Raw genomic sequence first — 56,077 nt, 5'->3', positions numbered from 1 at the left:
CTGTGCGGGAATGAATGAATGAATGAATGAATGAATGAATGAATGAATGAATGAATGAATGAATGAATGAATGAATGAATGAAAACTTTATTTAACAGATTGCAGAATGGGTACAATACAGTACGGCTCAATACATACAATTGTTAAGGGGATGCAGACCTGAGAAAGACGTTTGTCCTGTTTCCATCAGGGTCCCCCATTTTCATTTCATATAGACATTTATGACATACACAACATACATGACATTTATGGCATAGGGACATATAGGTATTTAGTACTGATACATTTGTGACATAAGCGGTATTCAAATATACAGTACTGTTACCCCTAGATCCTGACAGAGTATATACATATGATGGGGAGGGGACTGTACATTAGGAGGGGGTGGGTGGGTGGGTGGGTGGGAGGGAAATATACATACGGCGGGGAGGGAATATATACATGCGGTGGGGAGGAGACTGTCTATTAGGAGGTGGTGGGGGTTTTGGGCATTTACGGTGGCCAGTTTCGAATTGCAGCCTCCCGTAGGTGCTCTTTAAGAGCGGTTTTGAATGTGGGCAGGGATTCACATTCCTTTACAGCTTTGGGTAGGGCGTTCCACATTGTTGTGGCATAATTGCGAAACGTGTTTAGTCCCTTGTTTGAGCCGAATCTGGGTTTAACATGATTTGTTGAGCTTCCTCTGGTGTAGTGGTTGTGGTATTCACTGACCTTTGGGAAGTATTTTGACATGTACATGGACACCCCGGTCTTATAGTGTATCTTGAAGACCAGGCCCATTGCAAGTTGCTGTACTCTGTCGTCTACTCTAAGCCATCCTAGGTTGTCAAAGTGGGCAGGGGTGAGGTGGGTTCTGGGGTTCAGGTCAAGTAGTAGTCTGACCAGTTTGTTTTGTGATGTTTGTAATTAGGGCTGCAACGATTAGTCGACATAATCGACGACGTCGATTATAAAAAATCGTTGACGAGAAATTGTTGCGTCGATTAGTCATAAAAAAAAAAAAAAAAAAAAAATTATTTCATTTTTTTTTTTTTTTTTGTGTGCACTACCTATCTTTGTGAGAGTGGCTTCTCAGGGTTCCAGACAACATCATAACATGATGATCCCATAGCAAATTTTGGACATTGAAAACATTGTTCCCCTGCAGGAGATGATGATCAGACTAGACACACAATACATTACACACGCACTCCTCTCACTCACACACAGCGATCAGAGTAAGACACACACATACACACTCCTCTCACTCACACACAGCGATCAGAGTAAGACACACACACATACACACTCCTCTCACTCACACACAGCGATCAGAGTAAGACACACACACATTCACACTCCTCTCTCTCACACACAGCGATCAGAGTAAGACACACACACATTCACACTCCTCTCACTCACACACAGCGATCAGAGTAAGACACACACACATACACAAATTACACAGTACACACCTCTCACTCACACAGCGATCAGAGTAAGACACACACACAAATTACACAGTACACACACTCCTCTCACTCACACAGCGATCAGAGTAAGACACACACGCATACACACACACGGACTCCTCACACACAGCAAACAAAAGTTATTTAAAGTACACTTCCACTTTAATTTGTATTATTTAATTTATTTATCTTGTTATGAGTGATTGCTGTATTGTTCTTCAAATACATTTTCATTTAAAGTGGCTAAAAAATCCAAATTAAAAAGTTTCATGAGTCATTATTTTAATTTGCTATGGGATCATCATGTTATGATGTTGTTGTTTGGTCCTGACAAGAGTCTCAAAGTCTGGGGTGATGGTAGACAAGCAACTCTGAGGTCATGCTCAATGTCCAATCTGTTCCTCTGCTCTGTCTTCAGCTGGACCAGAGCTGAGAAGCCACTTTCACAAAGATAGGTAATTAAAAAAAAAGAAATCCTTTTTTTTTTTTTTGTTGTTGTTGTTTACATTGGTTTTCGATTAGTCGACTAATCGAAAAAATAATCGGCAGATTAGTCGACTACCAAATTAGTCATTAGTTGCAGCCCTATTTGTAATTTTGTTTTAAGCGCCTTTGAGGTGCTTTGGTACCATGAGGTGCACGCATAGTCATAGTACCCTTGAATGAGTGCTCCTGCCAGAGTCTTCAGGGTATTCTTGTTTACCAGAGAGGAGATCCGGTACAAGAATCTAGTTCGTTGGTTGACTTTTTTTATTACATTGGATGCCATTTTGTCACAGGAAAGATTTGCCTCTAGGATGGAACCCAGGTAGGTAATTTCGTCTTTCCTTGTGACAATATTGTCACCCACTATAACTGAGAAGCCGTCGGTCTTGCTGAGTTTGTTATTTGAACCGAAGAGAATGGACTCTGTTTTGCCCATGTGTAATGATAGTTTGTTATCAGCGAGCCATATGCAGATTTTGCCTAGTTCCGTGCTGAGGGTTTTTTCAACCTGCAATTTGTTCTCGTCAGAGACCAGCAGGGCTGAGTCGTCTGCAAACAGGAACAAGTTGCAGTCACAGGCTGACGACATGTCATTTGCATAAATTAGGAAGAGTAGCGGTCCTAGTATGCTTCCTTGTGGAACACCACAGCTCACTGTGAGGGGGGGGGGATAGAGTACCGTTTACCTCTACCATCTGTTCTCTCCCCTCCAGGTAGGATTGCATCCAGCTCACTGATAAGCTATCAAAACCAATTGCCTTTAGCTTGTCCATTAGAATGGAGTGATTGACAGTGTCGAAGGCCTTTTGTAGGTCCAGCATGACCATGCCGCAGTATTTGCCCGCGTCCACCTCTTGTTTGATGTGGTCGTTCAAATAGAGGAGGCATGTGTCAGTGGAGTGGGACGTTCTGAAGCCAGATTGGAATTCGTAGATTCGATTTTTTTCCGCCAGGTACTTTTCGACCTGTTCGTAGACTATTTTCTCCATGACTTTCGAGATGGAGGTAAGAATAGAAACAGGGCGGTAGTTGCCTGGGTCTAATTTGCTGCCCTTTTTGTGCAGAGGGGTCACTCTCGCAATTTTGAAGTCCTTGGGGACGTGCCCCTGTTTTATAGAGAGGTTTATTATGTGTGTGATGACTGGGGTGATGGCGGCTGCTGCGTCTCTGAGGAATTTGGAGGGGATGTTGTCATGGCCAGTAGAAGTAGTTAATAAAGAAATGTAGGCGTGTTCGAGATTGGCGAGGCGGACGCAGATCTGCGCAGGTTTTACTACGGCCTCGCCAAGCGCGTTGCATGACGGTTAGAATGTTGTCCGACTTGCTCTGAAAATCTGACGAGACGAGGCGCGGAACTCTCGCGGGAGCGAGCCACGCACAGCCTTCAGAGCGAGGCTCCACTCCACACCTCTCACGAGTAGGGGGTATCTGCAGAGCCGCAGAGCCAGGCTGGACGGGTTGGAGGCGGGGCTTCGTGGTCTGGACAAGTATTAGTGGTTTGATTGATTGATTGATTGAAAACTTTATTAACAGATTGCAGAATGGGTACAGTACAGTACAGCTCAATACATACAATTGTTAAGGGGATGCAGACCAGAGAAAGACTTTCGTCTTGTTTACATCAGGGTCCCCCATTTTCAATTCATCGTAACATATATGACATACAGATAGACAGTACTGCTACATCTATACATTTATGACATACCAGATTTGCAATTACAGTACTGTTTGTGATACAAAAAGAGTCCAGAAAAAAAAGAGTATATACATTTGACGTAGAAACTGTACATTGGATTGGGTAGGTGGGGGTGGGGGGGGACTGTACATTGGAGGTGGTTGGGTGGGTGGGGGGGGGGGGGGGTTGGGTAGGAGTGGGGGGGGGGGGGATTGGGTAGGAGGGGTGGGTGGGGGACACTGTACAACTGTACTAACAAAACTGTACATTGGATTATTGACAAGACCATACTTGGTAATTTACTGTACATTGGAGGGGGTTGTGTTTGGACATTTACAGGGGCCAGTTTCGAGTTGCAGTCTCCCTTAGGTGTTTTTTGAGAGTGTTTTTGAAAGTGGGTAGTGATTCACATTCCTTTACAGCTTTGGGTAGGGCGTTCCACATTGATGTGGCATAATTGCGAAACGTGTTTAGTCCCTTGTTTGAGCCGAATCTGGGTTTAACATGATTTGTGGAGCTCCCTCTGGTGTTGTGATCGTGGTATTCACTGACCTTTGGGAAGTATTTTGTCATGTACATGGGTACCTTGGTCGTGTAGTGTATCTTGTAGACCAGGCCCATTGCAAGTTGCTGTACTCTGTCGTCTACTCTAAGCCATCCTAGGTTGTCAAAGTGGGCAGGGGTGAGGTGGGTTCTAGGAGTAAGGTCAAGCAGTAGTCTGACCAGTTTGTTTTGAGATGTTTGTAATTTTGTTTTTAGCGCCTTTGAGGTGCTTTGGTACCATGAGGTGCACGCATAGTCATAGTACCCTTGAATGAGTGCTCCTGCCAGAGTCTTCAGGGTATTCTTGTTTACCAGAGAGGAGATCCGGTACAAGAATCTAGTTCGTTGGTTGACTTTTTTTATTACATTGGATGCCATTTTGTCACAGGAAAGATTTGCCTCTAGGATGGAACCCAGGTAGGTAATTTCGTCTTTCCTTGTGACAATATTGTCACCCACTATAACTGAGAAGCCGTCGGTCTTGCTGAGTTTGTTATTTGAACCGAAGAGAATGGACTCTGTTTTGCCCATGTGTAATGATAGTTTGTTATCAGCGAGCCATATGCAGATTTTGCCTAGTTCCGTGCTGAGGGTTTTTTCAACCTGCAATTTGTTCTCGTCAGAGACCAGCAGGGCTGAGTCGTCTGCAAACAGGAACAAGTTGCAGTCACAGGCTGACGACATGTCATTTGCATAAATTAGGAAGAGTAGCGGTCCTAGTATGCTTCCTTGTGGAACACCACAGCTCACTGTGAGGGGGGGGGGTAGAGTACCGTTTACCTCTACCATCTGTTCTCTCCCCTCCAGGTAGGATTGCATCCAGCTCACTGATAAGCTATCAAAACCAATTGCCTTTAGCTTGTCCATTAGAATGGAGTGATTGACAGTGTCGAAGGCCTTTTGTAGGTCCAGCATGACCATGCCGCAGTATTTGCCCGCGTCCACCTCTTGTTTGATGTGGTCGTTCAAATAGAGGAGGCATGTGTCAGTGGAGTGGGACGTTCTGAAGCCAGATTGGAATTCGTAGATTCGATTTTTTTCCGCCAGGTACTTTTCGACCTGTTCGTAGACTATTTTCTCCATGACTTTCGAGATGGAGGTAAGAATAGAAACAGGGCGGTAGTTGCCTGGGTCTAATTTGCTGCCCTTTTTGTGCAGAGGGGTCACTCTCGCAATTTTGAAGTCCTTGGGGACGTGCCCCTGTTTTATAGAGAGGTTTATTATGTGTGTGATGACTGGGGTGATGGCGGCTGCTGCGTCTCTGAGGAATTTGGAGGGGATGTTGTCATGGCCAGTAGAAGTAGTTAATAAAGAAATGTAGGCGTGTTCGAGATTGGCGAGGCGGACGCAGATCTGCGCAGGTTTTACTACGGCCTCGCCAAGCGCGTTGCATGACGGTTAGAATGTTGTCCGACTTGCTCTGAAAATCTGACGAGACGAGGCGCGGAACTCTCGCGGGAGCGAGCCACGCACAGCCTTCAGAGCGAGGCTCCACTCCACACCTCTCACGAGTAGGGGGTATCTGCAGAGCCGCAGAGCCAGGCTGGACGGGTTGGAGGCGGGGCTTCGTGGTCTGGACAAGTATTAGTGGTTTGATTGATTGATTGATTGAAAACTTTATTAACAGATTGCAGAATGGGTACAGTACAGTACAGCTCAATACATACAATTGTTAAGGGGATGCAGACCAGAGAAAGACTTTCGTCTTGTTTACATCAGGGTCCCCCATTTTCAATTCATCGTAACATATATGACATACATGACATACAGATAGACAGTACTGCTACATCTATACATTTATGACATACCAGATTTGCAATTACAGTACTGTTTGTGATACAAAAAGAGTCCAGAAAAAAAAGAGTATATACATTTGACGTAGAAACTGTACATTGGATTGGGTAGGTGGGGGTGGGGGGGGACTGTACATTGGAGGTGGTTGGGTGGGTGGGGGGGGGGGGGGGGGGGGTTGGGTAGGAGTGGGGGGGGGGGGGTTGGGTAGGAGGGGTGGGTGGGGGACACTGTACAACTGTACAAACAAAACTGTACATTGGATTATTGACAAGACCATACTTGGTAATTTACTGTACATTGGAGGGGGTTGTGTTTGGACATTTACAGGGGCCAGTTTCGAGTTGCAGTCTCCCTTAGGTGTTTTTTGAGAGTGTTTTTGAAAGTGGGTAGTGATTCACATTCCTTTACAGCTTTGGGTAGGGCGTTCCACATTGATGTGGCATAATTGCGAAACGTGTTTAGTCCCTTGTTTGAGCCGAATCTGGGTTTAACATGATTTGTGGAGCTCCCTCTGGTGTTGTGATCGTGGTATTCACTGACCTTTGGGAAGTATTTTGTCATGTACATGGGTACCTTGGTCGTGTAGTGTATCTTGTAGACCAGGCCCATTGCAAGTTGCTGTACTCTGTCGTCTACTCTAAGCCATCCTAGGTTGTCAAAGTGGGCAGGGGTGAGGTGGGTTCTAGGAGTAAGGTCAAGCAGTAGTCTGACCAGTTTGTTTTGAGATGTTTGTAATTTTGTTTTTAGCGCCTTTGAGGTGCTTTGGTACCATGAGGTGCAAGCATAGTCGTAGTACCCTTGAATGAGTGCTCCTGCTAGAGTCTTCAGGGTATTCTTGTTTACCAGTGAGGAGATCCGGTACAAGAATCGAGTTCGTTGGTTGACTTTTTTTATTACATTGGATGCCATTTTGTCACAGGAAAGATTTGCCTCTAGGATGGAACCCAGGTAGGTAATATCTTCTTTCCTTGTGACAATATTGTCACCCACTGTAACTGAGAAGCCGTCGGTCTTGCTGAGTTTGTTATTTGAACCGAAGAGAATGGACTCTGTAACTGAGGGGTACAATTCCCTGACTGTATTGATAAGTATGGTATCATTAAACCACTACCGTCTTATGTACATTCCTACTGGCCATACAGTACACAGGTATCTAATGATGAACACTTCCCACAATGACTCGGTTCCACACAAAACTGGATTTAAGTATTTATTAGCAGCAATAATAGTACATAATATACTTTAGTTTACTTTGGATGCGCTTATAAGGCAAAGGAATGTGCGTAGGCAAATCAATAACGTATGTCCATTCTCATATTACGCAGGAGATAATAATACAACCTGAATCTTAGGAATTATATCCATGGTACACTAGTAATATAGCGGGAGATACTGGTAGGGTCCCCCCGGTTGTAAGCCAGCAAGGGTAGAGGATTTGTCGGTAGTAGAGTCTGGGTCAACGATGATAAAGAGACTCCAAGTACAGGAGACAGTGCAGTAAGATCTTGATCCACAGACGAATACAGCTGTTCTCCGTAGCATGCAGCTCCGCATGGAAGAAAGCTAGCCGGCCTCAGGCTTCTGAGAGGCGGACTCGACGTGGCTCCTCACAGGGTAAATCCCACACAATTGTGGGTGTCGGCGATTCTCCGCTCCATCAATTACAGGACCAAAAGCAAATATAATCCAGCCGAAAAGGGCTATGCAGTCGTCGGTAGGTTATCCAGTGTACATAATCCACACGGTCCTCGTCTAGGGCCCCTCGGGGTGAAAGCGCCATGGTAAGCAGCCCAGCCTGGATAAGCATTCTAGCTGGTACGAGGAAACGTTGGTGATGCTGGTCACTGTAGAACTTTAGCCGCACGATACACTATACACAAATAGACTATTACTGACTTAATAGAATCGGTCGAACTCGACGGTACAGCGTTAAACTCTGATACTTCAGTTATTAATTCGCACACGGTCTCAATGCTCTATTTGGGGCCAAACAGGCCATACTTCACCACACGTTGTATTGTGGGTGAGGCTTCAACTTATTGGTAACTCTGACTTCTGCCTAAGTGCTTCTGTATTCACCTGTGCCGTATTTATACGCTTAGGTGAACAAACTAGTACCAGCTTTATTCCTGTCTCATATCCTTGCGCAGAACCGTTCATGTCCAGGCAAGTCCCCGGCGGTGACTTTGAACCCGACCTTGGAGGTATGGCTATGGCGCCTGTGGACCGCTGTCCAATAGGAGAATGAAATATTATGGTCTGTACTAGGCTAAAGGGATATTCCGTGTATATGTACAAGGAATATACAAGGGATATCAAACGATATACAAATATTATGCAATATATATCAATCAATAAATATATATATTCGGTTTAATCTGATCCTTCGTAACAGACTCTGTTTTGCCCATGTGTAATGATAGTTTGTTATCAGCGAGCCATATGCAGATTTTGCCTAGTTCTGAGCTGAGGGTTTTTTCAACCTGTAACTTGTTCTCGTCAGAGACCAGCAGGGCTGAGTCGTCCGCAAACAGGAACAGGTTGCAGTCACAAGCTGACGACATGTCATTTGCATAAATTAGGAACAGTAGCGGACCTAGTATGCTTCCTTGTGGAACACCACAGCTTACTGTGAGGGGGGGGGATAGGGTACCGTTTACCTCCACCATCTGCTCTCTCCCCTCCAGGTAGGATTGCATCCAGCTCTGGTCTGGACAAGTATTGCGGATGAGGGGGGGGGGGGGGGGGGGGGGGGGCTCTCTCGCTATGTGTTGGAGTGCGCAATGTGTATGCGCATGCGTGTGGACTGGACTCGAGCACGTGAGAGTATAAAGAGTCCATTTTTTGAAACCCATCCAATCTTTCGCCGTCGACTAAAGACTCACTACTTCAACCATTATCTAAATAAAAAAAATCTAACCCTAACTAACCTTACTGTCATGCACTTGTCCTAATAAACTAACCTACACTGTAGCACACCCTCGGCGCGACCCCGAGTCAGTCGCCATGGGTTTTGCTCAGCAACGAATGTGCACATTTATAGTTATTATGTTTGTTTTTACTACTTTTTTTATCGAAGCATCACTGGCGGGGACGTCATACGACCGCCAGTCACTTATTGACCTAAACTCCGGACTCAAAGGGGAGTTTAGAGACACTTTATCATGCCAAGAATGGCCAACTGAGATCAGGCGGGACAAAGACAACGCGGGAGACAAAGACGGACGCAGGACAAAGAAGAAACACAGGGGGAAGAGGAGCGGGATCAGATTAAGATTAAGGAAATCTGCTTACCGTCCGGCTATTCCATCTATCTTCCTAGCGAATGCCCGTTCGCTAGAGAGTAAGATGGATGATTTACGTGCGCGGGTCCGATTCCAGCGAGAGATGAGGGAATGCAATATCCTGTGCTTCACCGAGACCTGGCTGAAACCAGTGACTCCCGATCACAGCATCTCTCCCTCCGACTCCTTCACCATCTTCAGAGCGGATCGTACAGAAGCCTCCGGGAAGAGCATCGGCGGGGGGCTATGCCTTATGACCAACAACGGCTGGACTAGCCCCGGGGAAGTGAAGATACTCTCCCGTTCATGCTCTCCCGACATGGAACACCTCACGATCCAATGTCGTCCGTTCCATCTTCCGCGCGAATTCACTGCAGTGATCATGACTGCAGTGTACATCCATCCCCAGGCGAACGTCGGCAGGGCGCTAGGGGAACTACACGACCATCTGAACGCGCACCAGATCAAACATCCGGACGCAGCCATGATCGTAGCCGGGGACTTCAATCAGGCGAATCTGAAGAAAGTCATGCCGTCTTTCTTCCAGCACATCGTCTGCTCCACAAGGGGAGGAAATACACTCGACCACTGCTACACCCCGTTCAGAGCCGGATACAAGGCTGTACCGGCTCCACCATTAGCGGGAGCAACAAACACGTCGGATCATGCCACCATCTTTTTGGTCCCAGCGTATAAACAGAGATCACGTGACGCCGTCGTGTCACGTGAGGTAAAAAAATGGGACAACCAATCAGAGGCCACGTTTCAGGACGCACTAGATGACGCCGACTGGGGAATGTTCAGGAGGAGTAACAGTGACGTCAGCGATTTCACAGACGCTGTGGTGTCATTCATAACAACACTGGCTGATAGTATCGTCCCCACAAAGAAGGCAAGGGTGTTCCCAAACCAGAAACCATGGGTGGATGGACAGTACCATCAGAGCAGCCCTGAACTCTCGCACCACTGCTTATAACCGGGGCAGAGAGTCAGGAAACATGGAAGAGTACAAGACAACAGTCTACACTCTGCGCAAGGCTGTCAAACTTGCTAAGAGGACGTATGCCGACAAGATGGAGGCACAAATGGCACAGAATGACACAAGAGGATTATGGCAGGGACTGAGGGCTATAACTGACTACAAAGTCAGCGCCCCCTCAATGGGGAGCGACGACGCCTCCCTTGCGGACCAGCTCAACACCTTCTATGCGCGGTTTGGTGCAAACAGTGGCACTGCTAGCCCAACGGCTAGTGACGTCACTGGTGCGCCGGCTGTTGTGGAGGGGGGGGGGGGCATCCGCGGGGGGGGGGGATGCTCTCTCATTGACGGTACACAGTGTGAGAAGAGCATTTATGCAGGTGAACACCAGGAAGGCTGCTGGCCCAGATGGTATAACAGGACGCATACTTAAGTCCTGTGCCAACCAGCTTGCCCCGGTGTTCACCGCCATATTTAATCAATCCCTGGCGGAGTCGGTGGTCCCTGCCTGCTTCAAGATGTCTACCATCATCCCTGTACCGAAGAAACCCTCCCCAACATGTCCAAATGACTACAGACCGGTGGCACTCACCTCTGTGGTCATGAAATGTTTTGAGAGGCTGGTCAAGGACCACATTTGTGCCTCCCTCCCCAGTGATATGGACCCTATGCAATTTGCATACAGGACAAACAGGTCCACTGACGACGCGGTCTCCCAGGTACTGCACAGCACCCTCTCCCACCTTGACCGTCAGAAGGGGGGCTATGTGAGACTGTTGTTCATCGACTACAGCTCAGCGTTCAACACCATAGTCCCCACCAGACTGGTGGACAAGCTGATCGAGCTGGGTCTGAGCTCCGCCCTGAGCGCCTGGGTACTGGACTTTCTGAGTGAAAGACCCCAGGCGGTCAGGGTGGGGGGTCAGACCTCCAACACCATCACCCTGAGCATCGGGTCCCCCCAGGGCTGTGTTCTAAGCCCCCTGCTGTACTCACTCTACACACACGACTGTGTGGCCAAGTTCAGCTCCAACTCCATAGTGAAGTTCGCAGACGACACGGTGGTGGTGGGGCTGATCTCGGACAACGACGAGAAGGCCTACCGGGAGGAGGTTGAGGTACTGGAACGCTGGTGCCAGGACAACAGCCTGCTCCTGAACATTGGTAAAACCAAGGAGCTGATCGTGGATTATAGGAGAGGACAGCAGGAGACACACACACCACTGATGATTAACGGGGCTACCGTGGACAGGGTGAGCAGCTTTAAGTACCTGGGGGTCCACATCTCAGAGGATCTGACATGGTCAACACACATAGACACAGTAGTAAAGAAGGTGAAACAGCGCCTCTACCACCTGAGACAGTTAAGGAAGTTCAGAGTATCGGGGAAGATACTCCAGTCCTTCTACTTAGGAGCTGTAGAGAGCATCTTGACTGGAAACATCACTGCCTGGTATGGAAACAGCACGGCACAAGACAAGAAGGCCCTACAGAGAGTGGTGCGCTCAGCCGAGCGTACCACGGGTATTGCACTACCTCCCCTGCAGGTTCTATACAACAAGAGGTGCAAATCCAGAGCCTGCAGGATAATGAAAGACCCTCACCACCCCAATAACAGCCTGTTCCAGCTGCTGAGGTCAGGCAGACGCCTGCGAACCCCAGCTACTAGGACAGAGAGGCTTAGGCTCAGCTTCTTCCCCCAGGCCATCAGAGTCCTGAACAATGAACATTGAGTACCACTGTAACACTTTAGCATGAGCGGGCACACACTCAGGCCGCACGCACCCTCACTTATTGCCAAAAGGAAAGGCCACTTTAAATTAGTATTAGCAACAGTAACAGTGTATTGCACTACTATTACTACTACTGTTAACTGTTAACTGTTACCCGTTATTGCACAAATTTATTGTTACCTGCTACCTGTTATTGCACAATTTTATTGCACACATTTTTTTTGTATTGGATTCTATTATATGTTGTACCAATTGCACATCGGTGCGGGCAAGACCACCCGCATTTCATTGTATATCCGTATGCCGTGACAAATAAAACTCTTGACTTGACTCTTGACTTGACTTGAGCACTCAACACTTTATGAACATTGTTACTCAGCTGATAGAGTTGTGCCCTTCCTGATGGCTTGTCGTACAGAACTTGTAAGTCGCTTTGGATAAAAGCGTCGGCTAATCATAAATGTCTAGATGTAACATTACTGTCTATGTACCTATGTAAACGAGACGAAAGTTAAGTTTACTCTATTATTTCGCCGTCGACTAAAGACTCACTTCTTCAACCATTATCTGAATAAAAAAAATCTAACCCTAACTAACCTTACTGTCATGCACTTGTCCTAATAAACTAACCTACACTGTAGCACTCAACACTTTATGAACATTGTTACTGAGACGAAAGTTAAGTTTACTCTATTATTACTAGATAATAATAATAATAATAATAATTTAGGACCTGCTCCGAGGTCATCAATTGGCACACATGCGATGCATGCATGCAATTCGTATCTGCGATTAACCCATCCCGTCGTCCTTCCCCCCCAAGGGCAGCCGGGAGCAGACAGGCACAACGTGAGCCGCGCCAGGGGACCAATCCAAGTGCTCCTGTCCGTCTTCGTCAAGGACGCCACAGCGTTAGCGATCTTGTTGTTGTTGATCTGGTATGTCATAAATGTCTAGATGTAGCAGTACTGTCTATGTACAAGTTTACTCTATTATTACTAGATCTGGTATGTCATAAATGTCTAGATGTAACATTACTGTCTATGTACCTATGTAAACGAGACGAAAGTTAAGTTGAAAATGGGGGAAGGTAAGTTGAAAATAGGGGATCTATGTAAACTAGCATGGCTTTGTCATTATTCCAATGTACCCAACCCCCCCCCCCCCCCACCTCCAATGTACAGCCCCACCCAACCCCACCCCACCTACCCAACCTCCTCCAATGTACAGTTTCTATGTCAAATGTATGTCAGTATTCCAATGTACAGTGTGTGTGTCCCCCCCCCCCACCTCCAATGTACAGCCCCACCCCACCTACCCAACCTCCTCCAATGCACAGTTTCTATGTCAAATGTATATACACTCTTTTTCTGGATTTTTTTAGTATCACAAACAGTACTGTATTTGAAAATCTGGTATGTCATAAATGTATAGATGTAGCAGTACTGTCTATCTGTATGTCGTGTGTGTCATATGATGAATTGAAAATGGGGGACCCTGATGTAAACAAGACGAAAGTCTTTCTCTGGTCTGCATCCTCTTAACAATTGTATGTATTGAGCTGTACTGTACTGTACCCATTCTGCTGCCCATCTGTTAATAAACTTTTCAATCAATCAATCAATCAACGAGACGAAAGTGAAGTTGAAAATGGTGCGCAGTAGTGCAAATACTTGTCCAGACCACGAAGCCCCGCCTCCAACCCGTCCAGCCTGGCTCTGCGGCTCTGCAGATACCCCCTATTGGCTTCAAAGCCGAGGAGCCAAAACAGTAACAAGTTCCCCCCTTTTTTTCTTTTTTTTACTCGTTTATGGTGTACTATTTGTCAAATAAACAAATATAAACATTGTGCATTGACAAAAAAGCTAAAAAAATTGAGCGCGAGTAACCTAAATGATGGAGAGAGAGAGATTTGATTGATTTTGGGGCTCATTATTACACTTATTGGACCGAAGCCACATTTCCCGAGTCTAATTAAAAATGTATGAACCTGTACTTTTCATATCGTGCCTGCGGCCCTGGTCACATAATTTCCAAGGCAAAATAAATAGGTCTAATTCTAAATAATTATCTCATGATCATGATATATGATATAGCTGAATGAATGAATGAATGAATAAATGCAAACTTTATTTGACAGATTGCAGAATGGGTACATGAATACAGTACACCTCAATACACACAATTGTTAAGGGGATGCAGACCAGAGAAAGACGTTTGTCTTGTTACATCAGGGTCCCCCATTTTCAATTCATAGTGAAGAGCGCGCTTTGCTGCTCGTTTAATAAACTTTGAGTAGAGGCAAAAATAGCCACCACCTATTATTTATTTTCATATAGTAAAACGTACCTGCTGTCAATAACTTTGACTTTGACTCCAGTTCCGTTGCAATGTTGTTGCAGCCGATCGCCGCCAGTAGCTTGACGGTCTCTTGAATGGCAAGGGCTTCAGTGAAGACTTGAACCAGTTTATCGGCGAGATCCCGGCGATCAGCGTTCTGGACCGCACTGCGACGCACGCGTAGTTCCTCTCTGCGATCGATCAGTTGGTTCCGAAATCGTTTCAGGCCCTTGTCGCCTAAGTCATTCAATGCCTCCAATATAAAGGCATGGGCGGTTTTGGCCATGTCTGTTCAAACGTGAAATATACAACAGCGCAGTCTCGTTGAGTCCAAAACGAAAGTGAGTTACACAGACACATAAACAGGCTAAGATACGGAAATAATAATGCTTCCTGCAGGGGCGAACGCCCTACCCAAAGCTGTAAAGGAATGTGGATCACTACCCCAGGGGCGTATTTGGAGATGCTTGGGAGAACCTGACTTCAACAAGGTGTGCCAATGAAAAAGAGCTGACAGCACCATACGCAGGGAAACATAAATTAAACATTTTCCCTGTACGATTTCTTCATGGACTTCCATAGTATAACTGGACACACAAAGTGAATACCTGGAGAGTCCACTGACTGTAGGCTACACATATAATCCTAAATGCCATTACAAATGTATTGAGCGTTGTTGTTGATCTCTGCTGTTTTAAGACAGAATAATATCACAATTTACCACTTAAGAGCTCCCAAAGACTCAGATGAACTTTAAAAAATTAAATTAGAGTACATGTATTTTCTTTTTCATACAAACAGACTTGCGCGACCATAGATATGTGTTCTATAGATATCTATGTGCGCGACTACCACCGGGAACTATGTAGGTGCTGCCTGTTGTTTCCGCCGGGTGTTTAATACGGACGGACCAGATGTTGTGCGCTTCAAAACATGCCCCGCCAGCAGTGAGTTCACCAGAGAACTGAGAACTGAGGGGAGAATTGTAATTTTTGTTTGTATTAAATGTAGTTTCTGGGGTCAAAATGAAGTTTCGAGCTAAGATGATTGATGTCGGCTGTCTCAACCACTTCACTCGTAAGTTACTGTGAAACTGTACGCATTGAACTTACAGTTTGTCATGATGAATTGAAAATGGTGGAGTCGGGACCCTGATGTAAACAAGACGAAAGTGTTTCTCTGGTCTGCATCCCCTTAACAATTGTGTGTATTGAGCCGTACTGTACTGTACCCATTCTGCAATCTGTTAAATAAAGTTTTCATTCATTCATTCATTCATTCAACGCTTACAAGTTACAACATGACCTAAAGTACTTTCTTTTTTGGACGGTTAAGATTTATTAACCGTCCTACTTCCACTGTGATATATTGCATATTGAGCTGTATTACCTTTGAGTGTTGGTGATTTATTGTACTTTTTAAATTGATTGTGTGTGTTTTGTACTCTCATTGCCATGTACACTCTGCTTTGAAAACGAGCGTCTCCCACAATGACTCCCGAGTTTAAATAAAGTATATAAATAGTAACAATTTATAGAAAACTGACATATGGCTAAGACTACTTGATGAATTGAAAATGGAGGACCCTGATGTAAACAAGTCAAAAGTCTTTCTCTGGTCTGCATCCCCTTAACAATTATGTGTATTGAGCTGTACTGTTGTACCCATTCTGCAATCTGTTAATACAGTTTACCAATCAAACAAAGCTCTAACGTGAACAGTCTGCGCCTGCTAGACTAGGTTGTCTAATGACTGTTAATGATGCTAAACTATAATAGAATATTTTATATATTTGTGTGCAAAACATGGTAAGACAGGACACTTCTTGGAACAAGACGTGGCTTTAGTTGTCGTTTAGTCAAATATAAAGAGGCATACAGTAGCTACTTCAACTACAGAAGCTCCATGAACATTTCTAATTTTCACTACCTTTTATGGTCCATGGCTTGAATGTTCAGTCTATTTTTCAATGGGTTTCACTCCCTGATAGTCTAGGGATGGCCATCATAGGTGTAAGAAGTCAATCCAATAACTTCTTGCTTCTAATTATTGAGGCAAATATTTGACTTTCACATTTTGGTTATGGTTAGAATAGATTCAATTAATTTAGGTGTAGGCTATTAATATATATATATATATATATATATATATATATATATATATATATATAATAGGCTAATATACAAACTGTCTGATGTAGTCATCAATGATTCAATATAACGAGGGATTTGATTCATATCAACTCAAGAGTGATGCTGTGTGTAATTCCAATCAAATTGTACCTATTTAAATGCAGTGTGTATATATATATATATATATATATATATATTATTTCTCCTCACCTCCAGGTGTGATTAACACCATCTCCAAACTGACCAAGACATGCACCCTGCGACTGACTCCCACCAACCTGTTCTTCATCCTGCCTGGCAAGGTGGCGAGCGGAGGAGTCAGTATGTGGTGTGAACTGTCTCAGGTAGGAGGAGTCAGTATGTGGTAGGAGGAGTCAGTATGTGGTAGGAGGAGTCAGTATGTGGTAGGAGGAGTCAGTATGTGGTAGGAGGAGTCAGTATGTGGTAGGAGTCAGTATGTGGTGGTAGGAGGAGTCAGTATGTGGGAGGAGGAGTCAGTATGTGGTGTGAACTGTCTCAGGTAGGAGGAGTCAGTATGTGGTAGGAGGAGTCAGTATGTGGTAGGAAGAGTCAGTATGTGGTAGGAGGAGTCAGTATGTGGGAGGAGGAGTCAGTATGTGGTGTCAACTGTCTCAGGTAGGAGGAGTCAGTATGTGGTAGGAGGTGTCAGTATGTGGTGTGAACTGTCTCAGGTAGGAGGAGTCAGTATGTGGTAGGAGGAGTTAGTATGTGGTGGTAGGAGGAGTCAGTATGTGGGAGGAGGAGTCAGTATGTGGTAGGAGGTGTCAGTATGTGGTGTGAACTGTCTCAGGTAGGAGGAGTCAGTATGTGGTAGGAGGAGTTAGTATGTGGTGGTAGGAGGAGTCAGTATGTGGGAGGAGGAGTCAGTATGTGGTAGGAGGAGTCAGTATGTGGTGTGAACTGTCTCAGGTAGGAGGAGTCAGTATGTGGTAGGAGGAGTCAGTATGTGGGAGGAGTCAGTATCTCAGGTAGGGCTGGGTATCGGAAAAGATACTATAGTAAGGAAAGAGCAAAGCAGCACCAATGGGAGGAAAATGGAGCAGTTCCTGAACTTCTTCTCTCCTGTGGGGGCGGGGCGTTTACACAGGTGCTATCGTTCACATTGTGAGATCGCTGGTCTCAAACAAACTTGTTTTGCTCTTGCCCTTGGCTTGAAGGCTAGTAAGCGTATATCCCCCTTGGCTGAGTGGTAGATGTTTGGCTTCCTGTGTGAGGGGGCCTGGGTTTGAATTCGGGTGGATTTAACACATGTGTGAGTCGACCTTTTATGATGACAACAATTTGGAGCGTGCTTCTGTTCAAGTAGCCGGTTTGCCAATATTAATCAAACCTTTTGGTGTGTGTGTCTGTCTGTCTGTCTCTGTCTCTGTCTCTCTCCAGGCGAACTTCTTTGACGAGTACCAGATCGAGGGCCTGTCTGCGGAGGCCAATGAGATCTACCTGGAGGTGGCGCCAGAGAACCTGTCGCGAGCTCTGAAGACGGCCCAGAACACCAAGGCCGTCAAGATCAAACTCACCAAGAAACACTGTCCTTGTCTCACGCTGGCTGCTGAGCTGGTGAGGGAACATCTATTCACATCCAATCAACTGTGTGATTATTATTAACGTCACGTCTTTAAACCTGCCTCACTGTGACTGCTGAGCTGGTGAGGACCAGTTCATTTATTTTCTCTTTTTCTTCCCTTTGTTCTCTCTTTTTCTTTCATTCTCTTTCTTTCTCTCACTCTATCTCCCTCTTTCTTTCTTTCTTTCATGGCTGCATATTCTTTTATATCGCAGCTTTTATCCAAAGCACTTTATAATTTTGTTCCTCACATTTGACCCATTCACTCACACATTCACACACCGACGATGGAGGCGTGGTGCAAGGTCCTGACCTGCTCATCGGGAGCAATTAGGGGTTAAGTGTCTTGCTCAAGGACACTTCGTCACGCTGCCCGGGAGGAGCGCGAATCGAACCGGGAACCTCCGGGTTACCAGACGACTGCTCTACGTCCCGAGCCACTGTCACTTCATTCACTTTTTCTCTCTCTCTCTCCGTGTCTCTCTCTCCGTGTCTCTCTCTCTCCCAGCCCACTCTGTCCGGCTCTAGTCGAGTGGTGACCCACGACATCCCAGTAGACGTTATTCCCAGGAGACTGTGGGAGGACTTCAAGGAGCCCAGCATGCCCGACTTTGATGTGAGAGACAAGTCACACAGTTAAATCTACACCAAGAGACAACTGATGCACCTAAATAACAAGTCACACAGTTAAATCTACACCAAGAGACAACTGATTCACCGAAATAACAAGTCACACAGTTAAATCTACACCAAGAGACAACTGATGCACCGAAATAACAAGTCACACAGTTAAATCTACACCAAGAGACAACTGATGCACCTAAATAACAAGTCACACAGTTAAATCTACACCAAGAGACAACTGATTCACCGAAATAACAAGTCACACAGTTAAATCTACACCAAGAGACAACTGATGCACCTAAATAACAAGTCACACAGTTAAATCTACACCAAGAGACAACTGGTGCACCTAAATAACAAGTCACACAGTTAAATCTACACCAAGAGACAACTGATTCACCGAAATAACAAGTCACACAGTTAAATCTACACCAAGAGACAACTGGTGCACCTAAATAACAAGTCACACAGTTAAATCTACACCAAGAGACAACTGGTGCACCTAAATAACAAGTCACGCAGTTAAATCTACACCAAGAGACAACTGATGCACCTAAATAACAAGTCACACAGTTAAATCTACACCAAGAGACAACTGATGCACCGAAATAACAAGTCACGCAGTTAAATCTACACCAAGAGACAACTGATGCACCTAAATAACAAGTCACGCAGTTAAATCTACACCAAGAGACAACTGATGCACCTAAATAACAAGTCACACAGTTAAATCTACACCAAGAGACAACTGATACGGTGTTTATCTACTGTGTATTGATGAGTTGAATGTGTCTTGCAGGTCAGTATCTATCTTCCTCCTCTGAAGACCATGAAGAATGTTGTAGACAGAATGAAGAATCTCTCTAACTTCCTGGTAACCAACCAATCAGTGGATTACATTTTTGTATTTATTTATGGATTTTTTCTTTTTCTTTTGTTCAATGCTACCTGTTTATAGGCTCGTAAGGCTCTGTATGGCTGTCCACATACAAACTGGATAGGTTGTGTGTTTACGGTCTAGAGCAGAGTGGATAGGTTGTGTGTGTTTACACTCTAGAGCAGAGTGGATAAGTTGTGTGTGTTTACACTCTAGAGCAGAGTGGATAGGTTGTGTGTGTTTAAACTCTAGAGCAGAGTGGATAAGTTGTGTGTGTTTACACTCTAGAGCAGAGTGGATAGGTTGTGTGTGTTTACGGTCTAGAGCTGAGTGGATAAGTTGTCTGTGTTTAAACTCTAGAGCAGAGTGGATAGGTTGTGTGTGTTTTAGAGCTGTCCCCGAAGCCTGTTTTTGGGATTCGGACTTTATCAGGGTTTTTTCAAACGGACGTTCGAACCTTCGTTTTTAATAAAAAATAATAATAAAAAAAGTAATTTATTTTTATTTAAAAAAAATTATATCATCCAACTAAATCCTCAATTTGAATAAAGTCTTTTTTTTATTAAATCAACTTTCTTTAATGAATATAACTCGTCAGTTTCGTCAACATAAATAATCCAATAACAAGGGCACGGTTGGTACAAAAGTGATGGTGACGTCTTGATGGAGCGCCGAGTGCCAAGTGGATGCAGACAGGCTACATCATTTATGATAAATGTTTTATTTAAATTTTTATGATGCGTCGTTTTTTTTAATAAATTCGAATGTTGATTTAGAATTTGAATGCCAACGTAACGAACGAAGGTTAGAACGTTGGGGCTCAGCCCTAATGTGTTTACACCAGGAGCGCTGTCTTAACAAAAGGACACTTCCTCGTTCAAAATGTTTTATTTTAATTTAAATAGCTGTCGGACACAACAGATCAATGTAGCCGCCTTTTAATGATCGTGTAATTGTGTGTGTGTGTGTCAGGTGTTGGAGGCCAACATGAGTGGCGAGATGAACCTGAAGATAGAGACTGACCTGGTGTCAGTCACCACTCACTTCAAAGACCTGGGCAACCCTCCCTGGGGTAAGAAAGATAGTCACTCACCACGCACAAGACTTTCTCTCCCCTGACATGTTCTTTTACCCATTTTCAATGACGTCGTCACAAGGTGGTTAAGTTGCTTTTAACTCTTTCAGTGCCACGCCTGGTTTTCCGTTTTACCGCTTGAATGCCACCATCGGCGCCAATGTTAACGTTAATATCGCCTAATCTATGTTTTAAATTATGGCTATGTGTCTAATCTGCCCATCGCATTATCAAATACTATTTTCCAGTCAGTGCTGTGAAGGCAGATTGTTTTTTTTTCGCGTCGTTTCCGTTTCAGAGCAGTTAGAAAAGCCCCCGTTTTGATATAAAAAACAGCTCATTCTGGAGCATTCTATGAAAATCGTCTTTTAGTGGAATATTCCACAACGTTGATATTCGTCGGCCTTTTTATGAATCGTTTTCAAATAAACGCTAGATGATCAATATTATACGTGCACGCAAGCACATTACGGCCGCGCACTGATAATCGCTCCGTTGATTTCCTCACAGACTTTTACAGTGAAACCGAAAGAAGACATTTCACAAAACAGCTTATAACTTCATCAAACTTACTCCGATTATCCTACCACTGATAACATAGAGTCCTTACCTGACATCAGATGGTATCCAACTGGTATATTCCAATTCCTGATCACCATTCGAAAAAATCGATACGTGTATGGATCCAACGCGACACTGTAGATCTCCATGATCCGCGGGGATCTGAGGCTCCAGAATGAACTGTGGTAACCCCGGCTGGATCAGTGAACTGGAAAATGTGGAGTACCGGATTTTTTCCCCCATTCATTTTCATTGAGTCCATTCCAAAATCACTTATGTCATCTGGGAGACGACAGGGGGCGCTTTTTTCCACAGTGATCACCGGCGCAGCTCGGCTATACTCGGGTAGGCTCGGGTGATGCAATAATTTTTCAGATCGCAAAAAAATAATAATAATAATAATTCCGAGAAATCTCGTGAGTGGCACGCAACCACCTATAAAAAAACCTGAGAAATCTCGTGAGTGGCACTGAAAGAGTTAAATTACTTACAGGGTTCGCACAAGGTCCTTGACGTGCTAGATTTTTTTAACAAGGTGCTTAAAAAGTCCTTGAAATTCAAATCAACCATTCGCATTGAAAGTTTTGTTCATCCATGATCAAATGGTTCTGAATCAAGAAATCGTTTTTTTTGTTCTGTTTGAATCAAATCTGACTAGTCGCTGTCTCGCGCGCTCCCAACTGCTTTTCCTCATTTCTTCTCTGTGTGTGATGCTCTAACTGGCAAGCAGGCCAAGAAGATTCTCTCTGAGGATCTCTCCAGGGCCTCTCTCTCTCTCTCTGAAACATTCCGGGGGTTCCCTACTGTGGTTCTCTTTCTACAGAAAAGAGACACGTAATACTGCATGAAGATAATGATTAGGGGTGCAGGGAAAATATTTATACAGTGATTTATTGTGATATTTAGCGTGCCGATATTATATTGAGATACAGCGACGCCAAGTATTGATATTTTGTTCTTGACAATCCCACTTTACTGCAATAGAAATGATTGAATGAGGTGAACAGACTGAAATGGTTTTTATTTTATTAGATAAAACTGATATTTCTATTGCAGATGTTAACAGAGATTTCAGTTTTTAGCATGTCTATTTTATTATCCTATTTTATTATTTGTGTCTTGGCACAATCGAGGCGGGCATGGCCACCTTAATTTCACTACATGTCTTGTGTATGTACGTGACAAATAAATATCTTGAATCTTATAATAATAACTTTATTTGTATAGCACTTTTCATACAGAGGTTGCAGTTCAAAGTGCTTCACAACAGTAAAAAATACAGGCACAAGCAGGCATAAAAAAGATAGACAGGTAGCAAGGTATAGCAAATCACAGTGTTTCACATTAGGATCTAGCATCCCAATAGGCTCTCCGCTTACAGTTTTCAGTAACACAAATAATAAAAATTGTTTAAAATGATTCAGTTTAAAAATAGTCTAAAAATTATAAAATAGAACGGACATAAAAAATACAGGCATGAGCGAGCATAGCAAGGTATGGTAAATCGCAGTGTTTCACATTCTAGCATCCTAATAGGCTCTCTATTCAGTAATACAAATAATCACAGTGTTTCACATTTGGATCTAGCAAATAATAAAAATAGTTTAAAATGATTCAGTTTAAAAATAGTCATCAGTAAGAAGTAACCGACACATGAATTTGATAGGCAGTGTATAAGAGTAGGCAGGGTAAGAATAGTGCAGGTAAATACAAGTTGTGTCAGGATATCCCTGATGTTTCCTCTTGCCACTAGGTGGTAGCAGATATCTATCAGTGAAATGCCTGAGCAAAGAATCTTGTACTTGCTGTTTCAACTGAACTTGAGTGGTTCTAAAAATGCTGGTTTGTGAAAGAAACAGAAACGGAAAACTCTCTCTGAAATCCCATGAGACAGGAATGGTTGGAGCGCGGACCGTACGCTTAACGTTACCGTGAAAAGTTTGTTGGGACAGTTTTATCTAAAAGATAAAAACAGCAGTTTACAAATTGTGCCAACAACATGTCGCCCCACTTTGCGTAGCGTTCATAGACTATTGATACAGAAGAAATATGCCATCCATGGGCAGAGAGCTGCAATAAGCATTGGCAGGGGTGTAAAAGTACTTGAGTAATTGTACTTCGTTACAATACTGTTTTGGGGGATTTGTACTTTCCTCGAGTATTATTAGGTTTTGTGCGGGCCGGGGCTCCACTCCACTGGTCAAATTACTTACTCGTGAGCAGTACGTCCGTTGATAAAGAAAAGCAATGTCCACAGCCGCTCCGTGTATAGTAAAGCTATTCAAATGGTTTATTTGTACTTTTACTCAATTACATTTCAGAGAAAAAAATAAAACTTTTGACTCCTTACATTTAAAATGCAGACCTACGAAGTACAAATATCGCAGGTCCAACTTTTTTTTTTTTTTTTTTTTATTGGTCTTTTCCCCCCTCCATTTTCCTCCGATTTTCTCCCATCCCAATGTTAGTCGTATGCCAATTCCCAGTCCCTTCCTGGTCGCTGCGCACTTACCCCCCACAGTCAGATCATCTGGGAGAGTGGAGGCTACCACGTGCTTCCTCCGACACACGTCCAGCCAATCACCGCTTCTTTTCACCTGGCAGCGCGGATTCTCATCGAGAGGGCGTAGCGTGTGGGAGGATCACACTATCCCCCTCACGTCCTATCCGCGCTTAGCAGGCGCCCCGACCGAACTGTAGGAGTCGCTGTTTACAACGACCCGGACCCACCCCGCCAGCTTCTCCCACCCTCTAATACAGCCAATTGTATTAGTGCAGACGGCCAGCCAAGCTGGTGACAACCCCGGAGCTGTGAGCTGGATTCGAACAGGCGAATCCAGCTCACAGCTCCGGGGCTGGTGACGAACGCAATCTCCGCTCGGCCACCTAACCGCCTCTGCAGGTCCAACTATTCTAATTAGTACATTTGTTTCTCTGGCCGAACTAACGTTAACGTTACTTTTTTTTAGTACTTAAGTACATTTAAAAGTAGAAACTTTTTTTTTACTTTTACTCAAGTGTGTTTTTAGCCAGATACTCTGACTTTTACTTGAGTAAGATTTAGAGATGGTACCCATACTTCCACTTAAGTATCATTTCTGGGTACTTTTTACACCCCTGAGCATTGGGTATACAGTACTGATGTGCATTGTTATGGCCGCGGCGTCCACTCCAATCCAACTTTTATAAATATTTTCATATTTAAAGTTTACATTTTTCACAAGCAAGACAATACAAACATGACGAGACAAACTAAGACAAAACTTATAATAATACTAATAATAACAACAACAAGGGGGTGAGGGGGAGTGTTACAATGCCTGCCTTACCTATAAAATCCTACATGGCTTGGCTCCTCCCCCCCTCTGTACTTTCATAAAACAGAAAGCATCTGCCGACAGATATACCAGGTCTGTAGTCAGAGGGGACTGTGTCGTCCCAAACAGGAGGTCTGCTTTTAGTCAGGCAGCCTTTTCCGTGAGAGCAGCACACACCTGGAACAGTCTGCCAACACGGCTCAGGGAGTATCAAAGTTACATCTCATTTAAAACTAACTTAAAATCATGGTTGAGAGATGGTCAAGTGTGCGACCATTTTAACTGAGGGGTTGTATTTTAATGTATTTATTTGTATGTATTTTAGTGTATTGTAACCTATACTGATTCCTACTGTGTTTTAATTACTGTACTATGTTTTTTAACTGAGGGGTTGTATTTTAATGTATTTATTTGTATGTATTTTAGTGTATTGTAACCTATACTGATTCCTACTGTGTTTTAATTATTGTACTATGTTTTAATTATTGTTGTGCTCATGTCACCTGCCCCAGAGACTACAGTTGAAAATTAGCCAACTTGGCTAAACTGGCATATTAACGGTCAAATGTTCCTTAATATGCACTGTCTCTGTATTTTAAACCAATAAATAAAAAAATAAAATAAAATAAAAAATACAAAGGTTCTGTAGTAGACAAGCATATCCATCCGTGTGCTGCTCCATGACGGGGAGCAACTCAGCCCTCTCTCTCTCTGAGTCAGCTTTCAGACGCACGCCTGCTGATGATGTTCTGGAAGACGTGGTGGATGGTGCTCTAGACCCTTTCCTTTCCACGACGCCGGATGCACTGTCTTCAGGCCTGACCTCCTCTTGGTGCTTCCTAGACGCCGCCCTACGCTGACGCACCGCTTTCATCCATGTCTCAACCTTTTCTGTGAAGTTGTAAAATGTGTCAGCCTTCCTCCTGAACCATCCATCCTGATATTTCTTCATCCCCTTTTCTGATCTCTTGTTCATGGGTTTGCTTAGTGCCACCTGGACTGAAGTATGAAGCTCACAGAACTCTCCAAATAGCTTGTTGAATTCCACCAATCTTGTCTGTACACCTTCCAAGTTACCGTCGTCGTCCTCCTCCATTAATTTATTCATCTGCTTCATGCCACCAGTTAGCTGACCTAGCTTAGCTTTCCTCTTATTGATGGTATGACGGACATCTTCCTCATAGGCCTTTTGTGTCATCTCAGCCTTCTTCTTCAGATTTTTTGTTGTTATCCTTCTTTCACCATTCGAGTAGTTCATGTTGATTCCTTTTTCCATTTGGAACAGAGTTTTCTTACTAATATGAGGGCCGACGTTCCACTCTACTGGTTAAAATTGCTTACTCGTGAGTAGTACGTTCGTTGATAAAGAAAAGCAATGTCCACAGCCGCTCCAGTGCAAAGCAAAGATATCCAAATGGTTTATTTGCGAAGTCTTTCTTTACAGAAGTGGTCCTAAATCTACTTTCCTAAATATTCCTGTCACTACTACAAATACTACTACAAGATACAAGTACTACTACAAGGTAAGAAAACTGTATTTTCCCAGTCTCCAAAATCACCGCCGACTCGACAAATGAAAATTCCTTCGTAATGTGAAAGCCGTTAAATCCACTTGCTGGCTCCTAGCTTCAGTCCATTGTTGAGTCCGGTCGACGATGCAAAATTGCCGTTCTGAGAAAACGTCCGCTTATATAGAGACCCAAATGTTCTAGAATGTTCGGTTATGACATCATACAGTGACATCACGAAGGTTCCATAACTTTCTATCATGACGTCATACTGTGGTTCTAGAATGTTTTATGTTCTAGAAAGGTCTATTACGACGTCACCACAAACGTTCCAGAATGTTCTATGTTCCAGAAAGTTCTATTATGACAAATACGACGGTTCTATCTAAATCCAATCAATATTAAACATTCATATAATACAATAACCTAAATATATAGCTTTGGCTCCTACAATAGTGATCTAATAAAGTTCCAGGGACCTTGAAGGCCATCGGGCCGATCACTCTCTTGAAGAGACAGAGCAGCCTGTTCCATTGATGGCAAGTCCATGAAGTCCTTGCGCCAGTTCTCCAAACTGAAGCAGTTCGGTTTGTGTTCTTTCCAGTTCAATAAAATAATCCGTTTGAATGCTAGAAAAGCCAATGCTACAATATTTTTTACAATATTTTTTTTGCTTTGCAATCCAATCCAACTTTATTTGTATAGCACATTTAACACATTCACGGCCAGGGGTTGCTGTTTACCTTCTGTATAGAACGCCAGCACTGTAAGTCAGAGGTATTACAGAGGTATTAGTTTGATCAGTACAGTTTATAAATTATACTCAAGTGTTCTTAATAATAGATTAAATAAATACTTAGAATATAATGAAATGTTGGTGGATGAGCAGAATGGGTTTAGGGCTAAGAGAGCTTGTATTGATCATGTTTTTGTTTTATCATCGGTGGTGAGAGCCAGATTGGACGAGGGCAAGAATACATTTGTTTGTTTTGTTGACTTTAAAAAAGCCTTTGACTGGATTAATAGAGAGCTTTTGGACTATAAATTAATCTGTTCTGGTATTGATGGTCTATTTTATAAGGCTATCAAAAGCCTGTATAAGGCCCCATCTGCCTGTCTGCAGCTGAATGATGTTAGGACCGGCTGGTTCCCCACCCCATTCGGTGTAAAATAGGGAGATGTGCTTTCTCCTACTTTATTCGCCCTTTATGTTAATGACCTGGCGCAAGAAATCAAGCAAGCCAATCTTGGTATTCCAATAGATAATATAATCCTAAGTATTTTATTGTACGCTGATGATATTGTTTTGTTTGCAGAAAATGAAGCAAATTTACAAAACATTAACAGTGAAAAAACACAGATTATGCACTTCAGGAAAAAACACGAACAGCAGAGTAGCTATAAGTTTCAATTTGGACCAACGCCCCTGATTTACACACATTCTTATAAATATCTTGGTTTCACCTTTAATGAGTGTTCTACCCTGGGGGAAGTTAATTTCAACGGATGTCGGGGCATGATCGGAAATGACTATACTATGGTACTTAGTAGAGATTACATTATGTAGTAGTTTTTCATCTAGCAAAAAGAAGTCTATCCTCGAATACGTGTGGTGGACATGGGAGAAGGAGAAAAGTTTATCGGTAGGACATTTATGTGAAATAAGTGTGTTTTTAGCCAGATACTCTGACTTTTACTTGAGTAAGATTTAGAGATGGTACCCATACTTTCACTTAAGTATAATTTCTGGGTACTTTTTACACCCCTGAGCATTGGGTATACAGTACTGATGTGCATTGTTATCCACTCCAATCCAACTTTTATTTATTTTTTCATATTTAAAGTTTTTATTTTTCACAAGCAAGACAATACAAACATGACGAGACAAACTAAGACAAAACTTATAATAATACTAATAATAACAACAACAAGGGGGTGAGGGGGAGTGTTACAAAGGTTCTGTAGTACACAAGCATATCCATCCGTGTGCTGCTCCATGACGTGGAGCAACTCAGCCCTCTCTCTCTCTGAGTCAACTTTCAGACGCACGCCTGCTGATGATGTTCTGGAAGACGTGGTGGATGGTGCTCTAGACCCTTTCCTTTCCACGACGCCGGATGCACTGTCTTCAGGCCTGACCTCCTCTTGGTGCTTCCTAGACGCCGCCCTACGCTGACGCACCGCTTTCATCCATGTCTCAACCTTTTCTGTGAAGATGTAAAATGTGTCAGCCTTCGTCGTGAACCATCCATCCTGATATTTCTTCATCCCCTTTTCTGATCTCTTGTTCATGGGTTTGCTTAGTGCCACCTGGACTGAAGTATGAAGCTCACAGAACTCTTCAAATAGCTTGTTGAATTCCACCAATCTTGTCTGTACACCTTCCAAGTTACCGTCGTCGTCCTTCATTAATTTATTCGTCTCATTCATGCGACCAGTTAGCTGACCTAGCTTAGCTTTCCTCTTATTGATGGCATGACGGACATCTTCCTCATAGGCCTTTTGTGTCATCTCAGCCTTCTTCTTCAGATCTTTTGTTGCTATCCTTCTTTCACTGTTCGAGTAGTTCATGTTGATTCCTTTTTCCATTTGGAACAGAGTTTTCTTACTAATATGAGGGCCGACGTTCCACTCTACTGGTTAAAATTGCTTACTCGTGAGTAGTACGTTCGTTGATAAAGAAAAGCAATGTCCACAGCCGCTCCAGTGCAAAGCAAAGTTATCCAAATGGTTTATTTGCGAAGTCTTTCTTTACAGAAGTGGTCCTAAATCTACTTTCCTAAATATTCCTGTCACTACTACAAATACTACTACAAGATACAAGTACTACTACAGGGTAAGAAAACTGTATTTTCCCAGTCTCCAAAATCACCGCCGACTCGACACATGAAAATTCCTTCGTAATGTGAAAGCCGTTAAATCCACTTGCTGGCTCCTGGCTTCAGTCCATTGTTGAGTCCGGTCGAAGATGCAAAATTGCCGTTCTGAGAAAACGTCCGCTTATATAGAGACCCAAATGTTCTAGAATGTTCGGTTATGACATCATACGGTGACATCACGAAGTTTCCATAACATTCTATCATGACGTCATACTGTGGTTCTAGAATGTTTTATGTTCTAGAAAGGTCTATTACGACGTCACCACAAACGTTCCAGAATGTTCTATGTTCCAGAAAGTTCTATTATGACAAATACGACGGTTCTATCTAAATCCAATCAATATTAAACATTCATATAATACAATAACCTAAATATATAGCTTTGGCTCCTACAATAGTGATCTAATAAAGTTCCAGGGACCTTGAAGGCCATCGGGCCGATCACTCTCTTGAAGAGACAGAGCAGCCTGTTCCATTGATGGCAAGTCCATGAAGTCCTTGCGCCAGTTCTCCAAACTGAAGCAGTTCGGTTTGTGTTCTTTCCAGTTCAATAAAATAATCCGTTTGAATGCTAGAAAAGCCAATGCTACAATATTTTTTACAATATTTTTTTTGCTTTGCAATCCAATCCAACTTTATTTGTATAGCACATTTAACACATTCACGGCCAGGGGTTGCTGTTTACCTTCTGTATAGAACGCCAGCACTGTAAGTCAGAGGTATTACAGAGGTATTAGTTTGATCAGTACAGTTTATAAATTATACTCAAGTGTTCTTAATAATAGATTAAATAAATACTTAGAATATAATGAAATGTTGGTGGATGAGCAGAATGGGTTTAGGGCTAAGAGAGCTTGTATTGATCATGTTTTTGTTTTATCATCGGTGGTGAGAGCCAGATTGGACGAGGGCAAGAATACATTTGTTTGTTTTGTTGACTTTAAAAAAGCCTTTGACTGGATTAATAGAGAGCTTTTGGACTATAAATTAATCTGTTCTGGTATTGATGGTCTATTTTATAAGGCTATCAAAAGCCTGTATAAGGCCCCATCTGCCTGTCTGCAGCTGAATGATGTTAGGACCGGCTGGTTCCCCACCCCATTCGGTGTAAAACAGGGAGATGTGCTTTCTCCTACTTTATTCGCCCTTTATGTTAATGACCTGGCGCAAGAAATCAAGCAAGCCAATCTTGGTATTCCAATAGATAATATAATCCTAAGTATTTTATTGTACGCTGATGATATTGTTTTGTTTGCAGAAAATGAAGCAAATTTACAAAACATTAACAGTGAAAAAACACAGATTATGCACTTCAGGAAAAAACACGAACAGCAGAGTAGCTATAAGTTTCAATTTGGACCAACGCCCCTGATTTACACACATTCTTATAAATATCTTGGTTTCACCTTTAATGAGTGTTCTACCCTGGGGGAAGTAAATTTCAACGGATGTCGGGGCATGATCGGAAATGACTATACTATGGTACTTAGTAGAGATTACATTATGTAGTAGTTTTTCATCTAGCAAAAAGAAGTCTATCCTCGAATACGTGTGGTGGACATGGGAGAAGGAGAAAAGTTTATCGGTAGGACATTTATGTGAAATAAGTGTGTTTTTAGCCAGATACTCTGACTTTTACTTGAGTAAGATTTAGAGATGGTACCCATACTTTCACTTAAGTATAATTTCTGGGTACTTTTTACACCCCTGAGCATTGGGTATACAGTACTGATGTGCATTGTTATCCACTCCAATCCAACTTTTATTTATTTTTTCATATTTAAAGTTTTTATTTTTCACAAGCAAGACAATACAAACATGACAAGACAAACTAAGACAAAACTTATAATAATACTAATAATAACAACAACAAGGGGGTGAGGGGGAGTGTTACAAAGGTTCTGTAGTACACAAGCATATCCATCCGTGTGCTGCTCCATGACGTGGAGCAACTCAGCCCTCTCTCTCTCTGAGTCAGCCTTCAGACGCACGCCTGCTGATGATGTTCTGGAAGACGTGGTGGATGGTGCTCTAGACCCTTTCCTTTCCACGACGCCGGATGCACTGTCTTCAGGCCTGACCTCATCTTGGTGCTTCCTAGACGCCGCCCTACGCTGACGCACCTCCTTCATCCATGTCTCAGCCTTTTCTGTGAAGTTGTAAAATGTGTCAGCCTTCCTCCTGAACCATCCATCCTGATATTTCTTCGTCCCCTTTTCTGATCTCTTGTTCATGGGTTTGCTTAGTGCCACCTGGACTGAAGTATGAAGCTCACAGAACTCTGCAAGTAGCTTGTTGAATTCCACCAATCTTGTCTGTACACCTTCCAAGTTACCGTCGTCGTCGTCCCCCATTAATTTATTCATCTGCTTCATGCCACCAGTTAGCTGACCTAGCTTAGCTTTCCTCTTATTGATGGCATGACGGACATCTTCCACATAGGCCTTTTGTGTCATCTCAGCCTTCTTCTTCAGATCTTTTGTTGCTATCCTTCTTTCACTGTTCGAGTAGTTCATGTTGATTCCTTTTTCCATTTGGAACAGAGTTTTCTTACTAATATGAGGGCCGACGTTCCACTCTACTGGTTAAAATTGCTTACTTGTGAGTAGTACGTTCGTTGATAAAGAAAAGCAATGTCCACAGCCGCTCCAGTGCAAAGCAAAGTTATCCAAATGGTTTATTTGCGAAGTCTTTCTTTACAGAAGTGGTCCTAAATCTACTTTCCTAAATATTCCTGTCACTACTACAAATACTACTACAAGATGCAAGTACTACTACAAGGTAAGAAAACTGTATTTTCCCAGTCTCCAAAATCACCGCAGACTCGACACATGAAAATTCCTTCGTAATGTGAAAGCCGTTAAATCCACTTGCTGGCTCCTGGCTTCAGTCCATTGTTGAGTCCGGTCGACGATGCAAAACTGCCGTTCTGAGAAAACGTCCGCTTATATAGAGACCCAAATGTTCTAGAATGTTCGGTTATGACATCATACGGTGACATCACGAAGTTTCCATAACATTCTATCATGACGTCATACTGTGGTTCTAGAATGTTTTATGTTCTAGAAAGGTCTATTACGACGTCACCACAAACGTTCCAGAATGTTCTATGTTCCAGAAAGTTCTATTATGACAAATACGACGGTTCTATCTAAATCCAATCAATATTAAACATTCATATAATACAATAACCTAAATATATAGCTTTGGCTCCTACAATAGTGATCTAATAAAGTTCCAGGGACCTTGAAGGCCATCGGGCCGATCACTCTCTTGAAGAGACAGAGCAGCCTGTTCCATTGATAGCAAGTCCATGAAGTCCTTGCGCCAGTTCTCCAAACTGAAGCAGTTCGGTTTGTGTTCTTTCCAGTTCAATAAAATAATCCGTTTGAATGCTAGAAAAGCCAATGCTACAATATTTTTTACAATATTTTTTTTGCTTTGCAATCCAATCCAACTTTATTTGTATAGCACATTTAACACATTCACGGCCAGGGGTTGCTGTTTACCTTCTGTATAGAACGCCAGCACTGTAAGTCAGAGGTATTACAGAGGTATTAGTTTGATCAGTACAGTTTATAAATTATACTCAAGTGTTCTTAATAATAGATTAAATAAATACTTAGAATATAATGAAATGTTGGTGGATGAGCAGAATGGGTTTAGGGCTAAGAGAGCTTGTATTGATCATGTTTTTGTTTTATCATCGGTGGTGAGAGCCAGATTGGACGAGGGCAAGAATACATTTGTTTGTTTTGTTGACTTTAAAAAAGCCTTTGACTGGATTAATAGAGAGCTTTTGGACTATAAATTAATCTGTTCTGGTATTGATGGTCTATTTTATAAGGCTATCAAAAGCCTGTATAAGGCCCCATCTGCCTGTCTGCAGCTGAATGATGTTAGGACCGGCTGGTTCCCCACCCCATTCGGTGTAAAACAGGGAAATGTGCTTTCTCCTACTTTATTCGCCCTTTATGTTAATGACCTGGCGCAAGAAATCAAGCAAGCCAATCTTGGTATTCCAATAGATAATATAATCCTAAGTATTTTATTGTACGCTGATGATATTGTTTTGTTTGCAGAAAATGAAGCAAATTTACAAAACATTAACAGTGAAAAAACACAGATTATGCACTTCAGGAAAAAACACGAACAGCAGAGTAGCTATAAGTTTCAATTTGGACCAACGCCCCTGATTTACACACATTCTTATAAATATCTTGGTTTCACCTTTAATGAGTGTTCTACCCTGGGGGAAGTAAATTTCAACGGATGTCGGGGCATGATCGGAATTACATTACATTATGTAGTAGTTTTTCATCTAGCAAAAAGAAGTCTATCCTCGAATACGTGTGGTGGACATGGGAGAAGGAGAAAAGTTTATCGGTAGGACATTTATGTGAAATAAGTGTGTTTTTAGCCAGATACTCTGACTTTTACTTGAGTAAGATTTAGAGATGGTACCCATACTTTCACTTAAGTATAATTTCTGGGTACTTTTTACACCCCTGAGCATTGGGTATACAGTACTGATGTGCATTGTTATCCACTCCAATCCAACTTTTATTTATTTTTTCATATTTAAAGTTTTTATTTTTCACAAGCAAGACAATACAAACATGACGAGACAAACTAAGACAAAACTTATAATAATACTAATAATAACAACAACAAGGGGGTGAGGGGGAGTGTTACAATGCCTGCCTTACCTATAAAATCCTACATGGCTTGGCTCCTCCCCCCCTCTGTACTTTCATAAAACAGAAAGCATCTGCTGATAGATATACCAGGTCTGTAGTCAGAGGGGACTGTGTAGTCCCAAACAGGAGGTCTGCTTTTAGTCAGGCAGCCTTTTCCGTGAGAGCAGCACACACCTGGAACAGTCTGCCAACACGGCTCAGGGAGTATCAAAGTTACATCTCATTTAAAACTAACTTAAAATCATGGTTGAGAGATGGTCAAGTGTGCGACCATTTTAACTGAGGGGTTGTATTTTAATGTATTTATTTGTATGTATTTTAGTGTATTGTAACCTATACTGATTCCTACTGTGTTTTAATTACTGTACTATGTTTTTTAACTGAGGGGTTGTATTTTAATGTATTTATTTGTATGTATTTTAGTGTATTGTAACCTATACTGATTCCTACTGTGTTTTAATTATTGTACTATGTTTTAATTATTGTTGTGCTCATGTCACCTGCCCCAGAGACTACAGTTGAAAATTAGCCAACTTGGCTAAACTGGCATATTTACAGTCAAATGTTCCTTAATATGCACTGTCTCTGTATTTTAAACCAATAAATAAAAAAATAAAATAAAATAAAAAATACAAAGGTTCTGTAGTAGACAAGCATATCCATCCGTGTGCTGCTCCATGACGTGGAGCAACTCAGCCCTCTCTCTCTCTGAGTCAGCTTTCAGACGCACGCCTGCTGATGATGTTCTGGAAGACGTGGTGGATGGTGCTCTAGACCCTTTCCTTTCCACGACGCCGGATGCACTGTCTTCAGGCCTGACCTCCTCTTGGTGCTTCCTAGACGCCGCCCTACGCTGACGCACCGCTTTCATCCATGTCTCAGCCTTTTCTCTGAAGTTGTCAAATGTGTCACCCTTCGTCGTGAACCATTCATCCTGATATTTCTTCATCTCCTTTTCTGATCTCTTGTTCATGGGTTTGCTTAGTGCCACCTGGACTGAGGTATGAAGCTCACAGAACTCTCCAAGTAGCTTGTTGAATTCCACCAATCTTGTCTGTACACCTTCCAAGTTACCGTCGTCGTCCTCCTCCATTAATTGATTCATATCATTCATGCCACCAGTTAGCTGACCTAGCTTAGCTTTCCTCTTATTGATGGCATGACGGACATCTTCCTCATAGGCCTTTTGTGTCATCTCAGCCTTCTTCTTCAGATCTTTTGTTGTTATCCTTCTTTCACCGTTCGAGTAGTTCATGTTGATTCCTTTTTCCATTTGGAACAGAGTTTTCTTACTAATATGAGGGCCGACGTTCCACTCTACTGGTTAAAATTGCTTACTCGTGAGTAGTACGTTCGTTGATAAAGAAAAGCAATGTCCACAGCCGCTCCAGTGCAAAGCAAAGTTATCCAAATGGTTTATTTGCGAAGTCTTTCTTTACAGAAGTGGTCCTAAATCTACTTTCCTAAATATTCCTGTCACTACTACAAATACTACTACAAGATACAAGTACTACTACAAGGTAACAAAACTGTATTTTCCCAGTCTCCAAAATCACAGCCGACTCGACACATGAAAATTCCTTCGTAATGTGAAAGCCGTTAAATCCACTTGCTGGCTCCTGGCTTCAGTCCATTGTTGAGTCCGGTCGAAGATGCAAAACTGCCGTTCTGAGAAAACGTCCGCTTATATAGAGACCCAAATGTTCTAGAATGTTCGGTTATGACATCATACGGTGACATCACAAAGTTTCCATAACAATCTGTCATGACGTCATACTGTGGTTCTAGAATGTTTTATGTTCTAGAAAGGTCTATTACGACGTCACCACAAACGTTCCAGAATGTTCTATGTTCCAGAAAGTTCTATTATGACAAATACGACGGTTCTATCTAAATCCAATCAATATTAAACATTCATATAATACAATAACCTAAATATATAGCTTTGGCTCCTACAATAGTGATCTAATAAAGTTCCAGGGACCTTGAAGGCCATCGGGCCGATCACTCTCTTGAAGAGACAGAGCAGCCTGTTCCATTGATAGCAAGTCCATGAAGTCCTTGCGCCAGTTCTCCAAACTGAAGCAGTTCGGTTTGTGTTCTTTCCAGTTCAATAAAATAATCCGTTTGAATGCTAGAAAAGCCAATGCTACAATATTTTTTACAATATTTTTTTTGCTTTGCAATCCAATCCAACTTTATTTGTATAGCACATTTAACACATTCACGGCCAGGGGTTGCTGTTTACCTTCTGTATAGAACGCCAGCACTGTAAGTCAGAGGTATTACAGAGGTATTAGTTTGATCAGTACAGTTTATAAATTATACTCAAGTGTTCTTAATAATAGATTAAATAAATACTTAGAATATAATGAAATGTTGGTGGATGAGCAGAATGGGTTTAGGGCTAAGAGAGCTTGTATTGATCATGTTTTTGTTTTATCATCGGTGGTGAGAGCCAGATTGGACGAGGGCAAGAATACATTTGTTTGTTTTGTTGACTTTAAAAAAGCCTTTGACTGGATTAATAGAGAGCTTTTGGACTATAAATTAATCTGTTCTGGTATTGATGGTCTATTTTATAAGGCTATCAAAAGCCTGTATAAGGCCCCATCTGCCTGTCTGCAGCTGAATGATGTTAGGACCGGCTGGTTCCCCACCCCATTCGGTGTAAAACAGGGAGATGTGCTTTCTCCTACTTTATTCGCCCTTTATGTTAATGACCTGGCGCAAGAAATCAAGCAAGCCAATCTTGGTATTCCAATAGATAATATAATCCTAAGTATTTTATTGTACGCTGATGATATTGTTTTGTTTGCAGAAAATGAAGCAAATTTACAAAACATTAACAGTGAAAAAACACAGATTATGCACTTCAGGAAAAAAACACGAACAGCAGAGTAGCTATAAGTTTCAATTTGGACCAACGCCCCTGATTTACACACATTCTTATAAATATCTTGGTTTCACCTTTAATGAGTGTTCTACCCTGGGGGAAGTAAATTTCAACGGATGTCGGGGCATGATCGGAATTACATTACATTATGTAGTAGTTTTTCATCTAGCAAAAAGAAGTCTATCCTCGAATACGTGTGGTGGACATGGGAGAAGGAGAAAAGTTTATCGGTAGGACATTTATGTGAAATAAGTGTGTTTTTAGCCAGATACTCTGACTTTTACTTGAGTAAGATTTAGAGATGGTACCCATACTTTCACTTAAGTATAATTTCTGGGTACTTTTTACACCCCTGAGCATTGGGTATACAGTACTGATGTGCATTGTTATCCACTCCAATCCAACTTTTATTTATTTTTTCATATTTAAAGTTTTTATTTTTCACAAGCAAGACAATACAAACATGACGAGACAAACTAAGACAAAACTTATAATAATACTAATAATAACAACAACAAGGGGGTGAGGGGGAGTGTTACAATGCCTGCCTTACCTATAAAATCCTACATGGCTTGGCTCCTCCCCCCCTCTGTACTTTCATAAAACAGAAAGCATCTGCTGATAGATATACCAGGTCTGTAGTCAGAGGGGACTGTGTAGTCCCAAACAGGAGGTCTGCTTTTAGTCAGGCAGCCTTTTCCGTGAGAGCAGCACACACCTGGAACAGTCTGCCAACACGGCTCAGGGAGTATCAAAGTTACATCTCATTTAAAACTAACTTAAAATCATGGTTGAGAGATGGTCAAGTGTGCGACCATTTTAACTGAGGGGTTGTATTTTAATGTATTTATTTGTATGTATTTTAGTGTATTGTAACCTATACTGATTCCTACTGTGTTTTAATTACTGTACTATGTTTTTTAACTGAGGGGTTGTATTTTAATGTATTTATTTGTATGTATTTTAGTGTATTGTAACCTATACTGATTCCTACTGTGTTTTAATTATTGTACTATGTTTTAATTATTGTTGTGCTCATGTCACCTGCCCCAGAGACTACAGTTGAAAATTAGCCAACTTGGCTAAACTGGCATATTTACAGTCAAATGTTCCTTAATATGCACTGTCTCTGTATTTTAAACCAATAAATAAAAAAATAAAATAAAATAAAAAATACAAAGGTTCTGTAGTAGACAAGCATATCCATCCGTGTGCTGCTCCATGACGGGGAGCAACTCGGCCCTCTCTCTCTCTGAGTCAGCTTTCAGACGCACGCCTGCTGATGATGTTCTGGAAGACGTGGTGGATGGTGCTCTAGACCCTTTCCTTTCCACGACGCCGGATGCACTGTCTTCAGGCCTGACCTCCTCTTGGTGCTTCCTAGACGCCGCCCTACGCTGACGCACCGCTTTCATCCATGTCTCAGCCTTTTCTCTGAAGTTGTCAAATGTGTCAGCCTTCGTCGTGAACCATCCATCCTGATATTTCTTCATCTCCTTTTCTGATCTCTTGTTCATGGGTTTGCTTAGTGCCACCTGGACTGAGGTATGAAGCTCACAGAACTCTCCAAGTAGCTTGTTGAATTCCACCAATCTTGTCTGTACACCTTCCAAGTTACCGTCGTCGTCCTCCTCCATTAATTGATTCATATCATTCATGCCACCAGTTAGCTGACCTAGCTTAGCTTTCCTCTTATTGATGGCATGACGGACATCTTCCTCATAGGCCTTTTGTGTCATCTCAGCCTTCTTCTTCAGATATTTTGTTGCTATCCTTCTTTCACTGTTCGAGTAGTTCATGTTGATTCCTTTTTCCATTTGGAACAGAGTTTTCTTACTAATATGAGGGCCGACGTTCCACTCTACTGGTTAAAATTGCTTACTCGTGAGTAGTAAGTACGTTCGTTGATAAAGAAAAGCAATGTCCACAGCCGCTCCAGTGCAAAGCAAAGATATCCAAATGGTTTATTTGCGAAGTCTTTCTTTACAGAAGTGGTCCTAAATCTACTTTCCTAAATATTCCTGTCACTACTACAAATACTACTACAAGATACAAGTACTACTACAAGGTAAGAAAACTGTATTTTCCCAGTCTCCAAAATCACCGCTGACTCGACAAATGAAAATTCCTTCGTAATGTGAAAGCCGTTAAATCCACTTGCTGGCTCCTGGCTTCAGTCCATTGTTGAGTCCGGTCGAAGATGCAAAATTGCCGTTCTGAGAAAACGTCCGCTTATATAGAGACCCAAATGTTCTAGAATGTTCGGTTATGACATCATACGGTGACATCACGAAGTTTCCATAACATTCTATCATGACGTCATACTGTGGTTCTAGAATGTTTTATGTTCTAGAAAGGTCTATTACGACGTCACCACAAACGTTCCAGAATGTTCTATGTTCCAGAAAGTTCTATTATGACAAATACGACGGTTCTATCTAAATCCAATCAATATTAAACATTCATATAATACAATAACCTAAATATATAGCTTTGGCTCCTACAATAGTGATCTAATAAAGTTCCAGGGACCTTGAAGGCCATCGGGCCGATCACTCTCTTGAAGAGACAGAGCAGCCTGTTCCATTGATAGCAAGTCCATGAAGTCCTTGCGCCAGTTCTCCAAACTGAAGCAGTTCGGTTTGTGTTCTTTCCAGTTCAATAAAATAATCCGTTTGAATGCTAGAAAAGCCAATGCTACAATATTTTTTACAATATTTTTTTTGCTTTGCAATCCAATCCAACTTTATTTGTATAGCACATTTAACACATTCACGGCCAGGGGTTGCTGTTTACCTTCTGTATAGAACGCCAGCACTGTAAGTCAGAGGTATTACAGAGGTATTAGTTTGATCAGTACAGTTTATAAATTATACTCAAGTGTTCTTAATAATAGATTAAATAAATACTTAGAATATAATGAAATGTTGGTGGATGAGCAGAATGGGTTTAGGGCTAAGAGAGCTTGTATTGATCATGTTTTTGTTTTATCATCGGTGGTGAGAGCCAGATTGGACGAGGGCAAGAATACATTTGTTTGTTTTGTTGACTTTAAAAAAGCCTTTGACTGGATTAATAGAGAGCTTTTGGACTATAAATGAATCTGTTCTGGTATTGATGGTCTATTTTATAAGGCTATCAAAAGCCTGTATAAGGCCCCATCTGCCTGTCTGCAGCTGAATGATGTTAGGACCGGCTGGTTCCCCACCCCATTCGGTGTAAAACAGGGAGATGTGCTTTCTCCTACTTTATTCGCCCTTTATGTTAATGACCTGGCGCAAGAAATCAAGCAAGCCAATCTTGGTATTCCAATAGATAATATAATCCTAAGTATTTTATTGTACGCTGATGATATTGTTTTGTTTGCAGAAAATGAAGCAAATTTACAAAACATTAACAGTGAAAAAACACAGATTATGCACTTCAGGAAAAAACACGAACAGCAGAGTAGCTATAAGTTTCAATTTGGACCAACGCCCCTGATTTACACACATTCTTATAAATATCTTGGTTTCACCTTTAATGAGTGTTCTACCCTGGGGGAAGTAAATTTCAACGGATGTCGGGGCATGATCGGAAATGACTATACTATGGTACTTAGTAGAGATTACATTATGTAGTAGTTTTTCATCTAGCAAAAAGAAGTCTATCCTCGAATACGTGTGGTGGACATGGGAGAAGGAGAAAAGTTTATCGGTAGGACATTTATGTGAAATAAGTGTGTTTTTAGCCAGATACTCTGACTTTTACTTGAGTAAGATTTAGAGATGGTACCCATACTTTCACTTAAGTATAATTTCTGGGTACTTTTTACACCCCTGAGCATTGGGTATACAGTACTGATGTGCATTGTTATCCACTCCAATCCAACTTTTATTTATTTTTTCATATTTAAAGTTTTTATTTTTCACAAGCAAGACAATACAAACATGACGAGACAAACTAAGACAAAACTTATAATAATACTAATAATAACAACAACAAGGGGGTGAGGGGGAGTGTTACAAAGGTTCTGTAGTACACAAGCATATCCATCCGTGTGCTGCTCCATGACGTGGAGCAACTCAGCCCTCTCTCTCTCTGAGTCAGCTTTCAGACGCACGCCTGCTGATGATGTTCTGGAAGACGTGGTGGATGGTGCTCTAGACCCTTTCCTTTCCACGACGCCGGATGCACTGTCTTCAGGCCTGACCTCCTCTTGGTGCTTCCTAGACGCCGCCCTACGCTGACGCACCGCTTTCATCCATGTCTCAGCCTTTTCTGTGAAGTTGTAAAATGTGTCAGCCTTCGTCGTGAACCATCCATCCTGATATTTCTTCATCCCCTTTTCTTCTTTCTTGTTCATGGGTTTGCTTAGTGCCACCTGGACTGAAGTATGAAGCTCACAGAACTCTCCAAATAGCTTGTTGAATTCCACCAATCTTGTCTGTACACCTTCCAAGTTACCGTCGTCGTCCTCCATTAATTTATTCATCTGCTTCATGCCACCAGTTAGCTGACCTAGCTTAGCTTTCCTCTTATTGATGGCATGACGGACATCTTCCTCATAGGCCTTTTGTGTCATCTCAGCCTTCTTCTTCAGATATTTTGTTGCTATCCTTCTTTCACCATTCGAGTAGTTCATGTTGATTCCTTTTTCCATTTGGAACAGAGTTTTCTTACTAATATGAGGGCCGACGTTCCACTCTACTGGTTAAAATTGCTTACTCGTGAGTAGTAAGTACGTTCGTTGATAAAGAAAAGCAATGTCCACAGCCGCTCCAGTGCAAAGCAAAGTTATCCAAATGGTTTATTTGCGAAGTCTTTCTTTACAGAAGTGGTCCTAAATCTACTTTCCTAAATATTCCTGTCACTACTACAAATACTACTACAAGATACAAGTACTACTACAGGGTAAGAAAACTGTATTTTCCCAGTCTCCAAAATCACCGCCGACTCGACACATGAAAATTCCTTCGTAATGTGAAAGCCGTTAAATCCACTTGCTGGCTCCTGGCTTCAGTCCATTGTTGAGTCCGGTCGAAGATGCAAAATTGCCGTTCTGAGAAAACGTCCGCTTATATAGAGACCCAAATGTTCTAGAATGTTCGGTTATGACATCATACGGTGACATCACGAAGGTACTATAACTTTCATCATGACGTCACACTGTGGTTCTAGAATGTTTTATGTTCTAGAAAGGTCTATTACGACGTCACCACAAACGTTCCAGAATGTTCTATGTTCCAGAAAGTTCTATTATGACAAATACGACGGTTCTATCTAAATCCAATCAATATTAAACATTCATATAATACAATAACCTAAATATATAGCTTTGGCTCCTACAATAGTGATCTAATAAAGTTCCAGGGACCTTGAAGGCCATCGGGCCGATCACTCTCTTGAAGAGACAGAGCAGCCTGTTCCATTGATAGCAAGTCCATGAAGTCCTTGCGCCAGTTCTCCAAACTGAAGCAGTTCGGTTTGTGTTCTTTCCAGTTCAATAAAATAATCCGTTTGAATGCTAGAAAAGCCAATGCTACAATATTTTTTACAATATTTTTTTTGCTTTGCAATCCAATCCAACTTTATTTGTATAGCACATTTAACACATTCATGGCCAGGGGTTGCTGTTTACCTTCTGTATAGAACGCCAGCACTGTAAGTCAGAGGTATTACAGAGGTATTAGTTTGATCAGTACAGTTTATAAATTATACTCAAGTGTTCTTAATAATAGATTAAATAAATACTTAGAATATAATGAAATGTTGGTGGATGAGCAGAATGGGTTTAGGGCTAAGAGAGCTTGTATTGATCATGTTTTTGTTTTATCATCGGTGGTGAGAGCCAGATTGGACGAGGGCAAGAATACATTTGTTTGTTTTGTTGACTTTAAAAAAGCCTTTGACTGGATTAATAGAGAGCTTTTGGACTATAAATGAATCTGTTCTGGTATTGATGGTCTATTTTATAAGGCTATCAAAAGCCTGTATAAGGCCCCATCTGCCTGTCTGCAGCTGAATGATGTTAGGACCAGCTGGTTCCCCACCCCATTCGGTGTAAAACAGGGAGATGTGCTTTCTCCTACTTTATTCGCCCTTTATGTTAATGACCTGGCGCAAGAAATCAAGCAAGCCAATCTTGGTATTCCAATAGATAATATAATCCTAAGTATTTTATTGTACGCTGATGATATTGTTTTGTTTGCAGAAAATGAAGCAAATTTACAAAACATTAACAGTGAAAAAACACAGATTATGCACTTCAGGAAAAAACACGAACAGCAGAGTAGCTATAAGTTTCAATTTGGACCAACGCCCCTGATTTACACACATTCTTATAAATATCTTGGTTTCACCTTTAATGAGTGTTCTACCCTGGGGGAAGTAAATTTCAACGGATGTCGGGGCATGATCGGAATTACATTACATTATGTAGTAGTTTTTCATCTAGCAAAAATAAGTCTATCCTCGAATACGTGTGGTGGACATGGGAGAAGGAGAAAAGTTTATCGGTAGGACATTTATGTGAAATAAGTGTGTTTTTAGCCAGATACTCTGACTTTTACTTGAGTAAGATTTAGAGATGGTACCCATACTTTCACTTAAGTATAATTTCTGGGTACTTTTTACACCCCTGAGCATTGGGTATACAGTACTGATGTGCATTGTTATGGCCGCGGCGGGCGCGGTGTCCACTCCAATCCAACTTTTATTTATTTTTTCATATTTAAAATTTTTATTTTTCACAAGCAAGACAATACAAACATGACGAGACAAACTAAGACAAAACTTATAATAATACTAATAATAACAACAACAAGGGGGTGAGGGGGAGTGTTACAAAGGTTCAGTAGTAGACAAGCATATCCATCCGTGTGCTGCTCCATGACGTGGAGCAACTCAGCCCTCTCTCTCTCTGAGTCAGCTTTCAGACGCACGCCTGCTGATGATGTTCTGGAAGACGTGGTGGATGGTGCTCTAGACCCTTTCCTTTCCACGACGCCGGATGCACTGTCTTCAGGCCTGACCTCCTCTTGGTGCTTCCTAGACGCCGCCCTACGCTGACGCACCGCTTTCATCCATGTCTCAGCCTTTTCTGTGAAGATGTACAATGTGCCAGCCCTCCTCCTGAACCATTCATCCTGATATTTCTTCATCCCCTTTTCTTCTTTCTTGTTCATGGGTTTGCTTAGTGCCACCTGGACTGAGGTATGAAGCTCACAGAACTCTCCAAATAGCTTGTTGAATTCCACCAATCTTGTCTGTACACCTTCCAAGTTACCGTCGTCGTCCTCCTCCATTAATTTATTCATCTGCTTCATGCCACCAGTTAGCTGACCTAGCTTAGCTTTCCTCTTATTGATGGCATGACGGACATCTTCCTCATAGGCCTTTTGTGTCATCTCAGCCTTCTTCTTCAGATATTTTGTTGCTATCCTTATTTCACCGTTCGAGTAGTTCATGTTGATTCCTTTTTCCATTTGGAACAGAGTTTTCTTACTAATATGACGGCCGACGTTCCACTCTACTGGTTAAAATTGCTTACTCGTGAGTAGTACGTTCGTTGATAAAGAAAAGCAATGTCCACAGCCGCTCCAGTGCAAAGCAAAGATATCCAAATGGTGTATTTGCGAAGTCTTTCTTTACAGAAGTGGTCCTAAATCTACTTTCCTAAATATTCCTGTCACTACTACAAATACTACTACAAGATACAAGTACTACTACAAGGTAAGAAAACTGTATTTTCCCAGTCTCCAAAATCACCGCTGACTCGACACATGAAAATTCCTTCGTAATGTGAAAGCCGTTAAATCCACTTGCTGGCTCCTGGCTTCTGTCCATTGTTGAGTCCGGTCGAAGATGCAAAACTGCCGTTCTGAGAAAACGTCCGCTTATATAGAGACCCAAATGTTCTAGAATGTTCGGTTATGACATCATACGGTGACATCACGAAGGTTCCATAACAATCTATCATGACGTCATACTGTGGTTCTAGAATGTTTTATGTTCTAGAAAGGTCTATTACGACGTCACCACAAACGTTCCAGAATGTTCTATGTTCCAGAAAGTTCTATTATGACAAATACGACGGTTCTATCTAAATCCAATCAATATTAAACATTCATATAATACAATAACCTAAATATATAGCTTTGGCTCCTACAATAGTGATCTAATAAAGTTCCAGGGACCTTGAAGGCCATCGGGCCGATCACTCTCTTGAAGAGACAGAGCAGCCTGTTCCATTGATGTCAAGTCCATGAAGTCCTTGCGCCAGTTCTCCAAACTGCGTTCTTTCCAGTTCAATAAAATAATCCGTTTGAATGCTAGAAAAGCCAATGCTACAATATTTTTTACAATTTTTTTTTTGCTTTGCAATCTAATCCATCTTTATTTGTATAGCACATTTAACACACACACACACACACAAACACGTATATTCTCTACTTTTTACTGGTATTCTGACACACACACACGTATATTCTCTACTTTTTACTGGTATTCTGACACACACACACACACACATACACAGGGGTGTAGCTCCAGAGTCTGGGCCCCATGAAAGAATGTATTTGTAGGCCCCCAGTGAATGCGAGCGCACGTAAGCGCGCAAGCGGATATTTTTTTGGCCATTTTTGTATTGATGAAAACGCATAATATGGTTTTTTACCTATACATTCGGATCAGCAGTTCAGCAGTTCAGCACCTGCACTGTTGGTGGGTGAGCCTAGTAGAGGATGTCGCATTGCGTTCATCTTCAATGAATGGACCAATGCAATAGTCTACCAAAGCCCCCCCTCTCTCTCTATATATCTCACACACACACACACACACACACACACACACACACACACACACACACACACACACACACACACACACACACACACTTCAGAAACAAACATAGTATCAATGAGAGCATCAATAATACACCTGAGTGATGTCTAGTAAAAAAAAAAAAATCTTTGGCCCCCCCCCCCCCAGTGCTGGGCCCTTGGAATCATCCTAAGCTACCCCCCCCCCCCCAGCTACGCCCCTGCACATACACACACACACACACACGTATATTCTCTACTTTTTACTGGTATTCTGACACACACACACACACACACACACACACACAGCAAGAGGGCAGCGACACTGTGTGTGTGTGTGTGTGTGTGTGTGTGTGTGTGTGTGTGAGTGAATTCTGGCGAGGACACGGAAAGCATATGCTCAAAAACACGTTGGAGAGAACATGCGTGGTCGAACAAACACACACACACATGCATCTCTCTCACACATAGACACCCTTGCCACCCACGCAAACACACACACACACTCTCTTAGCTGTCCATCGTGTTCGATGATGACGCTTGCTCCAGGGATGGAGTGAGGGAGTGAGGGGGGGGGGGGGGGGGGGGGGGTTAGCGACGCTGCCGCTGGTGCCACTTCTCGTGGGCGTTGAGTCCGATCCTTGAGCCGCACACCCGTCCACAGATGGCGCAAGGGAAGCCAGATACCTGGGGGATGCCAGCCGCCCGCTGGTGTCGTTGCGTGCGCCTCTCAGATCTTCGCTCTTGTTGGTTCGTTTGGTGTATTTGGGAAACTGCACAGTGGCACAAGTGACTTGCCAGGCTGATCTGTCGAGTGCCAGAGTTTCAAGCTGCGTGATGTTTGCACACTTTAGGAGGTCCCTGGTGTCGTCCTTAAAGCGTCTCTTTTGGCCTCCAGCAGCCCGCTAGACGATGCTTTAAAAAAAAAAACAGCATTTAAAAGTGAATTGTATCCTTCGAGTGGCATCCTTGAAAATGAAAAATAGTGCTTGGGAAAAGTACTTAAAAGTCCTTGGATTTCATTTTGCGATGTCTGTGGGACCCCTTTAGGTGACGGCAGTCAGGGGGCCAGTCCGAACCCGGACAGAGACCCAGAGGACATGTCTCACACCCGGGTGGACGTCAGGAAGCTGCAGCAGTTCCTCATGGGTCAGCAGGTCAACCCCAGCAAGGCCATCTGCAGTGAGTCAACCCGACAATATCTACACACACATGTGTCCTGTACTGTACGACAGGCATTCCCTCTGCATTTATTCAGTGGAGTCATTTTAACCAGCCACAGGCCCACAGCTCTCCCCCCCCCCCCCCCGACATTCCACACATTCTGTTCAGAGTTCTGTTCTGGGTCGAGTCCACTGCGATAAAGTACTGATCGACCACAGGGGGGAAATATATTTATTTACGTATTGTGTCTAAAATATAACCTGTACATATTACAAAAAAGTACATATATTGCATATTCCAAAAATCTTTACTTTTTATGGATCGAACCCTAACCTTAACCCTAACTTTATGTCATAACCATAACCTTTAAGTGAATGTTTAAAACTAACCTTAACCCTAACTTTATGTCATAACCATAACCTTTAAGTGAATGTTTAAAACTAACCTTAACCCTAACTTTATGTCATAACCATAACCTTTAAGTGAATGTTTAAAACTAACCTTAACCCTAACTTTATGTCATAAGCATAACCTTTAAGTGAATGTTTAAAACTAACCTTAACCCTAACTTTATGTCTTAACCATAACCTTTAAGTGAATGTTAAAACTAACCTTAACCCTAACTTTATGTCATAAGCATAACCTTTAAGTGAATGTTTAAAACTAACCTTAACCCTAACTTTATGTCATAACCATAACCTTTAAGTGAATGTTTAAAACTAACCTTAACCCTAACTTTATGTCATAAGCATAACCTTTAAGTGAATGTTTAAAACTAACCTTAACCCTAACTTTATGTCTTAACCATAACCTTTAAGTGAATGTTTAAAACTAACCTTAACCCTAACTTTGTCTTAACCATAACCTTTAAGTGAATGTTTAAAACTAACCTTAACCCTAACTTTATGTCATAACCATAACCGTTGAGCAAATGTTAAAACTAACCTCAACTCTAACTATAATCATAGTCAGATAGTGGTGAGAGCACTCGCCCGCTACTGCAATGATTGTTGGTTCAACTCCTGGTTGATATGGTTTATTCCTAATCCCGAGGGGAAACATAGTTTGCCACCAGAGCGAATACAAATACACGAGCAAGAAACAATAACATACTGTACAAGTTACATAACACAGTAGAAAGGAGAGAAGAAGAGAGCCTCTCGACACAGAGCTAGCGGTGTCCATTAAAGAATTTAACCGCAGCAGGAACAAAGGAGCTTCTCAGTCGCTCAGTAGAGCATCGTCGATACAATATGTAATTCTGGAACCTATGGAACCCGTTCTCGTGACCGGCTGGTCCTTAAGGTCCAGTCTGCTCTGAACAGGGTGAATCTGCATTTTGCTATGATGCCCCTCTAGCTCATGGAATGAACTACAAACGGTCCTTATTAAAGCTTGAGATTCTCCCCTCTGTTGCAGATTTAAAAACCTTGATCTCCAACCTTTGTCAATCAAGTTGTACGTGTGTTTTAATTGATTTGTTATCCCTGCTCTTAGCCTCGTCTTGTTGTCATGATTTTATATGGCGTGTGATTTTATATGCTGTGTGATTTTATATGCTTTTTTTTTTTTTTTTTGCTTATTTCTGTGTGTAGTACAGTTGTACACTTGACGTGACGTCGATTTGAGTTTAGATACGGTTTTGAAATTAAATGAAACATGTTACTTTGGTTTGTACTTTAACGTACATCATGTACCTGTGTTCCCGCGGTCGATTACTACTTTATTTACGTTTTCCGACGAGACCGTCGCGTTGCCACTGACTGCACACGTGCTTCTCGCTCCAAACCAATCAAGATACCTTTTTTTTTTGATCCACTTTTTCTCCAATTTTTCTATATTTTTCTTCCATCCCAATTTTCGTATCATCCAATTCAACCCTCCCCTGTCACGAACGCTGTTTCTTGCCTCCCACAAGCCGGCTGCAATGTGGACTAAGTCATACATAGCACAAGTCCCCTCCGGTACTTGAGGTAACAGCAGTCGCATCTTTTCACCTGCGCAGCTCGATCTCTCAGTGGCGAGGAGTAACGCGTGGGAGGCTCACGCTGCCCCCGACACTTCCTGATTCTACTGCGCAGGCGCACCAACCGACCTGTGGGAGTCGCTGTCCACAACGTTCGATCCCCACCCTTCAGTTTTCCCTCCCCGTAATACGGCCAATGTGTATTAGTGCGGACGACCAGCTAAACTGAAAGCAATGTGGAGAGCTGGGCTCGAACAGGCGAATCCTAGCGTCTCCACACTGGTGGCGAGTGCCTTGCCCACTACACCACCTAGCCGCCCACAATCAAGATACCTTAATGTCTTTTTTTTAACCGCTGTGTCTCCAGATATCGTCCACAAGAGGATCATTCATCTGATCCTGCTGCACGAAGACGTGTCTCTCCAGTACTTCATCCCCGCTGTGGCCTAGAGGCTCCCCGGCCACCAGGGGGAGCTGCTGCTGCTGCTTCTGGCTCTCTGGCCGGCGTCACAGGGACGAGTGCCTCTTCAGAGACTGGGTCAGAGAAGGTCCAGAGGACGTCTCCAGGACCTACTGGGGATGTGGGGCAGGGTTCCCCCCCGCGCGCGTTCTTCTTCTTCTTCTAGAGGCGGAACCAGACGCTGCACATCTTCCCATTCCATACACGTTTCTATTTCGAGTCACCATTTTCGATTCCATATGTGTTGTTTTAAAATGTATTCACAATACCGAGTTCTGATTATTATTATTAGACGTGGAGAAGAGAACGAGAGGAGAATCGACTCGATATCGTTTCAAATCCCCGATTCACTGTGTTGGATGTAATTTCTTTGTAAATGTTGGATTCTGTGTATTATTGAGATGGTTACAGGCCTAGTTCCATGCTGGGTGGGTGAGAGGCAGGCCATGCTGGGTGGGTGAGAGGCAGGCCATGCTGGGTGGGTGAGAGGCAGGCAGCGGTGAAGAGACTGTCCAACACAAGAAGTGCACTTCATCTGTAATTGTATCACTTTGGACATTTTGTTTGCGGTGGACCTATCTCATATTGTGGTGGGCCGTTATAAATAAATGTGTGTGTGTGTGTGTGTGTGTGTGTGTGTGTGTGTATGTGAACCATTGTGTGATGACCTGATGGTGCTACTCTTCCAATCCTTGGACTACATTTATATACTAGTTGACTTTACATTTAAACGACAGTAACGGTAGTTTCAGCTCGTGTTGAGAGAGAGGAGGAAGGAGCCATGGTGGCGCGTTTCTCCAGTTATTTTAAAACGACTTTGGTAACTTGTAGAAGATGACAGAAAGGCAGCCTTTTGTCGAGAAGAAAGACCACTTTCAAAAAGAAAATGCCTAATTTATGTACAGTAGGTAAAACACTGGAAAATAGGGATGTTCGATATTGGCTTTTTTTACCGATATTGTCCAACTCACCATCTTTAGATAATAAAGTACTCAACCTCTACTGTCTTTAACTATAAATGAACACAACACTCTAACTTACCGTCTTTAGATAATAAAGTACTCAACCTCTACTGTCTTTAACTATGAATGAACACAACACTCTAACTTACCGTCTTTAGATAATAAAGTACTCAACCTCTACTGTCTTTAACTATGAATGAACACAACACTCTAACTTACCATCTTTAGATAATAAAGTACTCAACCTCTACTGTCTTTAACTATGAATGAACACAACACTCTAACTCACCATCTTTAGATCATAAAGTACTCAACCTCTACTGTCTTTAACTATGAATGAACATAACACTCTAACTTACCATCTTTAGATAATAAAGTACTCAACCTCTACTGTCTTTAACTATGAGTGAACACAACACTCTAACTTACCATCTTTAGATAATAAAGTACTCAACCTCTTCTGTCTTTAACTATGAATGAACACAACACTCTAACTTACCATCTTCAGATAATAAAGTACTCAACCTCTACTGTCTTTAACTATGAATGAACACAACACTCTAACTTACCATCTTCAGATAATAAAGTACTCAACCTCTACTGTCTTTAACTATGAATGAACACAACACTAACTTACCATCTTTAGATAATAAAGTACTCAACCTCTACTGTCTTTAACTATGAGTGAACACAACACTAACTTACCATCTTTAGATAATAAAGTACTCAACCTCTACTGTCTTTAACTATAAATGAACACAACACTAACTTACCATCTTTAGGTAATAAAATACTCAACCTCTACTGTCTTTAACTATGAGTGAACACAACACTAACTTACCATCTTTAGATAATAAAGTACTCAACCTCTACTGTCTTTAACTATGAATGAACACAACACTCTAACTTACCATCTTTAGATAATAAAGTACTCAACCTCTACTGTCTAACTATGAATGAACACAACACTCTAACTCACCATCTTTAGATAATAAAGTACTCAACCTCTACTGTATTTAACTATGAATGAACACAACACTAACTCACCATCTTTAGATAATAAAGTACTCAACCTCTACTGTCTTTAACTATGAATGAACACAACACTCTAACTTACCATCTTTAGATAATAAAGTACTCAACCTCTACTGTCTTTAACTATGAATGAACACAACACTCTAACTTTCCATCTTTAGATAATAAAGTACTCAACCTCTACTGTCTTTAACTATGAGTGAACACAACACACTAACTTACCATCTTTAGATAATGACTCAACCTCTACTGTCTTTAACTATGAATGAACACAACTCTCTAACTTACCATTTTTGGATAATAAAGTACTCAACCTCTACTGTCTTTAACTATAAATGAACACAACACTAACTTACCATCTTTAGGTAATAAAATACTCAACCTCTACTGTCTTTAACTATGAGTGAACACAACACTCTAACTTACCATCTTTAGATAATAAAATACTCAACCTCTACCGTCTTTAACTATGAGTGAACACAACACTCTAACTTACCATTTAGATAATAAAGTACTCAACTTCGACTGTCTTTAACTGAGTGAACACAACACTAACTTACTGTCTTTAGATAATAAAGCCTCTTCCTGACACTGATGTACTGTATATCACTGACACTGTCTGAACATGTCTTTCCTCCAAAAAGTCAAATGACAAAAAGGAAAAGCTTTTTATTTTTTTATTTTTAGAATATAAGTTAAACAGAATAAGTGAAACTAAAAGCCCCAACCAGGTTATTATGAGACAACAGCAATATGCTGTTAATCAAGGACTTTTCAATCACAGATCTCTACTGCTGACTGTGTTTTGTCTGTGTCTGTGTGTGTGGTTACTTTGTCTTGTTCCACCAAGACGTTTAGAATTGAACGAATGCTTTTCAAGGGCAATCCAAAGTGTTTTAAGCCCAGTCATGTTGACTCCACCAACTGCAACTTTGCCGCTGATTTCCTGTCGCTTCTGGACTGCCTCAGCATCACGCAGCATGTCCAGGGCCCCACCCACTCCAAAGGTCACACTCTGGTCTGCTCCACCGGTAACCCCCCCTCCCACCTGCAGTGTCTAGACCTTGCGGTATCTGACCACCATGCCATTCTTTTCACTGTCCCTATCCCCCCGCCCAGGCAGCGCCCAACGCGCACCCTCACATTCAGGGACACCAAGTCAGTGTGTGCATCAGCCCTATCTGACCTCATCACTACCCACATGGCCCCGGTTCCCTCCGATACCTCCCCGGACACCTTAGCAGCCCGTTACAATGCCGCCCTCTCCCTCAGCCTGGACTCTCTGGCGCCCCTCAGAAGCCGGAATGTGTCCTTTCCTCGCCCTGCCCCATGGTTTACCTCTGACCTCCGCTCTATGAAAAGAGTGGGTCGACGACTGGAGCGACTCTCCAGGCGATCTGGCCTCACCGTCCACCGTCTGGCCTTCGTCGACCACGTGAGGTCCTACAGAGAGGCTCTCTCCAAGACCAGGACCGCGTACTACTCCACCCTCATCACCTCACAGCAAAATAACCCCAGATCGCTTTTTTCAACCATAAATCGTCTCCTCCGCCCTCTCACTGCCTCCCACACTGATGCTCCTGACCTCTGCTCTAAGTTCCTGGACTTTTTCCAGGCTAAAGTGACTTCCATCCACCAACAACTCATGGTGCCCGCCCCCTCCCCTCCTCACTTACCCCTGACGCCGGACTACATGCTCCCAGCTGCATCCCTCCATCCCCAGTGCTCTCTCTCCTCCTTCTCCCCAGTGGATGTTCCGCTGGTCATGAAGCTGGTTACCAGAGCCAAAGCTTCCACCTGCTCCCTCGACCCCATGCCTACGGTACTGGTCAAGGCCTGCCTTCCTACCCTCTGCCCCATCATAACGGACATCATCAACTCCTCTCTGTCATCTGGAATAGTTCCCTCCTGTTTCAAAACCGCCTCCATCACTCCCATCCTAAAAAAGCCTGGTTTGGACCCTGAGGTGCTGGACAACTACCGGCCGATCTCCAACCTTCCTTTCCTAAGCAAAACCTTGGAAAGGGCAGTCGCCGCCCAGCTTCATCAACATCTGTCCAACCATGAGCTCTACGAACCCCTTCAGTCAGCCTACCGAGCACATCACAGCACAGAGACCGCCCTCATCAAGATCACTAATGATCTCCTCCTTGCTGCAGACTCCGGACACATCAGCCTCCTCATCCTTCTCGACCTCTCCGCGGCGTTCGACACAATATCCCACTCAGTCCTCCTCAAATGCCTCTCCGACAACCTAGGCATCACCGGTACAGCTCTGTCATGGTTTCATTCATATCTCACTAATAGATCTCAGTTTGTCAGCGTCAGCGGCTCATCCTCCCCCCCGGCCCCAGTCAACCACGGTGTCCCCCAGGGCTCTGTGCTGGGTCCCCTACTATTCACCATCTACATGCTCCCCCTCGGTCAGATTATACGTCACCACGGACTCAACTTCCACTGTTATGCTGATGATACTCAGCTCTACATCAGCACCTCACCATCCTCCCAGCTCCCCCCACAGTCTGTAGTCAACTGCCTCCACGCTATAAAAACCTGGATGGCAACCAAATTACTCAAACTCAACAGCAAAAAGACAGAGCTCATGGTTGTGGCCCCCAAGGCACTGCTCGGGAAGGTTGGAGATCTCCTCCTCCACGTTGACGGCTCTTCCATCTCCCCGTCTCTCGAAGTCCGTAACCTGGGCGTCACCCTTGACTCCACACTTTCATTTCACTCCCACATCAAATCTGTCACCAAGTCTGCCTTCTACCACCTCAGGAACATCTCCCGTCTCCGACCCTCACTCTCAGACTCTGTGGCGGAGACCCTGATCCACTCATTTGTCACCTCCCGGTTGGACTATTGTAATGGAGTCCTGTTCGGGGTACCCAGCAAAGCCCTGGACAGGCTCCAGTATGTCCAGAACTCAGCTGCCAGGGTTCTCACTCACACCAAGCCCTGGCAGCACATCACCCCCACCCTCATCCATCTCCACTGGCTTCCAGTCAGGTTTCCGCATCACCTTCAAACTCCTGCTCCTCACCTACAAATCCCTCCATGCCCTCGCCCCCCGGTACCTGTCTGATCTCCTCCACCAGTACACTCCATCCCAGAACCTACGATCCTCTGATCTAGGTCTCCTCTCCATCCCTCGCACCAGGTTACGGACTTTTGGGGACAGAGCCTTCAGCGTGGCGTCCCCTACCCTCTGGAACTCTCTCCCCCCCGAAATCCGCAACGCCCCAACCCTGGACACCTTCAAATCCGCTCTAAAAACACACCTCTTCACCAAGGCTTTCCCCATCAGTTAGTTTTAGATTAAATTAGGTCCATTATCCCCTACTTTCCCTCATCCCCTCTTCCCCCTCCCCCCCTACTTTCCTTGCCCTATTTTTTGTCCTGATTGTAAAGCGACCTTGGGTTCTATGAAAGGCGCTATATAAATTTGATTTATTATTATTATTATTATTATTATTATTAGTCTCTTCACTTGGCAGGGGCTATCACTTGGGGAACGTCGTAGGCTATCGGGACCTCCACCAGAGGGCGCTGTCTGCCGCCTCTTCAGCCACAGCCAGGATCACCTGCTTCGTTGCAGCTGTCATTCTCATGTTGGCTGCATCAACAGGTTGTTTCTAACGGGTTAAATAAATAATAATATATAATAAGACGAATAATAAAGATACATAATATGTCTCATTTGATGAATAACAATATATAATAATAATAAAGATACATAAAATGTCTCATTTAATAAATAATAATATATAACGATAATAATAAAGATACATAATATGTATTAATTTAATTAATAATATATAATAAAGATACAAAACATGTCTCCTTTTATATATAATAAAGATACATAATATGTTTCTTTTAATAAATAATAATATATAATGTGAGTAGTGTGTGATTGTCATTTTATGTTTGTGAATCCGTGTGAGCATGTGTGTCCTTTGTGTGTGTGTGTGTGTCTACAGGTGTGACTGCATGTGTGTGTGCGTGCATATGAGTGTGTACATGCGTGTGCGTGCATGGGCATTATAGTGTGAGATGTGTGTGTGTGCGTGCATGGGCATTATAGTGTGAGATGTGTGTGTGCGTGCATGGGCATTATAGTGTGAGATGTGTGTGTGCGTGCATGGGCATTATAGTGTGAGATGTGTGTGTGCGTGCATGGGCATTATAGTGTGAGATGTGTGTGTGTGTGCGTGCATGGGCATTATAGTGTGAGATGTGTGCGTGCATGGGCATTATAGTGTGAGATGTGTGTGTGTGTGCGTGCATGGGCATTATAGTGTGAGATGTGTGTGTGTGTGCATGGGCATTATAGTGTGAGATGTGTGTGTGTGTGCATGGGCATTATAGTGTGAGATGTGTGTGTGCGTGCATGGGCATTATAGTGTGAGATGTGTGTGTGCGTGCATGGGCATTATAGTGTGAGATGTGTGTGTGCATGCATGGGCATTAAAGTGTGAGATGTGTGTGTGCGTGCGTGGGCATTATAGTGTGAGATGTGTGCGTGCGTGGGCATTATAGTGTGAGATGTGTGTGTGCGTGCGTGGGCATTAAAGTGTGAGATGTGTGTGTGCGTGCGTGGGCATTATAGTGTGAGATGTGTGTGTGCGTGCGTGGGCATTATAGTGTGAGATGTGTGTGTGCGTGCGTGGGCATTATAGTGTGAGATGTGTGTGTGCGTGCGTGGGCATTATAGTGTGAGATGTGTGTGTGCGTGCGTGGGCATTATAGTGTGAGATGTGTGTGTGCGTGCGTGGGCATTATAGTGTGAGATGTGTGTGTGCGTGCGTGGGCATTATAGTGTGAGATGTGTGTGTGCGTGCGTGGGCATTAAAGTGTGAGATGTGTGTGTGCGTGCGTGGGCATTAAAGTGTGAGATGTGTGTGTGCGTGCGTGGGCATTATAGTGTGAGATGTGTGTGTGCGTGCGTGGGCATTATAGTGTGAGATGTGTGTGTGCGTGTCCTTCTCTGCGTGTCAGAGACTCTGTGCCCCCAGGCCAGGCCGTACACACCCCCCTCTATTAGAGCCAGAGGAGGGGACCAGGCCAGGCCGTACACACCCCCCCTCTATTAGAGCCAGAGGAGGGGACCAGGCCAGGCCGTACACACCCCCCTCTATTAGAGCCAGAGGAGGGGACCAGGCCAGGCCGTACACACCCCCCCTCTATTAGAGCCAGAGGAGGGGACCAGGCCAGGCCGTACACACCCCCCTCTATTAGAGCCAGAGG

At 42.8% G+C, this 56,077-nt stretch overlaps 1 protein-coding gene across 2 annotated transcripts; it reads left to right on the top strand.

Moving 5' to 3' along the window:
* Window positions 1-15,226: 15,226 nt before the first annotated feature.
* hus1 (HUS1 checkpoint clamp component) lies at window positions 15,227-49,891 on the top strand. 2 transcript variants are annotated; one of them, XM_084326673.1, is made up of 8 exons: window positions 15,227-15,362; window positions 16,634-16,761; window positions 17,819-17,995; window positions 18,511-18,618; window positions 19,426-19,500; window positions 20,476-20,575; window positions 46,291-46,422; window positions 48,738-49,891. In XM_084326673.1, exons 1-8 carry the CDS (start codon window positions 15,311-15,313, stop codon window positions 48,818-48,820), a joined length of 855 nt encoding a protein of 284 aa, XP_084182799.1. In that variant the 5' UTR covers window positions 15,227-15,310; the 3' UTR covers window positions 48,821-49,891. The 2 variants fall into 2 exon arrangements, with proteins under 2 accessions (XP_084182799.1, XP_084182800.1); XM_084326674.1 differs by lacking the exons at window positions 15,227-15,362; window positions 16,634-16,761 and adding an exon at window positions 17,324-17,347.
* Window positions 49,892-56,077: the final 6,186 nt, after the last annotated feature.

The sequence above is a fragment of the Notolepis coatsorum genome (genome assembly GCF_963971535.1).
Source record: "Notolepis coatsorum genome assembly, chromosome: 12".
In the NCBI taxonomy this organism is placed as follows: domain Eukaryota; kingdom Metazoa; phylum Chordata; class Actinopteri; order Aulopiformes; family Paralepididae; genus Notolepis; species Notolepis coatsorum.
Note: the sequence above shows the minus strand (reverse complement) of the source record. Positions and strands in the feature narration are given on the sequence as shown.

Bases quoted from the DNA above. Each gene is read 5' to 3' on its own strand.
- hus1 (XM_084326673.1), top strand. From the start codon at position 15,311: ATGAAGTTTCGAGCTAAGATGATTGATGTCGGCTGTCTCAACCACTTC. The intron at 18,619-19,425 runs GTGAGAGACAAG...TGTGTCTTGCAG, and splicing joins CCAGCATGCCCGACTTTGAT to GTCAGTATCTATCTTCCTCC. The intron at 19,501-20,475 runs GTAACCAACCAA...TGTGTGTGTCAG, and splicing joins AGAATCTCTCTAACTTCCTG to GTGTTGGAGGCCAACATGAG.